The 72089-nt window shown below is 34.8% G+C and overlaps 2 protein-coding genes across 3 annotated transcripts; both read right to left on the bottom strand.

The window, feature by feature from the left end:
* Window positions 1-14135: 14135 nt before the first annotated feature.
* On the bottom strand, window positions 14136-29508 carry LOC147073367 (pfs47 receptor-like). The gene is made up of 4 exons (XM_085945278.1): window positions 29426-29508; window positions 24805-24891; window positions 20514-20707; window positions 14136-16708 (listed from the first exon to the last, which is right to left on the bottom strand). Exons 1-4 carry the CDS (start codon window positions 29454-29456, stop codon window positions 16460-16462), a joined length of 561 nt encoding a protein of 186 aa, XP_085801404.1. The 5' UTR covers window positions 29457-29508; the 3' UTR covers window positions 14136-16459.
* An 11758-nt stretch (window positions 29509-41266) lies between these two features.
* On the bottom strand, window positions 41267-66429 carry LOC147073366 (uncharacterized). 2 transcript variants are annotated; one of them, XM_085945456.1, is made up of 7 exons: window positions 66334-66429; window positions 61184-61261; window positions 59307-59441; window positions 57251-57306; window positions 54460-54568; window positions 53274-53461; window positions 41267-46804 (listed from the first exon to the last, which is right to left on the bottom strand). In XM_085945456.1, exons 1-7 carry the CDS (start codon window positions 66356-66358, stop codon window positions 46562-46564), a joined length of 834 nt encoding a protein of 277 aa, XP_085801582.1. In that variant the 5' UTR covers window positions 66359-66429; the 3' UTR covers window positions 41267-46561. The 2 variants fall into 2 exon arrangements, with proteins under 2 accessions (XP_085801582.1, XP_085801581.1); XM_085945455.1 differs by lacking the exon at window positions 66334-66429 and having other exon boundaries at window positions 61184-63457.
* Window positions 66430-72089: the final 5660 nt, after the last annotated feature.

The following is a 72089-nucleotide window of genomic DNA, read 5'->3' as shown; positions in this document are numbered from 1 at the left end:
AACCGTTCTCGGACCATCAGAAATGAGACGTCAAACCAATTCGGACGGTTCATAGACTAAGACGATCTGTCTAACGGGAAATCATTAAAAAGCATCATAACCTGAAAACGATATCGAACTAAGATTTTCTACAAATGTTTCGTTTGTTATTTTCTCGACATTTGACTTACAATATTATATTTTGTAGGATTAAGGAAAATCGACATGCCTAAAAACAGCATTCTCCGGCATGTGTAAGATCATCGTGATTTGTTAATCTTAATATTTTAGATTATGTTAGCAGGGTGACTTTTGGAACTAAGTAGGCTGTGGCGATCAGAGAAAAAGAACACACTTGTCAGGTATACTTACGAGAAATAAGAAGATACTACGATATTACTACTAACGAAGAGGTACACACTAATTCGATGAAATTTTATTAACTCACCGATGACATCTAGCTAGGTATTTACTTATAAACATACATGCCGTCGCAAAGTTTGATTTGTGTAATCTTATATTATTTATATGAGCATCATTCAATTTATAAAATACCTAGGTACCTACTTTGTATTTTTGGTTTTCAATACAATGGATTTACTTCAATGTATCCCATTATTTTTTGAATCGTCGTCGGAAGATTCGTCTGATGATGATTTTTTCATGCTGGAAGACTTTAAGCCCATTTTCAGGGCTTGAAATGGACCGGAACGCACCGGAGCGCCATTCCGGTTCATAAAATCTTCAAAATTATCGCTCCGTCTCTTGGAAATATTAATTTGACCGTCTGCGCTAGATATTTCATATAATAAAAAAATAACACACTTATTTTGATAAATCACATTTACAATTAATGTAGTATAATATAGTTGATATTTTCGTAAAATTATCGAGCGCTCCGATTCGTAAAATTTTCCATTTCGAGCGCTGCTCATTGTCAATAAGAAAAATGAAAATTATTGCGAAGATACTGTTGCAGAGTACACGGACAGGCAGTTCATGATGCATTTTCGCGTTTCTAGAAATGTGCATGCAGATCTCACGGAACGATTTCAAAATTCTTCTTATTTTCCAAGCCAGAACAGAGGCGGCAATGATAGAATCAGCGCCACTAACCATTTACTCATATTCCTCTGGTTTGCTGGACATCAAACTGCGTCATTTCGAGATGTGGCTGATAGATTTAATAACACTATCGGTTGTCTCTCCAGAGTCATCAACAGAGTGACTATGTTTAATAGTAATTTATCCCCAGAAATAATACAATGGCCAACGAATTCTGAGAAAGCACTTATAGAAATGGCATTTAGGGAGAATGGGTTTCCGGGAGTTGTCGGTAATCATATAAAAATTGATAAGCCAGAAGATGATCCATTATCATACGTGAATAGGAAATCATATTGTTCAATGCAGGTAAGACGAGATATTTTTCTATGATATTTCTTTGTTTTAGATATATTTGTGTAAAATAATAAAACAAAAACTTGATTGAAGAATAAATAATCTCACATAAATTTAATCATAGCACTGGTCCAAAATAATGTTATTTAATAAGTTTGCCAAGTACCTAGCTGAAAATCACAAATCTCATTCGTGCCATACTTGTTTGCAGGATTTTATCGCTTTCTGTATGGCTAACTATCCTTTATTTTAGTTGCAGCTTGTGTGTGCTGATAATCTCAAATTTCGAAATATCTATGTTGGATATCCAGGCTCAGTGCATGATAGTCGAGTATATCGAAATTCTTCACTGTATAGACAACTACCGAGTTCATGTACCGACAAATATATACTTGGTGACAGTGGATATCCCTGCCTCAGGAATTTGCTGACACCTTATAAAGCCAGGGGAGTACTAAATCAAACTCAAATTAATTATAATCAGCGCTCGAAATAGAAAATCTTCCGAGCCGGAGCGCTCAATAATTTTCCAAAAAATTACGACTGCCCAAATTTTCGTAACAACTATAAGTAGGTACCTACTGACATACTCCTGAAATTCCCGTCTTCAATGCGGAGCCGGAATAAAGTTTTGTAGGCCTAAGCGTGCAGCTTGGTCATATAGTCAATTAACAAAATATGAAAGGCTTATGACGTATCACTTGGCTATCTGGATAAAAAGGAATATGTTAGATTTAGAATGCTAATTATAATATGTATCTATATATAAATTTTCAAACAAATAGCTTTAAGTGTAATATTAAGATTTATACCATTAAAATTGTAATTAATTTAGTAATAGGAATAGTTTGTAAATCTATATAAGATCTTGTTTTAAGAGTGGAAAAGAGTGAGTATGAAAGTTCCTTTTGTAGCGACTGCACCACTTACTCGATTGTCAAGTGAGATTTTTTTCTTTTATTTAAAGCAGTCGAAAGAAACGGGAGTTGCGAGTGGACGCAAGTTAAAGTTCGCGAACTCGCGCGCAAAAAAATAAACTATTGTTTTAATTATTAGCATATAAGTGTGTAGCAAAGAAAAATCACTGAAAATATAAACCCACGTGCTTATAACCAAAAAAAAGACAAAGACTTTTCATTTAACCCAAATTTACTTAATTATTTTTTTTTGTGAATCCTGAGTTCGACACATACCCTGAGCTAGACCGGAACTCGGGATATCTCACTACCATGGAAGGAAAACATGCAACTAGCCATTAAACATGCAACAGGCAACTTTATCAGCGCCGCAGGCGAAAATACAACGGATTTCTACGAAATATACTCTACAAATATTTTTTTTGTCTTTATTTTCTGCACGTGTACCATGTATGTACCCCCACGGGACGTCACTGTCTTTTTACTTATCTTATTATGTATTTATTTTGATTGCTTTGATTTAATATGTTGATTTAATAATAACACAATCAGTGATGTCCCTAGAACATATTATGTTGCCCTTAAATAGACTACAAGTGCCGCTCTTCCGTATTTAAAAAAATATTATACTTCAAGTAGATATACTTAAAAAAAAAGATTTTTATTTAAATGGATAACAATTTTTTAAGAAATATAGCTCAATTTAATCAATATTCATTATTGTTTTAGAAGTGTGAATTCTGTTTACCACAGTACCTACTTATTGGAATAGATTGGTAGGACTATTGATTATAGTCGGCGTTAATTTTTTGTAGTGTTAAGTTTGGTTTTTTAATAACATAATTACATATAATATTACTAAGCATACCTGTGTGATTTTTTTTTAAATTTATTTCAATTAAATATGAACCTCAATGCAATAAATATTAAGTATCCTGGCGAGGCTCAGGGATTTTACGAGACGGCGTGCTGTCCTTCAGGTATTTTACGAACCGGTACGCCATCCTCGATCACTCCGAGCGCTGATTATAATACAAACTCAGTAAAAGTAGAATCAAAATTGAGCACGCATTTGGTGTACTGAAACAAAAATTTAGACAACTCTACCACTTAAAACTTAGAAACATTGTTTTAATTACTCACTTTATTCGAGCATGTTGTGTTTTACACAATATGTCTTTAAATGACCAGTGTGAGAGGGATATTGATTCACCTACTGGAAATAGTATTGAAGCAGGTTCATCCTATTTATCCCGCAATAACAGTACACCTGGCGCAGATAGACGAAATGAGATAGCTCAACTTCTTGCCAGACATGAAAGATCATAAAGGTCCCCCATTATGTAAGCTTTCCTGCTGGAATATACTGAATAAAAATCCAGGAACTTTCCATAAAATTTTTAATGCTTTTAATATACGTATAGGCAGAGTTCAATATTTCAGTTAAGTACCTACCTATCATGTTTTTATCTGTAACTTGTTGCTATGGTATCTATTTGTTGTTCGCCGGTAGTAGGTATATTTTGTGACTTTATCAAAATATAGATTTTGTGGGAGCAAAAAGTATCAACTGAATGGAGTCCTACCTGGTATTCCTAGAGTACCTCTTACCTATTGTAATTTGTCTTTCATATTTTATATTTTGTTTAATGGTTAGGTATAGGTTGGTAGTTTTAGTTAGTCTAGTTTTTTCAATTTTATTTAGGTACCTACCTAGTCTTTATTAGTTACTATACAATTTGTTTCCACACTTCACTGTAAATATATTATGTTTTCTATTTTGTTTAATGGCTAGATTGCCTAACTAACCTAGTTGGTAGTTATATTTACATACATTGTATATACTTATTTTTGTTAGTCTAGTTTTTTTTCAATTTTATTTAGGTAGTCTTTCCACTCTTCACTGTAAATATGTTTTCTATTTTGCTTAGGTTAGCAATAGTTTCAACATAATAAGTATAACAAAAGTATAACTTCTTCGGCCATATCCGTCCCTTAGCGGGCTTTCAGACGGGATACCGGTGTCCAGCCACCGGCGTGGCTCGATTCCGCATTTATACATAACTGTCTAATTTGAACATTTCAGAATGACTATTGTGAATTTAAAAAAAATCGAGAAAGGTCCTTTAGCTTTTAACAAACTCAATTAATGTTATCCCTTATTGAGGTTATTGATAAAATGTTGGATGTACCTACCTATGTAAAATGTGGAATGTCGATTTACCGGGTACCTACCTGTTAACCAATCAACGTGTAAAAAATTTGTTACCACAACCGTTATTTTCACACTACGAATCAAGACCGTCTATCTAAATAGTCAGGCCACAGCACTGAATCGTGAGTGCAAATTCGAATGCAAAATTGGTAACCAGTTTGCTGTAAATAAAGATTTTCCATTGCATATTTCGCTCAAAGTAATGAATTAATTAATTTATTTTAGTATGAAACAATCATCATTTTCTGCAAACAGTTTATCATACTGCATTCTAAGATTGATCAATAAGTAGTACTATGATCAAAATTCACAGTTGCGTTCCGCGGCCTGACTAAGTGGGCCTTGCTTCTAACGGCAAATATTTTGTATGCACTTGAATTAACTTTTGTGTTTGTGTTGACCCTATAATATAGTAACTACTTAACATCATTGAATTATTGATAAATTGGATTTTTTTAATGTAATGTATATACAGTTGACTCTCGATTTACCGGGAACGTGATAACCGGGCACCAGATTCTAATTTTCTGATTTTAATTAAATTTTGTGTCATTGTGGAACAACTGGGAACAACTTAACCTTCAACCTGAGCAGATTACGATTTCTTCTAGTGCGCACAAATTCATCATCATCATCATCAGGGGCGCGACAACCCGGTGTGGGTCCTGGCCTCCTCCAACAGCTCCCTCCACCTATCCCTATCCAGTGTGGCCGCTTTCCAATTTGGTACCCCCAGAATACGGCAGTCACTGGCAGCTCCATCTAACCAGCGAATCTTTGGCCTCCCTCTTCTTCTATGTCCTATTGGATTGCTGGACATCACTCTCTTTGCCGGTTCATTGTCATTCATACGGTGCACATGACCTAGCCATCGCAGTCTCCCAATCTTAATTGATTGAACTGCGCTGCAATCTTCGTACAGTCCATAGAGCTCAGCATTATATCTTCTCCTCCAATTGGTGCCATCCCTGATCGGTCCATATATACGGCGGAGAATTTTTCTTTCAAAGATGTTCAGGGCTCGTTCATTTCGCAGAGTTAATGTCCAGGTTTCCGATGCGTAGGTGAGCACTGGCTTTACAAGTGTTTTGTAAAGAGTGCTTTTAGTTCGACGAGATAGTAAGCGGGACTTAAAATGTCTTAACAGACCAAAGTAGCATTTATTCGCAGACATGATTCTCTTGTTGATTTCTTCTGTCATATCATTATGTCGAGTTACAAGAGATCCAAGGTATATGAAACTGTCGACCGTATCAAGCTTGTATGCACCAATATCTAACTTTGGTGCGACTTCTCGTGGTGTGACATAGACAGGCATGTATTTAGTTTTTGCCTCGTTTATTTGTAAACCCATTCTTTTGGCAGAGGCTTCTAGTGCTGTGAATGCCTTTTTCAGCGCCAATTCTGATACGGCAATGATGTCGATATCATCGGCATACGCCAGCAGCTGCACAGGCTTAGTAAATATCGTGCCGCTGCCACGGGCATCAATCTTTGCATCCCGTATCGCCTTTTCTAGCGCAATATTGAAAAGAAGGCATGCCAGACCGTCACCTTGCCTTAGGCCATTCAGTGATACAAATGGCTCGGATATTTCCGCTTGAAGCTTTACCCGGCATTGTACTGGTGTCATTGTCATCTCTACAAGTTTAATTATTTTCGTCGGAATTTCAAATTCTCGCATTGCTTCATATAGCCGGTATCGATTAATGCTATCATAAGCTGCCTTAAAATCGATGAACAGGTGATACGTGTTAATATTGAATTCAGTGGTCTTTTCTAGAATCAGTGCGCACAAATTACATAACCTAAATTAAATTATTTCTGACTGCTCTTACATGAAGCCTATTGCATCGTTTTCTCTTGTTCAACCTCGCTCTAACTATGTTATATAATATTGTTTGTCAAAACTATCAAACTTCGCGCTTATGTGGTATGTTTATAGATAGCTTTACTAAAAATGATAAGTAATCTATTTTTATTATTATATTATTACGGATAAGTAACTCATTTCTTATACATGAAATTGTAATCTTTAAATAGATTAAACACGTTGTCCATAATATGCAGTAAGGATATCATTATCCGAGTAATCGATTATCTGGGGAATAGATATTAACCCGATCTACCCAGGTAAATTGAGTCAACTGTAAAAGCAAATAAAATAATAAATGCGGTTATTATTAAGTGAGTTGGTATTTGCTATTTTAAAAATAATGTGTTATACTTATATGTATTATGAAATTCTACAGATTGATTTATTAATTGATTGTCACACCATTATCAAGACTCTCGATTGATTACAAAAATGACTTACGTTTCATGTATTATTTTTCTGTATACTATAGTAAAATAAAATTATATATTGGAAATTTCAAGCATAAATACTTATTGTACCTACCTATATACCATGCATCCTGCAGCGTGTAAATACATCACTCTCATAAGACTTAAAGGAGGGCAAGTCGTCCACAACAATGAAATCAGAAGTGTTGAATCCAGGTAAGGTCATAGATACAGTGCTCGAAATGGAAAATTTTACGAACAGGAACGCTCAATATTTTTTTAAAAATGTGCAATATTAGATATAATATCTGTAATATAAAAAAATCTTAGTTTTACATAATGTACTTTATAAAACATTTTCATCATCACCTTCGCCCGAATCAGTTGTTTGTAACGTAAAAAAATTATCATAATATAAGTTTACGAAATTGTTTACTAAAAAATACATCATTCACAATAATAATAATTATACAAATATGTATACTTACCTAAATGTAAGTATATGAATCTAATTGGAGTAGGAAACATAAAAATATATGAAATAATGGACAAACCAATACAATTGTCCATTTGTTTCGTCAGTAGTTTGAATAAAAACATGTAACTAAGTGTAAATGGAAACATGAGTGAAGATACCTTATCGTTATTGATTTTTGGGTTTTCACCACGTGTACTTCTTCCTTCTTTCCTCGATATCATATTGATACCTCCACGTTTCTACGTGTATGGAGGACCCCTTTAGGGTAAAGTACGAGCGAAGATATGGATGCCACATTCATGTTTCTTATAGTCCGCCAAGCCAAATATCCGTCTATCGCCGCTCGATGAATAAAGTGCTCTTTACTTTTATTAATTAACTATAAATATACTAATTACCATATAAGCGAGATAGAGGCTGATCACGCACGATTGATAGTCGTAATATGTCGTGATAGTATAGTCGTAATTCGAAACAAAATATAATGAGTACGTATTTAAAGGACACCTAAAGATATAATTTTTGTTTTTAAAAGTTATGTAGGTATAACATTTCGACTGCACAGGAATTTAAATTTAATTTTTTACAAAATTTTGAATCGTAGGTACTTAGTAAACCTCTCGTCGTTATTAAGGTAAGAGAAAGCAGGTTATTTTTGAAACAATTTACCTGGGGTAGCGATTAGGTCCAAAGTATGCAAAGTCGATAGCCGTAGGCGCATAGGCGGGTTGGGTTAACCTGCGAAAAGCACTTCTGGGAAATGCGTTGGTGACCGTGCGTCGGACGCATGTAATCTAATTATTGTAGATAAATAGTTCCGACTTTCGATCTATTAATTCTAAACGAATTATTAAAGCAACGTATCCAGCATACTAAATTATTTTTTTTTAATTCGAATGGCGTAAATCCCATTTCGGGGGCATACCTACAACTAGTCTAAAATTGATGAACAAGGTTTCTTCGCTTGATCTGATCGGCCTATCAGGGAGGTGCGAGACTCGCGCCTAATCCATCTAAGGATACGAGGGGTCGAAAAAGGGAGAAGGAAGTCAGTAAGCCGAGGCCTTTCGATCCGTGATGGACACGGTGTCCCCGCGCACCACTCCTAGTGTTATAATTTTCGCTGAATTGTAAAATAGTTTCAGAGTTCGCGTGCTGCGTACGTTGTAGGTAGAATTCGCTAGTGTTACGAACCAAGAGATTCATAGATCCTTAAATTTTAATTGCCGCAGCCCACGGCGCCCATCATTAACAAATTTAGGGCTGTTGCAAAATTATTCATGTGTATTGATATTGTGTATCTGTGTGTATAGCGAGTAACCTTTTTTGTGAACCTAAACTGTTAAAAATAAAACTTTCTGCTAAGATTTGTGTTACGAATAACGTGTGTTTCATTTTGAATGTCCACCATCATCAACTGTCAATCCTGCATCTTTACCCAACTGTCAAGACCTAACCTTACACAGAGCGTGCTCTACCATCGCCAAACCCAGCTTCTATTGACCGCCCTGAACAATTTACATCACTGAGATAGTCGAAGGGTGGAAGCTGGTCGTGTGACTCACACGTATCGACCGACGGGCGCTACCAAGGGCGTCATTAACGTCAAGTCGACCGGAGAGTTGGGCGCGGAGGTCGGATCGGGCTGTGCGGCCCTGACTCCCCTCCCTACCCGGACTCCCGGGGTGTCAATATAATATCTCTTGATAATGGCCTCTGCAACAAGCCCGAAACGTCGAGCAAAGAATGAAGAATTACACACGGTGAAAACCCAAAAATCAATTACGATGACAAACAACCGTGAAAGTCTCAAACAGAAGATAAGTACACTGGTTAAACCAAGTTACATGCTACTTTATTTAAAGCTACCTAAATTGGAAATATTTTGATTAAACTATTTTTTAATCACATTAAAATCCATCATGTACGAAAAAGCAGGAGCATGGTTCATAATAAATTAATTTAATGAAATTAGTACTTAATGAATACACAAGTTTTACGAATGTAGAATTCATTATTAAATATGCATAATTTTAAACAACCTCAAACTTGTAGATATTAGAAAAAAATATTAAAATATTTACACCATGTGGGCATATGGGATAATTCATTCTAATAGGTTTCTGATGTTGTTGAAACTATTAATTATTATGTAAGTAAATTCCCATTGGATTCCTCTATGATTTTATTTAAATGTATACTACCTCTTTTATTTCGTCAACATCTATCGCATGAGTTTTCGCAATGTATTATTTGCTCAATGCAATCTATATTATTATGTTATGTATTATATAATATATGGGTGCACATGAGGGTGAGAAGAAACACGTCACACAGTGATGTTCCTAAAAAAATTGAAATTGAACAAAAAAGACTTTTGCGATAATAGGTATATGAAATTAATAACTAATAGATAATATTTATTCGCTTTTTATGTTAATAGGTATAAGATAGAGTTTAGATACTTACCCAAATCACCGGAGTGTAAGGTCCTATTCGATACCCAACTTCTATAGGGAAACAACTCAAAATACATTGTTCTAAGATTTCGTCATTACCACTTGGCAATACCTACACAGTTTTGTTATTTTTACTCATTTGTACTCTGCTATTATTGTACAGTAGGTACTTATATAAAAATCCTTAGTACTATCATAGTACCCCTATGTTTGTGGTTTGCATAGTATGCGACAAGTTTCTCCAATCACAAGACAAACAATAATTCAAAACACCAACAAAAACTCACAATCAAGACACAATAATTATTATAGTACCTACTTGATTTAGGTGGGTATGTACTTTTTTTAAATTATTATGGTTTTATAAATAAATACTACGATGATGTAAACGACCACGACCTCTTGATAGTCGAGGATTGCTGTTTAAACTAATATTTTGTAAGAAAATGTATTCTTTCAAAGTCCTCAAATCAAAAATTACATGTGCTATTAGTTATTGTTTATAAAACCTTTTTTTGAGACAAAAAATCTCTTCCTTACGTAACATTTCTGTGGATTTGAGAGCAATAAATCTTCACCGACAATATTTTTTTCAATGCACAATAGGTAGGATTCATTGTATTATTATTGAATAGTAAACGGCTTTGCTACGTAGAAGTTTTGTGAAACAAAAAATATGAACTAAGTAGGTACCTACTGTGACACCCCCGTATGGTCCCCATTTGGGGATGTCTTTGTGTATCTGGAGACGCCCGAATCGGTATCAAAGCCAACAAATAATAAAGCGCTGATTACGAAAATAAATAATAATAAAAGAGCCCAGCCGGCAATGCCGTAAATTTTGTTAACCGTTGGAGATTTGCAACGTCGCTTTCTTTTCGACGACGGTTTCGTTGGAAAAAATCACAAGATGGCGCGGAGATCGCGACAAACAGACAAATCGCGAGCACGCCGATTTCGTACGGATAAAATAAATTATTCAAAATCTAACCATATAGTATAATAAACGTAAATAAACTCGCCGCTTCCATCACAATTCCGGTGCCTTAATTATCCACCTTCATCCCAAATACAGACGATAAAAAAAGAAAACAAAACACAAAGTGACAGTTGAGAAATTCTCTTATCAAAATGGAGGGAAGTGATACTACCTATCTTGATTTATTTCAAAGGACCGTATTACTATGGTTATTTTAATATCCTCAACAATATATTTTTTCCATTAGCTTTATTTTCTGTATAACATGAAGGATAGGTAAAGATTTTAGGTAGGTACCTACCTACGAGTATTTTTTCACTGCGAAGTATTTCTGCCAACCTAAAGCCGAAATAAAAAATAAGAGTACCTAGCTCAGCATGATATGGGTAATACTATGAACGTTTAAATATTTTGTTCGTTGCCCCTGATGAAGATGCCCATACACACAAAAATTGTACAGAGACCACTGACATTTTAATTTACTTGCACAATAGCGATATTAAACCTCCTCGGATGTATATCGCTCCATATTAATGCGTTAAGCCTACCTAGTACCTATGTGAAGTTAGCTATCCTATATCCTATATTTTACGCAATCGTCAATCGGACAGTTATGGTTTTGTTTCTCCCATTCATTTCTCTCCCGTTTCATTCCATAAAATATTGTGACTTCCACTCCCGTATTGATTACAAATTTAATGTACTCAAAATCATAACTGTTTTGGAACCCGCGATTTACACTCTTACCCAAGTCAGCTAAGCCCTGTGGTTCATACCAAAGTGTCGAAAATCCAAGCCTTGGTAGATACCTACACAGAGGTAGTTTATTTATTCATAAAACATTAATTAACAAATGAATTATTTTTCACAATACCTATGTAGATATTTCATGTGTTTTAATTGAAAATCAAGAAAAGGTACGTAATAATTTAACGTTATTATCGATATTAGTAGTAGGTACCTACCCTAAATAAATGATGTATTTTGTGATTTTGTCTGCAAGCAAAAAAAACTTGTTGAATAGCACTAAAGAATAGAATAATATACTATTATCTCATATTGTCTTAAAGAAAACGGAAGAGAGCAGTACAGTCATGTAAGGGTGCTTTCTTCAATAAAAACTGTATTTTTTATTATCAGGCATGGGTTGTCTAGAAATGCATTGTTAGGAAAAAATATACCTAGATGCATTTCTAAGAAGAAATTTGGCTTACTGTGGCACCCATTTGTATCGACATGTACGAATTATTAAAAATCAGGGGTAGTCAACAAGTAAAATCATTGTTTAAAAAAAAGATATTTTTTTAAAAATATATTTATATACCAATTCATATTCCTCAATTTCAACACAATCTGAACTGGAAGGCCATATTAAATATTCTGATGAGGCTCGAGAATTTTACGAGACATCTCGCTATCAGGATTCCACGAGACGGAACGGAATTGTCAAGGAATTCACGAACCGGAACCATTCCGAGCGCTGCATAGATAAGGAAACACACAGGGACGGAACTAGATGTTTCTGTGCCTCTTATCCTTCAAAATCTGCAGATCACGAGATTACCAGGAAAATTGTTGTCAATACAGAGTTATTTACTTTGTCAGTTATACTTAAAAATACAACTCGCATGTCGTTTTTTACAATTTAATTAAGCCCTGCCTAAACCAAACCATACAAGATATCTATAAATAGTATCTAAAATTATGTATGATTTAATGCCATAATTTTAAATATGTTATAGAGAAAAATATATTTTACCTAATAAATATCTCTTGTGGTTGGCTTTAGGCAGAAAAATTTTTGTATGTACAATAAATAATTAATGTCGGATTTATTATTGTTCCGTTGGAAATGGTGTCTGTGGTTTCTTTAGGTATTTGATTCTAATCCAATCAATGTGGACTTTAAGGAATGTAGATTATCGTCCTACAGAAGAAGAGTTCATTGGTGGTTTGCCTCCTTATAGCATATGGACATGCCTGGTTTTTTCACTCTTAACCCTTAAATGCACGGTGGCAGCCTTTTTATATTACTTTATACCCACAATGGCCGAGCAGGTTAAGCGTCGGCTTACAGTGTCGTGGGTCCCATGTTCGAATCCTGGGTCTGGCAAATACACGTAATATTGTTTTTCCATTTGTGTCCGAGTCAGAGTATGGACCTATTAGGTTGAGCAAGTGACTAACATCCATTTCTCGTAAAAACAAAATCCTGTTAATACAAACCTCCACTCTGTGGAGGCCCCATATGATCTTAATACGATCAGACATGGTCAAAAAAATATATAAATTATATTACTTTTCTAAACGAACATTTAATTTTTAATATTGTTATATTAATAGTGGCACCTGTGAATAAAAACTAAAACTATTTTCTCAAAACACTTGTTTCACTACAGAGAACTACAAAGTGTACCAATTTGACTTGGAACAAAGCCGACTCAAGATGGGCGCTGCTTGGAAGCATATTTAATTTGGGAAGCATGAGGAGGAATGAAGGAAGAAATAAAAACATTTGTTTTTTTCGAAAGGATTATAATTATACATTTACAATGAATGGGTAATGTTTAATAATATCCATAATTGAATACAACATATTCTCATGTAAGTACCTACTTATACAAATTTCGTATAGTTTTTTTTTTATGATTTCAATAAATCTGACACAAACAAAAATTATGTTACAAGAAAAAATATTTTTGGGTTCTGATTTCCGATAAGCAGGGTTTATTACTGTAGTGAAAAATGTTGTCTCCAAAAGCTATTTCTAAGGGATTATTTTCATAGGGTGCATGCACCCATTATAAATAAATAAATACATTCATGAGATTTATAATTCTGTGGAATTGATTCTTTGAAAATATTTAGGGTCGAATTCTGTCTTGAAACAAAAAGTCACGGAGGGCCGACTCCACCTCAATACTCATTTATATTGTGTAACCGTGCTCTGCTATGCATGGAAGCTAGATTTATTGACATGAACTCACATTTTACAATACTATACTTTTTTCTCAATCGATCGAATTTATAAAAATAAACCATTGTGTATTTGAGAATAAGGCCATATGGACAGTGATGTCCCTAGACAGACTTAAAATGCCCCCCCCCCCCCCCCTGATATTCATGAAATGAAATTAACGCATATATTAGATACCTTAATTTTTTTATTTTGGTTCTAAAAATTAAAACGTAAAAGTTAGAAAATTTAAAAAAAATAACTTATTAAGTAGTTAAGTAAGTAAGTAATATTAAGGGCGGACGTGCTCAGTGTGGGTCAAAATGGAGCTTTTTTCTATTTACAAAGCATGATCCTGGACATACCTTAAACATTGTAGATAATCTATTTATATAATTTTGAAGCCTTATTATCCTTTATATTTATTTTAAACATTTGATGACTGCATAAAGTATTTTTATTACATAAAATAGTATTCTTTTAAACCTCTCGTTCTAATGTTTTAGAATATAGTCATATTTCAGGTTTTATAAATGCGTTTAAAAATTAATAAATGTAAAAAATCTTAACACCACTGCACAGTTATGTACTGAAAAATGACTATATTCTAAAACATTAGAGCGAGAGGTTTAAAAGAATACTATTTTATGTAATAAAAATACTTTATGCAGTCATCAAATGTTTAAAATAAATATAAAGGATAATAAGGCTTCAAAATTATATAAATAGAATATCTACAACGTTTAAGGTATGTCCAGGATCATGCTTTGAAAATAGAACAAAAGCTCCATTTTGAGCTACGCTGTGCATGTCCCCTCTTAAGTAGTTATACATATTTAGCTAGGCAAAATGCCACCCTTAAACAGAATTAGAATTATGTCCCCTTGCATTTTTGGTTTCAAATCGTCTGAAAACTTGTTACGTACATATTATTATATAACTTTATTATTTATTTTCGGATATCTTAAACAGACAAATACACAAAAAATCTTTAAATTGACATACACACAATCTACTGAGATTTGGGAGTATTTCCTGAAATCTACTCTCAGACAGTGGTGGTTTTAGGTACGTAGAGGTCTGTGATGGCCGACGGGTTTCGAGGCAGCTTGTAAAAGTTTTGTTTATGCAATAAATCACCATTACGATATATAGTACAATGGATATTAGAATACAGCAATAGTTATACCCCATTTACACTTGCATGGATTTACTGTTGACAGTAAGTATTATAGTACAATGGATATTAGAATACAGCAATAGTTATACCCCATTTACACTTGCATGGATTTACTGTTGACAGTAAGTATTATAGCGGCCATAACAAGAAAATGTATGGGTAAGCATGTATTATCCTTCAGTTACAAGCTAGCATGCATGACTCAAAAAAGTTTGAAAGCTTCTGAATTTTCATGCGACAGTAGGGATTTTTTTGATCTGCGCCTGCATACTAAAACGTTAGTGGCGAACCTGCCGACAAAAAAACCAAATATAATTACCGATTTTTACGACCTGTCAAAGAGTACCATAAAATGACAACATCGCGTCTCGCTTACTCTTGAAGAATGAGATTGGAGAGACAGTCAGCACTTTTACGTGTAAAAATTTATTGTCACGATACTTTAAAATACGCACTATTGCTGCCAGTAAATCCATGCACGTGTACAGGTGCTATTATTACAAATGATTTTTAAAGTCTAAGTGTATTTTTATGTTTTAATATTATTAAGTAGTTTTTAACTAAAAATCGAATGTGGAAGTAGTTTCAAAATAAGTTTAAGGAAGTAGAGAGGTGTCATCATTAAATTCTTTATTAAAATTGAAAAGAATTATCTCTGGCTTCGCAAAAATCATGAAGAGCTGCCGGAAAATAAACACGATTCTCAGACCACCCGAATAACGGATGTCGATGAATGGCTTCTTCCAGCACGATGGTAATAGTAATTTTTGAAACACTTTCTTGTGGTTATGTAGATATATTTGATAAATCAAGCCTAAGAAAACTAAAGACTAATATTTATTTTAAAGTAAGTAAGAAAAAGATTTCATTGCAATTCTGTTGTCTTTCTAATGATACCTAGTGTGTTAATCATAGATAATAGAAATTTACCTAGAAGCAACCTAGTGCGAAGAGAAGTACTTCAGTTATTTCCTGTATAACACAGCAATGGCAAAAGGTGGAGGTAGACTGTTAAGATCAGATCTATTATGACTTGGTTAACGCAGGGATTAATTGAATTAAAAAAAAACTAACCAGCACCATCTGGAATTTGTAATTCTTAGTTCAATAAAAACAAATTAGTATGACTGACAAAGTTTAGTGTGCACTATTTATGTCATATTTTAACGGCCTACCTCCATTCTTAGCCACTGTAACACAGTCATCTCTCTCTTCACCAAAGTAACATTTTGATGGTAATGGACTTATTGTATACTCGTACACGAACTGGCCAAGTATCATAAATCCCAAAAAATTATTTCATATCAAAATAATTCAAAACTATTTTTGAAGCCATTCCAGCCAAATGCTGTAACCCTCTCTAAACGTAAGCCACAGGGTACAAACAGAGTAAGCAACTCAATTTGTAATAAAATAATAAATAAATATTATATAATAATAAGTAAATCCAATGCCCACAGTTTTTTTCACTTCCTGAACAATTTGATATTTGAGGGTTACGCTATTTGGCCTGTACGGTGACGATATCATCATATGAAACTAAAAACAAACAAATACCCATTTTTTAATAGTTGTCTACGAACTTGTGTAGATATCAAATAAATAAATTTCAGTATGTAACAGTAATACTAGTGTCTACCAAGATTTCGTATTGGCTGAATGCCATCTCAGAACCATCACATGGTATATAGCAGGCTTGATATCTCGGTTGGACTTTGCCAACGATCAGCGAACCATTATGGTAGACGCGACCAGCAAACAGCATCTCGCCATCTTCAGACTTTCCAACAATTAGCGCATTGAAGGGAATTCTCGCATCGCTCGTTCGGATCCAGTCGGCGGTGTTGCCACAAAGAACCTGAAAATTTGTTTATGTGTATTAGTAGCAATGATATTCCCAGGCAAAGTGCAGACATATACCATATTGAGGTAATTCATGCGTTTTTTAAGGGCCAGCACGTTATAGGGGGTGAAAAATTAAGGGAAGAATGCGAATAATACAAGATTTGAGAGTAGATTCTGTGACAAAATTTAACGCTAACAATATTTGTAAGTGTAAAATTCAGGTGTTCCCAACCTTACGTTTTGTTGTATATTCTTTTAGTTGAAAATGTCCCTCTGAAGTGGACGAAACCGGTCCAGTTATTTAATAAAAGTGGAATCAGTACGATAAAAATTTGCATTTATTAAATTAAAATTAATAAATGTACGTTTAATATGTTTATCTTTGAATTTAAAAAAAATAATCTTTTAATGTTTTAGATAACTTTGAGTTGGTATGTCATTAGTAAAATATATTAAATTTCATCTTTCATCTTTAGATGCTAGAATCTAAGATTCCCAATCTGTCTTTAATCAGGAGCACATTTATAGCCAAAAATGGAATGGCGAGCACATTTTTTTTCCAACGTAACTTACTTAACCTTAACAGAAAATACTACAAACATTATGACAAATAAATATTAGTATATAAAAGTTATAAGCGCAGTGGGTCCCAGGTTCGAATCCTGGGTCTGGCAAGTATACATATTGTTTTTCAATTCGTGTGTGAGTCAGGGTTTGGACTGTCACCTCCGAAAGGGGGGAGGGGGGCAGGATGAGTGCGCTGGACCCCCCCTGATGATGTTAGGTCATTTCGTTGGTATCATCTGCTTCTTCTTTCGGGGACATGCTTATCGCGAGTGGAGAACTACAAGGTTCTAAGTGTTTGTCCTTGGAGAAACAAAAGTAACAATGAGGCAGCTTAGAATACTACTTCATTGTTGGGTTTGTTTTTTCAAGGACGAACACTTAGAACCTTGTAGTATTAGGCTCGCGTTATGTTGATTGACAACGCGGAAGTACAGGCGAAAACAGGGCGTTTATTGTTCGGAATACAGTTACAGTAAAATACAGCATACAAAATATTTAACAAAAATATTTAAAAAAAAAAAAATTTAAAATGGTCTCATATTTCAGACCTTTTCTAGGTACATGCTTTGGGAAGGGGCTGTGAATTTCTTGGAATTATTATTACCTTCTGCATTTCTTTGCTTGTAGGTACATATTTTGAAATATTTGAACTAGGTACACAAAGACATATTTTTTCAAAATAATCTCAAATCAGATATTCTAGGTATTAGATACATTGTATGGCTGGGAACTTTGCTTTCAATATTTATATAGGTAAGTGTACGAATTTAATACCTATTGGTCAAAATTGGATGAAATGTAGGTAATAATATTAAAAAATGATAGGTATTATTAATTACTATTTTTGGCATCTAAAATATTGTGCTGACAATTGTTTTAAGTTATATAGGTAACTACAAAATCGTTTGCTATTGATTGGCTTTAAAATTACAGCTTGCTTCCAAGTATTTTTAAAATTTGACTAAGTATAGAATTTATAATGACGCTAGGTTTTACTTGGCTTGCTTATAGAATTAATGTAGGTATAAAAAAATGCAGGATTTTTATTTATAGTAAGGGCTAGACTGATTCTATTAAATTTTATAGACCTTGCAAAAGGGTGACTATAAATTTACATACATCTAAGCTTACGGGCTAGAAATTTGCCTCGCAGTCGATCTGTTCATGTTTGCATGAATCAGCCCAATGATGATTCAGGCCTCATGGCCTTGGATCCTCTGAGGATGCCATGGTTTAGGCGGTATCAGGACCTAATAGGTTGAGCAAGTGGCTGACATCCATTTCTCATAAAAACAAAATCTGTTAATACAAACCTCTACTCTGTGGAGGTCCATATTATGATCGGACATAATCAAAAAAAAAAATATTAGTTTTATTTTTTGACAATTCCTAGTCAAGCCCGCCCCGTATTAACGAAGTTTTTAGAATTATTTAAAAATATTATTAAATAATATAATGAAACCAATGACATTAATATGGACGAAGCATCTGGAAAATAAAATGACACTCACTATGTGTCGGGTCTGCCGGATGGCGAAATTCATATTTTAATATCGGTATCCTACGCTCAAATGAACATTCTGCTTGCAAGCGGTCTGGCGACACCGCTGGGTCTGCCCATACAAAATTTCTGACTGTCAGTTTTTGACTCCGCCGTTATTATTGTGTTCCAAAATGCCAATGTGCCTAGTTAAAAATTGTAAAAAAATCTACTAAACACTCCAAGAAAGATGGGATATCACTTTTCATGTGTTAGTATTATTTATTATTGATAAAATGCCATTTTAAGATATTGATGAATGTTTATTCAATGCAATTGAATGACAGAAACCATTGGAGAGATGCCTGTGATGCGCTGGGCTCACTTGCGTCTAATCTCCGAGAAGTCGTAAGTAAACGAGAAACAGTTTCTAACGCAATGCCACTAATACGCCATTACAATAAAGGTTATATTACTATACATTCTCGAAGCTTGTATCGCATAATGGAAATGGATACGTCATATGGTCACGTGACGTCTAACTATACATCTGTGAATGACTTTCATGCACAATTTCTCGTGCGCGCCAATATAAAGTGAGTTGTCCATTTAATATGTCATTGAATGAAACAGATAATTATTAGAAATATGTGTTATATTTTTAATCGTGTAAGTATAGTGCTCGAAATAGAAAAAAATATCAGAGACTAGCGAGTTTTTTGTTATATACCGTATATAACTAATCGGTAATTTACCTACATTAGACGGACAAATCAAAACAACAATCTTTAGACATTTGATACTACATGCTACTGAAGATTTGGGTAGGCAATGTTTTTACTAAATATGCTGTCAAAAATGATATCATTATATTATTGTTTTCTTCCTTTATCTGCCGTATATAAGCAGTGCATTGGGTGTCTACCCCTCTAGCCCCTCCCCTGTGTAATGTCACTATTTTGTACTCTATAATTAATAATATAATTTGTTCAATTAGTAACAGCATACATACAATATTATCCACACAAAAGATGACAACATTCCAAGGTGGTCATGACCCTCAGCCATGAGAAAACGACCAAGAAGAAGAAGTATAACTATTTATGTTTTTCATTAATAAAAATATATACGTATGTACAAATTATATGAGAAAAATCATGACAATTAAATAACCTAGTGGGATTTATGACATTGGATTTCTTCAATCATTTTTTTATAGATGAGAATGTATCGACCGTGCTTAGGAAAAAGGGCATAACTCTCACAGAACAAATTTTACAGGAGGGGCAAAAAACGTTTTTTGAATAATTTTGGTTCAATATTAAAAAAAAAAATAGGCACCGACATGGGGTGATCATTGATGATTTGGTGTATTATATTTTCAATCTAATAATAATTAAAGAAGTTATTAAACAAAAATCATTAAAATTGAGGGTAAATGCTTTTTTCCTTAAAATAAAACTTAATGACTAAAATTAACTTAACTACTAAAATTAACGACTAAAATTAACGTTAACTTAACAAAAAGGTGATCATGGGCACAGGGTTGGGAATCCCTTTGCTAGATGCTTAAAAGTAAATTCACAGGTAGGTAACACAGTCTTCTTCTTTCTCGGCACTACATCCCGGGGCGGGATTTGGCCTCCTCTACAATTGTCCTCCACACGCTCCTTTCCCTGGCTGCTCCTCTCCAGTAACAGGTAACACAGTACTTAGCCTTAATATGCAGAGTGAAGAATAATAAGTGAAGATTGCAAAACATAATACTAACCTTGAAGTCTGTCTTGCTGTGCTCATGATTGCCCCATGGTATATTGCATACTCCGGTGGACAGCTTTACTTTACCGGGTGTCAAAGAACCTTCGTGAAGTGCTTTGCCAACGTATAGCAGCTCTCTGCCCTCATTTCCACCAATTACGGCCCCCTGCGGAATCATCCCGTTGTTGGTGGACTTCCATGTTAAGCCTAGCAAGTGTGAAATTTTTTTTTTTTTAATAAATTTTCGATACATTAATTGCCTTATTTTTAAGGTAATCATCATTAAAAAACCTAGCAGATAAATCACCTTGCCGTTGGTTTACAAATTCAACATTTTCAACTATGATGCCAGTTAAGAAATAAACTATACAAAAATGGTGTCTGCAAAAGAAAGACACTTTCGCGACTGATATACGTACGGCTCCGAACGGAGTCGGCGGCACTGGCTATGAGTGGCCGCGTGTCTCCACCGGGAGCCGCCGGCAGCCTAATACTCTTTAGTCATCGTTTTACACTATATTTTGTGTACATAACATGTAATTAACACGTAATCGTATAAAATAATCAGGCAATGATGAATTAATTGGACGTCCGTACTCAGCAAAAGTAGCATGAACAGTTTTAATAAGCGTTCTGATCACCTAATTCAATTATGCCAAGAATAAAAATTTTGCACCATCAGCATATATTTTATGTTACTTCCAAAAAGACTCTATAAGTGGAAATCCCCAGTTGATTCAACGGCACGTGTTATCCCATAGGATGTAGAGCGAATTTAAAAAATTCTCCTTTTGATGTCTCTCATCCTCAGAGATGCCGGACCCAAAATAAACATATCTATGTCTTTCAGCAGCACACTTGGTTGCGGCATAGTTTCGTAGACATTAATTTTGTCTTACAACAGTGATATCAAAAGAATTATTTACTTTTAATGTGTGCAAAAGACAGGACAGTGCACAGTCCAAATAATTAGGACTGTTAGATCACAGCAACTCGTAGGTGAGCATCCCACCAGTGGTTATAGCGTTATAAATGCACGCAGGAAATATTCATTGGTAGAATCAAAGGGCAGAGTGTAATAAGGTGAAGTGAAATCACTGACACTGGCATATGTAGCTATACACTGGATACTAGTATGTTCCTTCAAAATCCATTGCAATCATGTCATAGTACAGTCATTTTAACGTTTACAAATCAACAAACATATATAATATAATAATTATATTGATGCTGCCAAAAGTTGATAAGTCGATAGTTTAGGTAGTTTGAGTTAATAACTGATTATGTGTCTATATATAAATATGTATTGATACCAGATGGAAATCTCCCACAGGAGACTACCTCAAAGGGCGGACCGAACCATCATATTTCCCAAAATACCACAGCCTACGTCCACTCTTCGCGGTGATCGCAACCCTCGGCCGAGCGGAACCCGTCTCCTTGAAATTCAAATTCGTCAAAATCCCGCCAAAACAGACGCGGTCTATCAAAAACGGCCGCTCGCGCCGCCACTAGTCAATCCGTCGGTAAAACAGGGAGCTTCCCGACCGACGGATAAAACAGGACGCCGCGAATCTGGCAGTTGGATCTGGATGGGCGCGAAAGCTCTCTCTTGCCTGATACGTCGACCAGCCAGCATCTCTCTTACATCAACCGCCGAACCAACAGCATCGACCGAAAAATCTCTTCTCGCTCGCCTCGCCTCGGACGCGAAGCCAAGCCAGCATTCCGGACAGCCCGCCAAAAAGACCACATCTGACATCGGCAGCACGCCAAGCCGCAAGCCCCAACCCTACCTCCCATCGGACAGCGAGCATCGCCTCGGATGCGAAGCCCCAGCAGCCAAGCCCGCGACACCACGTTGCCGCCCGCCAATACCAACCGACCGCCAACGACGACAATAACCTGTATCGTATCTGTAACGACTACCCTGCAATACGATGAAATAAACCAGTCTTGACCAAATACCCCGTGCGTTTCTGTCCCCCACCCCCGCTTTGACCTTGACGTTATCACGGCCTGCCATCTCCGCTTCAGAGCGCGCAGAAGGCCGGTGATAGTATGCTAGAAAAAAGATTTAAGGCCATCCGATATATAGAACATGCACAGATAGCACAAAGAAATTAGCATTATGCCTGATTTTAGAAGGTATGTAAAACTTTCAAATTGCAATTACTCCATAACATGATTTCGAGACTTCACAATATGTAATGAAGTTTATGTTTCAGTAAATTACTTATATAAAATGTTTATATTACATTTGCACATTCATGCAAAATTCGTGATGGCAGTCAATGTCATAATTTATTTTTTATATTACATGTTAAAATTACTATAATTGTTTCAGAATCTTTGTCCATCATTGGGTTTTTAGCGGATATTCCCAGACATAAAAAATTGCTGATGCATCACACGAAGCTCAGGGTCCCGTGATACACCCGATTAAGACCGGGTGTGGTGTGGTTTTGTGGGGCCATTAACTTCAGTGTGCGATATAACAGCAAGCAATGAATATTCATAATGAAATCTTCGGTATTTAATTAAGAAATTAATGAATTCATCATTCTGACGATTATTATAATAACCTATATCCTTATAAACTTATGTTGCGGTTGCAATAAAGTGAATCTGACTTGAAATATCGTCCTTAATTTATTTTTGCTATAATTCAAATTTTATTAGAATATTTTTTTGAATTCCAAAGGATCTTGTTATCAAAATTCTATATGACGACAACAGATGGAGCTTTTTTTACTAGGCATCCTCTTGTATGAAAGTTACGAATCTAATCTGTAATGTAGACACTTCATTGATGAGACAAAAGTCCGAGGACAATAATGGTCTGAAACATATTACTACGTTGAGAGAGATAGTAATTATTCAAAATATACTGCAGAATGACAAGAAACCTTAAATTTGTCAGCGTGATAGCACATGAGCGCACACAACGTGATGATAATGTGTCTCTAGTATTAGTTGTCCGATTCGTCTATACTCTGCTACTGACCAATGGACGATCAATGAATGAATAAAAAAATTGAGCTTTGACAGTTGTGATAGTTAAACAAATGGTAATCACTTCCGATAGTCCTGAAGTTTTATGTTATTGACATATTGTAGATTAAATATCCCAATATTAAGGGTCCCAGGTTCGAATCCTGGGTCTGGCAAATACACATATTGTTTTTCAATTTGTGTATGAGTCAGAGTATGGACCAAATAGGTTGAGCAAGTGGCTGACATCCATTTCTCGTAAAAACAAAATCCGTTAATACAAACCTCCACCCTGTGGAGGCCCAAATAATCTTATTAAGATCGGACATGGTAAAAAAAAACCTAATCAATAAAAAAAATTAACAATTACACGTATTTTTCGATTGTAAATGATTGTGTATTAATGTCAGTTCAAACTCACATAATGGTCAATGGACGAATTGTGGTCTACAGATAATTTCATCCGAAAAAGTTATTACTTATAACGCTTAAAGGTCACAAAATAAGGATAAGTAAGCAGACAACCGTATGGGATGTGATAGAGGTCGCTAAACAGATGAAATGGCAATGGGCTGGACATGTCGCTCGGCAAGTGGACAGCTGCTGGACAAATGTTGCCATACAATGGTACCCAAGGGACACTTGACGCCCACAGGGACGCCCTAAAACTTGCTGGATAGACGAACTCATAAAGTTCAGTTGGATGTACGTGGCAGCAAAGAACTAGAGACCGAGATGAGTTTAGGAAGCTAGGGGAGGCCTTCATCCAGCAACGGATCGATCCCGGCTGATGATGGTGTGATGATTATGAACCAATCAAATCAAGCGTCAACACGATTGAGTTGATACCTGAATTGTTCCGTGTAATTGATATTTAAAGTCAGTAATTGTTCACGGTGGTCAGCTGGGATCTTTGTAATTAGACCTTCAGTATACAGGCGGCCCTCGACTTTCGTACGTTCTACTTTCGTACATATTTTGAAATTTTGGTTTTTGTTAATAATACAAAAACTGTGCGCTTCCATCCAGTCGCTCCACGTCACCTTCTCAAATACGTAAAAGGGTGGTTTTCAACTATGTCTTGACAAGTTTATAAAGAAAACACCTGATTGCTAATACGCCTCGTTAACTTTATTATACCCATTGATAAATAAATATTCCAAAGTACACGTATTGATGTTTTTTTTTACATTGCTCTACTTTCGTACATTCAACATTCATACATATTTTCAGATACCAATTGGGTACGAAAGTCGAGAGCCGTCTGTATTTCACCAAAATTCTCTGAAAAAATATAAGATTTTTCTTACCTGCTCTTCGTGTATAGTTGGCATCAAGACTTTCGTCGAAAAACCTTTCCAATTCCCCATTGCTAACAACACATACGATGATGCGAACTAAAAAATCCAAGCAGAACAGACAATAATTATTATTCAAAGACTGTTAAGACTGATAAATACTTCTAATTCCTAGACAGTAACTTATATCGGATTATAATAAATTCTTAAAAATATAATGTAAAATATTGTAAATGGTTGATTAATCGTAGGGTTACTGCCAGAAGTTGGTAAGACGATAATTTAGGTATTCAGAGTTACCAACGGATTATGTGTCTATATATAAATATATATGCTAGAAAAAAAATGCAAGACCATCTGACATATAGATCATGCACATAAACCACAAATACATTAACATTATGCCTGATTTCATACGGCATGTCAAATTTTCAAATTCCAATTACTCCATAACATGATTTCGAGACTTTTGGCAGTATTATTAAAACTATTAATGAACTGTAATATGATAAAAAAAATTATAATTAAAATACAGATAGTTGGAAAGATTTTTCCTGCATTGGTAAGTAAATATAATAATTTTCCAATTAGGTCCTTATCTGCGATGACTTTGATGAGGATACTATACTGCGATTGATAATGGTAGAATTATTGCCATCCTTAAATTACTTTTGTATCTGTCTTGTTCTGGAATCATAATAACCGGAAAGTTTGGAAATCCCATCCTTCTTTTAGAAGGAATATTCCACCAATAATGGTTCCAAACAAGGGCGTATTAAGCAGGGGTGTTAGGGTTTGAATCACCCAGGCGGCACAAATTAGAGGGCATCAAAATACCCAACAAATCATGTTGAAATATATGAAGTACCTGTGGTGAAGGGTGGAGGTAAGCTGTTAAAATCCTACATAAATAGCGCACACTAAACTTCATCAGTCAAATGTATTTCAAATGCATTGAACTAAAACCACAATGTGTGGATAGTGTTTGTTAGTTTTTAAAATCGATTAAACCCTGTCTATCCAAGCCATAGTAGATAATAAGTAATATTCATTTATCAATTCTCAATAATTGAAAGGGACACATAACATAGTGAACAAATAAAATGTTTCTGAAATTTTGTATGGCAAAGGGCGCCAGGAAATACACTGATCTATGAATCTATGAAAGTTTGTAACCATCTTAAAGCTTACTTAGCAAATTACTCACATTAATTAAACATTTATACTCCAATTGTATTAGTCTAACAACATTGTTTTGTACTGCATTTCCCATGATGCCATTGGGCTAATTTTCAATTGTGGCCCTGAATAATTCTATGATTCTACCGAGTGACGTCCCTAGACAAAATGCCACCCTTAAGGGGGAGAGGCATGCCAGCAGAGAGCCTAGCGGAAAAATACGAAGCTTGCAATTTGAGATTTTTTTTTGATAATTTACAATTTCAACTGTATCTGAAAACATTAAAAAGATTTTAATTTTTTTTTTAATTTAAAGATAAACTTACAATTGTAAAAAATGTAATAAAATGTGAATTCGTTGCAGGGTCACATCTTATTATTACATTATATTTTATGGTCATATTTATTATTAAGTTTTCAATTTTTCGTCGTTTAAATTTTTGACTAATTCATCGTTTTAATATTTTTTATATTTATTTTAAAAAACGTCGATTTTTATAAAAATATAAATGTGTATAACTTGAAATCTTTTTTATTTATATCAAATCGAGCTTCAATATTGGGACCATACCTAAATTAAAATTATACTTTATTATTTATTTTCGGATATCTTAAACAGACGAATACACAAAAAATCTTTAAATTGACATACACACAATCTACTGAGATTTGGGAGTATTTTCACGAAATCTACTCTCAAACAGTGGTGGTTTTAGGTACGTAGAGGTCTGTGACGCCGACAGGTTTCGAAGCAGCTTGTAAAAGTTTTGCTTATGCAATAAATCACCATTACAATATGTAGTACAATGGATATTAGAATACAACAATAGTTATACCCCGTTTACACGTGCATGGATTTATTGTTGACAGTAAGTATTATCGCGGCCATAGCAAAAAATTGTATGGGTAGACATGTATTATCCTGCAGTTGCAAGCTTGAATGCATGAATCAAAAAAGTTTGGAAGCTTCTGAATTTTCATGCGACAGTTGGGATTTTTTTTGATATGTGCCTGTGCAGTAGAACGATAGTGGGGAACCTGCCGGCAAAAAAACAAACTTCGAATGAATTTTGAGGTTAACCGATTTTCATTACCTGTCATATAGTAGTAATAGTACCATAAAATGATAACATTGCGTCTAGCTCACTCTTAAAGAATGAAATTGGAGAGACAGTCTTTTACTTTTATGTGTGAACAGTTATTGTCACGATATTGTTGTTTTTATTTAATAAAACGCAATTTTTATGTAGTACTTATTCCAATATCTTATAAGTACTACATAAAAATTGCGTTTTATTAAATAAAAACAACAATACAATGCAGTTCCACCATGAATTGACAGTTAACAAAATAAAAGAAATTGTCACGATAGTTTAAAATACACACTATTGCTGTGAGTAAATCCATGCACGTGTACAGGTGCTATAAAACCAAAATTATATACTCGATTAGTGTTCCACACGCCTAAAATAATTATTTTTTATCAAGACTGTGTGATCTTCATTCATTGTTCGTTGTTGGGGCACTAAACACCCATCAAGTTCGGCATATGTACGTGACAGAATAGGACTAGGGAACTAGAAACAGGGACCGAGAAGAGTGGAAAGATCTAGGAGGAGGCCTTCATCCACCAGTGGATGGACCCTGGCTGATAGTGATACCAAGGTTTAACAACAAATAAAATTAATTATATATATAGATTAGCGGTACGGGTGGGATAACTTATCAATATTCAGCAATAGGTCAGAAAGATATAATATATATATATATAATACAGATAATATAGATAATATATAATACATAATCTTATAATAATATTGAAGTTCAATATTACAAAACTAAAACAGACGGTAGGTAGGTATGAGTATTTATTTCATATATTATGTTAGTCTTCCGAGAAAAAAATTTCAAGCTGTGATGTCATTGAACTCAAAAACATGTGGTTTTTGTTTATAATGCTTATAGAAATGTTTATAATTTATAAAATCGCTTAGTGTTTATTTACCACATCATCGTTGTAGGATTGGTTTGTCGAATAAACCAAATGTCAAATGTTCATGAGACGAAAAACAAATTTGATTATCCTATATTTAAATACATGAAGGTATTTAATTTGTTGTTTTTACAGCATATGATTGCTGTTTTCATTACAAAGCAATTTAAAGAAAAGGATGGTTCTGGTCCATTTAGATACAAAAAATATTCGACAAACCAATCCTATAGCGACGACATATAGATAGTGTTTCTACGACATGTGTTTCTCTCACTTGGTAAACTTTTACAAGTGTAGGTACATATTATTACTATTTTAAAAAAGTGCCTCACTCAAAACGCTCTCAAAGTAATAAAGTATTTTTATTGTATTTAATTGGCCTGTTTCTACTTATTAAATTAATTATCCTCTTTCCTTCCTTGACGTTTCTGGGTCATTGAAGAAGCCAAATTTCAAGAGATAATCTGGTTAAGTGTAAGAATGTGATCCTTACTCTAAATGTGTTCAGTTTTGCTGACATCAAACGTTCCACGGATTAAAAATGGTGACTTAATTTACTGTATTAATTGCAATCAGAGATGAAAGATCGGACATTGCATTTACTGAAAAAGATGGAATCCATGACACTCTCAAATATAACCTGTCGACCCTATTAAAATTGTCAGGAGTCCGGTGTATTTCGATGGCACCCTATGATAAGTACCCCATGTCCTATGCCTATATCTTAGTCTTGAAGTCAGATTTGTAGTCTATCTCCATGATGTGTTCGGCAATTGCTAACATTGTGTACTGTTTTAGCCGATATGCTCCCTCATGTTCACTTTTACAAGTCAATATACTTATTTGGATATTCCCATCAGTTTATCTTATAACAGCCCGCACTCATTATGATAGCTATGATAGTAGTGCTTGGATATAGACAGAGAGGAAACGGGGTAAAGCAAAGGGTACCACTACAAAAATAATAAGATGAGGTAAAAAACGTGTGGGGTCGCACGGGGCTAACAGAGGATCACTGTGCGTCGAAAATGTCTGGTAGTTAGCCCCACCACCAGTTGTTACAACGTGTTGTAGTGGTCGCAAGCATGTTCCTTAATTTCTTCATGATGGCATTGGTAGTATTCTTTATATGGTAGATAGTTAAGCCCGGCCATTGAGTTTAATATACTACTAAGTTTTTGAATAGTCTTGTTCAAGTAAGTATCCGTTTGCTTGAAGAGCTTCTGATATGTAAGACGTTTTGGTTTGTCCGCAACAAGATAGAACTGTCAAGGAGAGAAGTAAAAATAATATGCAGTGACGGATAACAAATCAGATGCAATAACAACCAATCTTGAATGTCACAACTTATTTATTTATTGGAACTACTGCTATTGATAATTTAGTGTTTTTGTATAGTCACGTTAATCCAGAAATCGATCTAATTTATTATCATGTTTATAATATTACATTATCACTTACTAATTCTAGTTAGCAACCATTTATAATCCATTGTCAGAAGCTTACACAAATAATGTGGTAAAAATAAATGAGCTTTATTATGATAGTTAATACCACGGGAAGTTGCTCCGTTGCTCAATAACCAGTGTTGCCACATTTTACTTAAAAATTGTAGATTTTACATGGAAAAAAAATTATAGTATGGTTACCCACAATCCAGTATTTCTCAAACTTTTTTGTACTTTTTCTACCTCGTTTCTAGAAACTCATCTCCAGTGTCCCTTCCTTGTTTTTACCTTCAATAGAATTATCAGTGATATTCATGGGCAAAGTAACACCTTTAACCCTTAACTACATGGTGTTGACTCTCAGCAACAAACTGTATCTATTATTTTTATATTTTTTGTGTGAATGAAATTTTATTTTAAAACTTGCAGTTCTCTGTAGTGAACGAAGTGTACCTACTGATAAAATAGTTATAGTTTTTATTCACAGGTGCAACTGTTAATTTATTACAATATAAAAAATTAAATGTGATCAATTAGAAAAGTAATATATATATTAAAGGGTTGCCATCATGCATTTAAGGGTTAAGTAGTTAAATGTGATTCATTGATATTTAAATGTTTTATTTTCAGCTATCCTATTCTGTTTTGCTATTTAAAATTTTAACAATGTTTAATGACCTTTAGACCTGGTATATTTTGTTCATCTGTCGATGGCATACCTCGGTCACCATTTTTGATTGCAACTTACTGTCAGAACATGTAGGTGACGCAGTTTATATGTATGAGCTAAATTATAATAGGGTGTGTATTGGGTATTCCAATGAGGTTTGATTTTTTCGCTCCACTCATGGACACACCCTTACAAATGAAAATCATTCATTGCCCACTTTTAGTTCGGGCAAACCTGCTTCATAGCGATATAAAATCTCATTGGTTGAAAACCATTCCATACTAATCAGTTGATCCCTTATTGGCTGCATACTGTTTGAATGAATGGCCCCGAATATTCCACGAACTGTCATAAATTGTGTATGCAACAAATCTAGGTGAATATAGTATCGAAAGGCCTGTCCTGGGATGATCATTATGTCGGATTACAAGTTTGCTATAGTCGATAGTTTCATCTAGTCTTGTGAATCGGCATAACACTGAGTATGAGAAAAACGGCTATCGAGGAAATTAACAAAAGAATCACATCAGCAAATAAAGGCTACTTTGGTCTATAACAAAATCTAATTAAAAGCACGCTTCACAAGACACGTCTTGCAAAGCTGGTGCTCACGTATACTTTGGACACCTGGACATTAACCCTGCAAAAAACACGAGTTCCAAACATTTTCGCAAGAAAAATTTTCTACCATATTTAATAGTTAACCAGCAATGTCAACAACTGAAAGAAAATATACAATGTTGAACTATATGGTCTGTACAATGATTCCAATAATTAAAGATTGGAAGACTGCGTTGAATAGGCCGTGTGCATCGTATGAATGACCATGTACTAGCCAAAAGAGAGTTGTCTAGCAATCCAGTAGGGTGCAGAACAGGCCAGTTAAAATCATAGGATAGATGGAGAAATTAATGACAGTCATATTCTTGGGGTACCAAATTTGAATAATAGCTAGGTTGTCGCAATCCTAATGCGTGTCCGGAAACTTGTTCGTATGCAGTTCGCTGTATCACACTTCACCGTGAAATGTTGTATCGGAAATATATGGCCGTATATTAAATACAGTCCAACCAGTTTGGGTCGAATAGTACTGACATAAAATTCATGTCTAAATAAAACACGGTTCTTGTCGGTTTACACTTTACAGGAAGAAAGCAGCAAACAAATTTTGAAAATAGCCGACATACTGGATTATTTGTTAGGTTAGGTTGGGTTTTCATTCTGAAAATCATGAATTTTGCCAACATCAGCTATGTAAATTGATTTAATGTTCATATTGAATCTAATAAAATTGGAGACCTTATAGTATACGGTCATCACTTTCCAATAAGAAAGGTCACGGTGAACTGTACCATGGTGAAATGTTTTACGTACAATTTACATGTAACCCTCCTAATGATGATTTTATAATGGAATCAATCTACAGTGACACCCTGGGTAATTCGTAGGTGTAGTAGTATTGTTTGCTACAATACTCATTTCAATGCAAGCAAATAGCACTAACACAATTGCAAATGGTTTTTACTGTAGGTACCCATAACGGTGCCACTGTAGAATGATTCCATATATAAATAAAATCCAATATAAATAAGGCCGGGAATATACGGGCAACTTTGTGTTGCTGCTGCCGGCAGTGGCAACTCGGAGATCCCCAATTTTTCATACAAAACTCATAACGGACGCACACACAGCAACTTACTGCTGCCGACCTCGGCAGCTGCAGTCAACGCGCTGCCCGGACACGCCGAGTTGCGGCAGTTAATTTGTCGCCGCGTCAAAAATACACTCGGCAGCTCTAGCTGCCCGGTATAGCAACTCAGCCCCTCCCACCTTTCTCACCGCCTGGCGCCTAGTCATGCGCACCCTCATTCCAGTCCGAGTTTTGCCAAATATGGACGACAATAATTTTGACACGGACGCTTTTATAAGTGACATAAGAAAACTATGAGCGGATTTGGAATCTAAAATGTGACATAGTTGCATAAATAAAGTATGAAATTTACCATGCCCAGCCCTTTGAGACATGATAGGATGTATCCAAAATCTGCAAGTTTTTCTACGTCTTCTTTTACGTACTAAAGCAACAACACTTTCATAAACATCACAGCTTCTCCTTCAACATTCATTTTGGATATGAGTCGAGATTCGTTTGTAAACTCCAGCTCCCGCTGACACATTTGCTGCCAAGCACGGCAACATTAGTTGCCTTGGTCGGCAGCTCGTTTGCTGCCAGCAGCAGCAACACGAAGTTGCTCGTAAATTCCTGGCCTAAGACATACCTACTGAAATTAAAAAAAAAAAGTGTTGTTTATGTATTTACTAGAGGCCGGCTATAAGAATGTGGTGATTAAATATAATTAATTGTCACAGTAAATACAATTAATAATGTTTAATCACCACGTTCAGGAATTTGATGTGTTTGTTTTTAATAGCAATTAAATTGGCTCTTTTCACAATTTTTATTTTGAAATAAAAGCAAAGTTAATTCTTTTAATATGTTATAAGATCTCGGCAATATATTTAATCTAAAAACAAATAATCAAACATTCAACTTTTTGTCACGTTTCTTGGTGCTCCTTACTTTGAGAATCCTGTTTCAATGTTGCCATTCGTTAAAAAATAATTATCCGAATACGATATATAAATATCACATTTGTTTATTGTAAGTTTATTTTTAATACTCACCAGAGATATTAATGGGATCTATGCCGTGACTAGACAGTGCATTGATTTAGATGAAGATATTTGTTGTAATGAACAGATCTGTTTTTCTTTCTTTCTATTCTTAGATTCTTTTTAGGTCGCTACGTATCTAGTTAAAGAAATAGATAGGAATTTGTTTGTAATAGTCGTTTCAGTCTGATAGTTCAGTTTGCTATAAACAACAACTAACTAGTGAGCTGACGTTGTGTGTTAAACAGATGACCTGTTTTATTCTCTTAAGCGACGCTCCGAGAAGAAAAGAAACCTTAAACAAATTCAAAATAAAGTATAGACCAACAAATGGACAAGAGTCAATGACATTACTAATAGACAACGCACTCAATACAGTAGCTAGCCAGTAAATTCCCTCGCACATGTATAGGTAGGCGTCACGCAATTTCCATTATGCGATATCACGCATCGGGAATTTATAGCAATATGACCTTTATTGTAATGGCGTTAGAACAGTGTTTCTAGTGTCAATGTTCATTTGAGTGAACCCGTTCGAACCGAACCATTCGGCAGACCCGACAAAAAGCATCGGGAATTTATAGCAATATCAACTTTATTGTAATGGCGTTAGAAGAGATTATGCCATTCGGCAGACCCGACAAAAAAGTGAGTGTCATTCTTTTTTCCAGATGCTTTGTCCATATTAATGTCATTGACAAGAGTGCATCAAAAACCGTTAAAAATAAATGCGTGTTGATAGTATGCCGGGAAAAGTTCAGTAGTAAACTAATTTTCATCCAGAAAATTGCGGTAGAAGGTCCAATCATCCGTCTAACTTCTGCCCCCACTGAGTCGCCATTGCCCAAGTCCATGTTCACAGAGACGTGCCAAGCGGAGGTGTAGGGGGTGCGAAGGCGGTAGAATAATTTAGTGGTTGGAAAAATAGACGAATATATTTTTTCCTATTATATTTTTATAAAATATAATAATTAAATTTTGTTTCAATGATTGTATGAAGTAGGTAGATTGCACAACTCCGGAGGACGGCAAATAATATAAATAAGCCCCACAATATAAAAATATTAATAAATATATTTTCATTTGAGTGTTGATAATCCCTAATATACAAGGTAGTTCAATAATAATTCTATTCGACGTTTGCATTCTGACGGTGCTACTTTACGGTAGGCTCAGGGTAACCGTAACTTCGAGAACAAACGCTTGCGACTGATACTGGGTGTGCGGTGGTATGACTTCAGGAGTAACGAGGAGATAAGAGAATGAACTATGTACCAGTAGCGAAGGGTGGAGGTAGGCTGTTAAGATCCGCCATAAAAAGTGCACATTCAACTTTGTTAGTCATAAGTATTTGTTTTTATTGAAATAAGACTACAATTTTATTTACAGATAGGATTGGTTGGTTTTTAAAAATTATCGCCAATAGCCTAAACAAACCATAATAGTTTTGGTACACTTTTTCATTCATACTTATTTGTTTTTATTGGATTAAGACTACATATTTATTATTACACAATATATTGTTGGCTAATTTTTTTTTAATTCATTAGCCCTGCCTAAGCCAAACTATAATAGATAAAAAATATTATTCTATCTATAAAATATGGCTTGGTCTTCACAGGGTTTAAACACATTGACTGCTGACTAGATAATAATTACTTTTTAATTACAACATTTAAATAGCATGCTAATTACATCAAATGGCCACCTGATCGTTACGCGCTAGGCGCGTCTTTAGCGTCCAATGTATTAATTGAGTTTGAAAAACTAACCAACACCATCTGTAAATTGTAGTCTTATTTCAATGAAAACAAATACGTATGACTGACAATGTTTAGTGTGCACCATTTATGGCGAATCTTAACAGCCTACCTCCACCCTTCGCTACTGCTATGCACCGATTTTTGTAAATAACATATGCGCATATTGGTTTGTTTGTTTTTCTTCTAACTATTTTTAATTATGATTAATAAGTAATGAAATTCTTCTTAAGGGTTTCAGTGGCTATTTATTGGAATTCCCATTCAGTCTACATTTTTTTGCGATTAAGAATAAATTTAAAAATAACTACCTACCTGTACATGTGCATGGATTTACTGGCACCTCTTCAAGCATAAGCGAAGCAAGTCAAAATGCTCTGCGCGGTGTAGTTCGTTTTATTTTTGGCAGGTTCGTCACTATCGCTGCACATACATAATGCAAGTTGCAACTTCTTCTTCTTGTGCCATCCACTAGCGGAGGTCGGCCACCGTCAAGGTGATCTTATCTTTGTCGTCTGCTACCCAGAACAGTTCAGTGGAGCTGCACTCGTACCAATCACGGAGGTTCTTAAGCCACGAAATGCGGTGCCGTCCTCTGCTACGCTTCCCATTGATCTTTCCTTGAATGACAAGTTGGGGAATGCTGTATTTTTGTCCTCTCATAATGTGGCCGAGGTACTGTAGTTTCCTGGTTTTGATACTACGTAGAACTTCTCGGTCCTTCCCCATTCGATTGAGAACTTCAACATTTGTCACCCGGTCAGTCCAAGGAATTTTGAGGATGCGCCTATACAGCCACATCTCGAAAGCTTCAAGTCTCCGTGACATCTCTTGGTTTAGCGTCCATACTTCCATACCATAGAAAAGAATTGAGAGAACATAACAACGTACCATACGCAGTCTCAGACCTAAGTTAAGATCTCGATTGCTAAGGAGGCGTCTCATTTTTAGAAAGGTCTCAATTCTAGTTTTTATGACTGGTCCCATTTCTCATTGACCCATGTACCTAAATATTTATAATGGGTCACACGTTGCAAGTTGCAACTATCGCGTGAAATTCAGAAGCTGCTGAACTTTTTTGATCCATGCATGCAGTCTTGCAGCTTGCGCAATAATACGTGTTTGCATCTTGCATTTGGATTATTTGTTTGGTTAAGTTAGGTTGTCATTCTTTAATAATTCATGAATTTTGCCAAAATCGATTATTGAACCAAATTGAATTAATGTTTATATTGAATCTAATAAAATTGGATCATTATTGTCTGCAATGCTCAACAAACAACGCGTAATTTTTTCATCTTGGTGCTATAGAGATGACCGTGTATAGTATACAGTCATTTCTTTCCGACACAAAAGCTCACGGCGAACTGTGCTACGGTCAAATGTAATACATTATCACCGGCCTACTTCGCGCTTAGGCGGAGATGGCAGACCGTGATAATATCAAGGCCAAGAAGCGGGTGTGGGAGACAGAAACGCACCGTGTAGGTTTAATAAAATGTGTTTAATTCCCATGTGTCACAACAATTTCCAAGCAGCAGGTATGGCGCTGTTGCGCTGGGGTATCCACGCGGGGGTCGACCCAGACTTTTAAGGCGAGAGAGATGTTAGCTGTTCGACATCCGAGGCTAAAAGAGTTTGCCGGCGGGCACAGGTGCTATTCGTCGTCGGGCTGCGGTAGACAGACCTCTCTGTTTATCCGCCAGATCTATTTTTCTCGTGGCGGCACTTCCGGTAGCAACCGTTTTTCGGGCTTGCTCCCGCAGAATTTTGAGCTCGCGGCCTCACGCGACAAATATCCGATAGTATGAAAACCGCGCAGCGAAAGACGTTTTTTTATTTAAGTTTGTTAAACTAATGCTACAAGAGAGAATGAAGTCATATTTAATTATTACTCGAATGAAATTAATATAAACGCTGCTAGTGATACTTATGCTTGATGCTTTTAATAGTAATGCTACTAGGTAATTATTATTAAGGCGATACTTCAGTGAAACGGCAAATAATTTTCAACTATAGGCGCGACGAAATTTTGGACTCGCTGGCAGTCTGAGAGCGAACGTTGAGGTGTGAATAAGTCAATTTGTTTCGTGATGGCGACGGGGGTATTAATTCTTAAATCGTGTAAAGATGACTAAAAACGTTACCCATTTACTTTAAAAAGAAAACATGTCAATGAATATATTATTATTGTTACTAATAGAACAATAAAAGAACATTAAATGGACGCATGTTGGATTTATATGACAAATTATATTTCGGTCGGCATGCGTCATTTGCACCCGTGACCCGCAATCCGCGCATCGCCTAGCCACGATCTTCTTAGACCATGCCTCAACTGAGATATAGCCTTAACAAGGCTTTGGTTAATGATTTGCTTGACAAGGCTGCTGATTTGGGGTGGAGGTAGGCTCCGATTCCTGAGGGTCGCGAGAGCTGTGAAGAGTGAATGTAGGCTGTGGTGTTTTCTTGATGTTGAAGTGGAAGTTAGCTGCGGCAGGCTGTGGGTTCTGGGAAAGTTGATGGTTCGGTCCGTCCTTTGAGGTGGTCTCCTGTGGGAGACCCTCATCTGGTATCAACGTACAATTTACATGTAACCGTTAATCATAGGTATAAACCTACATATTAACATCGAGTTTAGTTATAGTGAATAATAACAAGTAACTCACCGATACTTTCTATATATCTTGAAACGGTACTGTTCGGTATCAGGAATACAGCGGAAAACACATTTTGAAAATACCCGATATATTGGATTATTTGTTAGTTTGGGTTAGTTTAGGTTAGGTTAGGTTAGGTTAGGTTAGGTTTGGTTAGGTTAACCTGACAAATAATCCAGTTTATCTGCTATTTTCAAAATGTGTTTTCCACTGTATTCCTGATAACCGAACAGTGCCCTTGAAACTTCCTATATTACGTCATAATATACTGTCACCTCCGAAAGGGGGTGGGGTGTAGGATGATGAGCTGGACCCCCCCTGATGATGTAATGTCATGGTGATATCGTCTGCTGGCTTCTTTCGGGGACATGCTTATGTTGATTGACAACGCGGAATTATAGGCGAAAACAGGGCGTTTATTTGTCGGAATACATTTACAGTCAAGTAGTACAGCGTAAAAAATATTTAAAAAAAAAAATAATTAAATTTAAAATGGCGGTGACGTCGGCGAGCGCGACGCCACGGCCGATGTCACGCTCCTCGAGAGTTCGAAAACCGACTGCCCAATGACCCTATTAGGGGCTGGTAGGGCAGAGTAGGTAGTAATAATACACAACAAACAATTCACAATTATTCTATCTCTGAAAAATGACAAAAACAGCCTCTGGCATATGTACCTGGCTTGTAAGTAGGTACCTCAGGTCTCATATTTCAGACCTTTTCTAGGTACATGCTTTGGAAAGGGACTGTGAATTTCTTGGAATTATTATTACCTTCTGCATTTCTTTGCTTGTTAGCTACATATTTTGAAATATTTGAACTAGGTACACAAATACATTTTTTTTTCAAAATATTCTCAAATCAGATATTCTAGGTATTAGGTACATTGTATGGCTGGGAACTTTGCTTCCAATATTGGTCAAAATTGGATGAAATGTAGGTAATAATATTAAAAATGATAGGTTTTATTAATTACTATTTTTGGCATCTAAAATATTGTGCTGACAATAAATTGTTTTAAGTTATATAGGTAACTACAAAATCGTTTGCTATTGATTGGCTTTAAAATTACAGCTTGCTTCTAAGTATTTTTTTAAATTGACTAAGTATAGAATTTATAATGACACTAGGTTTTACTTGGCTTGCTTATAGAATTAATGTAGGTATAAAAAAATGCAGGATTTTATTTATATTAAGGGCTAGACTGATTCTATTAAATTTTGTAGAACTTGCAAAAGGGTGACTATAAATTTCCATACATCTAAGCTTACGGGCTAGAAATTTGCCTCGCAGTCGATCTGTTCATGTTTGCATGAATCAGCCCAATGATGATTCAGGCCTCATGGCCTTGGATCCTCTGAGGATGCCATGGTTTAGGCGGTATCAATACACTTAGTTAACGAATCTTCTTTGTAAACATTTAAATTCGTAAATGTTTCAATATGTTTGACGATTGAGTATTCTATTTATAATATACATAAACCAGATAAACAATATTATTTCGTTGATGATTGTTAATCATTTATGACTTTCTAAAGCTGCGTTTGACCGAAGCTACTGAAACTGTTCTGAACATTAAATTATCGCTGGTTCTTGGCAAAGATTGAAATTTTTGTATTTTTTAGACATTCAATGAACCTCAAGTTCTGCGCCGCAACCTGAACTGAACCCAGGGCGACTACTCCTTCGCATACCCCAATCAATGTGGACTTTAAGGAGTGCAGGTATTATGGTTAAGAAAGAAGGAAGGGGAGGGTAGGATGAGGATTACGGATAGATAGGGATCAAGAGCATGGACTATTAATATGGGCCGTGGAATTCTCGGCTTTAATAAAACATCCGTCATCATCATTGAGGTTATGCAGTAATAGCAATGTATAGTTAAAATATGACGTTAGCGTATGAAGTTACTGAAATGGTGTGAATTTAAACAAGAGATAAATCAATGAAAGAGTAAGTATTAATTCAAACAGGGCACCACCTAACCTAATCTAACGACAGAGAAATATAGACGTGTGTAATTAAAGAAATAAAAACACGATTATATAAGACGAACAAGTACATTATTTAGTATATTTATTCATTTATAGCGACACGGATGTTATTTCTCAAAATATGGCAACACTAGCGTGTAGCGTAGACTTCCCTCTCCAGAATGAGTGGTGAGCCGGTGAGATACCCGGGGTTCCAGCGGCTAGCTCAAGTGTCCATCGAACCCCGGATTCACAAAAAAAAGAAATTAATTAACGGTTAGAGTGAAAATAAAACCCGGTCTTTCGTGTTCGTGACGTGGTCTTATATTTTCTTATGATTTTTAGTTTCACAAATTTATATCTGGGTTTTTACGATTATAGTCGCAAGTCCTATCCTATTTCAAAAGGGACGCTTACTAACCTTTTTTTTTTTTTTTCAAACTTCGCGTACCCACGCCATTCTACAAAAAGGACTCTCGTGATTGGCCAAATTTTATCGCATGATTTTGATTTGACGAATCACGAGGACCACCTCGGCGCAGGCGCGCAGATATTTCGACGTAGCCGGCAAGTGCGGCAAAATTTATTATTTTTGAATCCTTATATTTAGTCTTAAAATTATCTCTTTCATCCATCATCATTTTTACTTTTTAAATTAAATTAAATTTATCTTAATTACACCTCCGCCCAATATGCGATTTTCACACACCGGACGAAGGCCTATGAATAAAAAATACTTACGTGGTTGAGCAAGGAATCAGATTAGATGTTTTATGAAGCCGTTTCTAGAGGTCAGGGTTACGTTTCGACTTATAGCTACTAAATGATTATTTTACACCGGGAGAAGCCCGCCTGTAACAGGGGTGTATCACTGGCTTGGTAGCTTTTTCAGTATGACCTTTGGGTCCGTTTGAGAAGGACGCTCTGCTGTCGAATCCCACCGCCTGTGAGGTGCGTTCAATCGTTCGGTTTCTCAACCAGGAAGGAGATCCACCCTGTTGAAATCTGTCGTCGTCTCACATCCATGTACGGTAATGTGAGGCGATATGGGCGCCCAAAATGCTGACGGAAGCTCACAAACAAAATCGTGTGAAAAGCGCTCAGAAAAGACTCATTCAAATGGGATGTCCTCCGTCATCCTGCTCATAACCCTGACATGGCGCTGAGTAATTTCCTTCTTTTTTTCACCCGAAGCAACATTTCGCCGGAAAACGAACGACGAGCACGTGAAGGAAGAGATGAGAACATTATTGAGGTCGGCGGGGCCGGAGTTCTACTAGGGAATTGAGAACCTAGTGCTACGGCTCACCAAGTGCATCGATCGTAACGGGGACTACGTCAAAAAATAGTGGGGATATGTACGTAAAATTTCATATGCTTTTTTTGTAAAAATAAAGTTTTCCTGATTTTTAAAATAATAAAGGTTCTTAATTTTTAGACAATCCTCGTACAATAGAAAGTAACACACAGTTTTTATGAGAGTTCGGTAGAATATTAAGAAAGTAAAGTGAATGATACAACTTGTGGAAAAGGTTTAAAGTCTCAACTCCGTCTCCCGGCGTCCAAGGGGTCCGGGGCTCCAGCAAGGCACATCTGTCATCTTCTGAGGGCCAAGACCAAGAGACCCCAAAAAGTGGCGATAATTCATAATTCAATTACCTCTTCCACTCCGCGATGTCCTTCTGCCGACCATGGTGCTAAATAGTAAAAACACTTACTGGCCGGCAGAATAAAATTGGTTATGGTCGTTGAACATAACAATAGTTACCATTCTGCAGCAGATTAATTCACTGGTAGTCTGCCACCTTGAATCATGTGAAATGTCTGGTTTTTGTACTCTAATGCTCCTTCTTCACAATGGCCCAAGCAAGGCGAATGTACGCGATCACCACTGTGAGTCACAATAGAGCAACATTCATGATGTGTGGTCTACGACCTGCATTTGGCAAATATTTTCCCTACTTCTACATAGTGTCGGTGTTTCTACAAGCATCAGAGGGGGCTTGCTTGGGCCATTGTGAAGAGGAAGCATCAGCCAGTGTACTTCTGTATTTGAAGGATATTTAATTTGGGAAGCATGGGAGGGAAGAAATAAAAACATTGATTTTTTTTGAAGACAATAAATATAATTGTTCACTTGCAATGGGATGTTTAAGACCCCTTGTATAATGTTCATTAATGTGCACATTTCAATGCAAAACCAGATACGCAAAATTTGAAAGTAATACTTAAACTAATTTCGTATACTTTTAGGTCTTTTATGGTTTCAACAAATTTAATGTAAGTATACAAAAATGATTTTACAAAAAAAAAATCGATGAAATTTTGTGAATAAAAATATTTTAGGTACTTAAGTACATGAGATTCATAATTATGTGCAATTAAAACATATCACTTATTGTAACGATTACAACTAACTTATTGTAAAAATTATGATACGAGTACAAATACAATACAAAAATATGAAAAACTATCTTCAATAGCAGTTGATAGCAGCCTTGTGTATAGAATAGATGCACTGATTACTAATTAAACTAACAACAAGTCAATTTTACAATATTCAGCCATAAAAACGATTACAATAACTTTATTATTCATCATTTAAATAGTCAACCTCCAATGATGCTTATCATAAATATATTTTTGTTTTGAATAGTTTTTATACTTAGTTATATTTTATAGTTATATAATTAAACAATCTCATTTTTTCTGTATTCTTTACTAGTATAGAAATATAGTTAAATCTTCTATCTTCAAACAAAAACCATAAAAATTCCATGTACATACACACTTATGGAGATGGAAATCATTAATAGGGCCTGAAAAGCTTTTTTACAATTGTTTATTAAATTGTTAGATTATTTACATTGTTTTTTTTTAACAGACAGGTCACGGCGGAATGTAGCATCTATCAAAATTGGAAAGAAAAGCTAAATAATTTTAAAAAGCTGTCGATGAAGGACAGATATTTTTTAGCGAGGATAACTGCACAAACAGAAAAAAATTTAAAGGAAGGCTATAAAAAAAGTTTTCACTTTCAATGCCAATTTCATTTTATACTTGTCCTAAAATTGCCTCAGAAAAAGTAGGCAGCTATAATATATAATATTATATTGTAGAGGTTTTGTATAATCCTCCAACCGACATGTCACTGACTATGGTCATTTATAGACCACAGACAATGACGCAACATAAATGGAACAGTTGTCCTTGAGCCTTCCTATAATGTAGTCGACACGCGCCACTGTTCCGCGTCTCTCACTATATCTCAATTCCAAAGAATACTGTAAACCTTTCATCACAAACCGAAATCAATGTGAGTCATTTATTAGTCCCATGTTATCCGAACTTTATTACTTTAAAATAAAACCAAGAAAATACCATCTAGTGTATTATTCATCACTGCCCGAACGTATTGTGTCACACACGCTCAAGCAACCTTCAGTTCTTAAACTTAACATTGGGGGTAAGAATAACATGACGTTCATCTCCCCGATAATATCACATAAATAAATATATAAATAAACAAGCTTATTTTAAAAATGCCTTTTTAATGTATAGATTTTTATATTATTACTGACAATATCAATATAATTACATAAAACAGATTACAATAAAATTAGCGGAATATGTCTCGAAAATATTCACATAAAAAATACTGTATTATTACAAACGCAAAACATGCAGTGATTGAGTCAAGTAGAAGACAAGTATTATGTTATGATAATAAGAACAGGGCTCGAAATGGACCGGCACGCACCGGAGCGCCGTTCGGGTTCATAAAATTCCCAAAATTATCGGTCCGTCTCGTGGAAATATTAATTTGACAGCCTGAGCTAGATATGTCATATAATAAAAATCTTACACGTATTTTTATAAATAAATTAGATAACAATGTTAATATATTGTAAAATTATCGAGCGTTCCGGTTCGTAAAATTTTCCATTTTGAGCACTGAATAAGAATAAAACTGTAAGCGAAAGAAAAAAGGTGATACGTCTTAAAAATCGATGAATGCATTATATGAGAAACGGGATGAGTTGAATCGACGCCTCTGAATTCCCAAATTCCATGCAGAAACATTGGAGTTTGAGTCATGATTCAAAAAGCAATTTTCTGTTGGCTCTCTTGAAAAGTAGTAATTTTAGACTTAACACATTCTTCTTTTCGCACACAGAAAAGTTTCTGATGAAAACGAGACAATATGCATTTCAATAATAAAGATTCAAACACAATAAATTGGATCGGATTAGACTTTCATATTTAAAACATAAATTGCCCATACACGATCATCAATGTCGTAAAAAATTGATCGTGTAATATCTGTAATGGGTGGAATGAACTGACAAATATTAAAATATTTTGTTCTTAGCCAAACAGTTTGATGTGTAAAGACGTATAAACATGGATGTCATTTTCATGATTACTGTCTACTGTGTAATATTGACCGTGTAAAATTTAATATAGAGATCCAACAAAACATATTTGCGCCTTGGAAGTGAATAGTGCTAGTCCACACAAAATTCAAAAACGTTTTTATTTGACCAAACGATTTTTAAAATATTCACTGATAGCTTATTATTGTATTATGTAGAAAGTTTTGTTGAAAAATGAAAAATTATTTAAGGAAGTTATTGTGTAAAAACATGAGTTTAATTTGACTTAAGATTTTCAAACACCCATATCTCTGATCTTGAAAATGTGGACTAGCTCTATTCACTTCCAAGGTGACAATATTAGATTTCAACTGTCATGGCGGATCAAGAACAGCTGACCGGTCAGACATCTTTCTTTCTTAAAGTCAGTTTAGTCAGTCAAAAATACAAAAGGGCACAAAATTTGCGGCCTGTTAAATTACTCACTTTCATTTTGCATGAACACTTTACATTCTGCAAATAAACTATAAATGCTGATATTATATAGGCATTAAAAAATCTATTCATTTCATAAAATAGAACTGATACCTATAATACGCCCCCCCCCCCCCCTAGAAGAGATATTATGTGGGTTCAATATTGGTTGTTTTTTTTTATATTCACAAAAAATGGAATGTGAATATGGAATAAAAGAGGAACACACTGAAAACTTATACTTAGGTATATGAAACTAAAAATATCTGTATAAAATAATATCATTTTATAGCGCGGGCGCCTTCGAATACTTTCTCTTTCACTCATCGGACGTCACATACCACACACTTCGGGCGTTCCGACTCTATCCGGCACCCCCACTATCGCGCGCAGACATGATCACATAGACGGCAGAGAAGGGGTCATATAAGGCGACTTGTGGCCTACAATAATCAGTCAGAATTGGGGCGGACTTGGCTTTATCAAGAGACCTCATTCACCTAGTTCACTAAAGTAGTCTTGCTTGTACTCTGAAAACGGAATACACGGTTAGCCGTAAGCCCTATCAGAGTCAAATGAGCTATTTGATTGAGCTAGGTACATGCTCTGACCACGCCGTAGTTCCACTCTCAGTTACCTCGAACCTATTATACTCGCGCACATCAAAATCATTGTACTGTTACCGTGTTATTTTCAAATATACCATAATATACTCTTCGAGATACCCACCCACGACTTATTATTTATAAATACAGTCGAACTTGGTTATTACGAGGAAGATGGGACCAACCATTGCCGACTCAAGAGAAAGCTGATACATTCACGACTGGTCCTACCTTTCCTCCCCTCCCGTTGTCTATGGATGACCTGTCATTGCCTGTCATTATCTATAGAGTGCTCATACTGACGCATCTGTCGTGTTCACTTGTCGGAGTATTCTTAGTTTCAGATTATTTTAACGTATCTTGGAGACCTTGGAGACCTTGAAGTTCATCTGATTCAGTGGTTCTGTGTTAATAATAATTAGAAGTGACGATCAAAGTAAGTAAACTTCTTCTGTGTATAATAATATTATAATACACTAGGACGCTTGTCAATGTGACAGTCGATTCTAAACGACAATAACTAATAACTTATTTATACTCTTCAGTCATTATAGAATACCAAACTCTGCTTGCAAGTACGTTATCAATAAATAGTATGACAAACTGAATGGATAATATTATTTTCAAGTTAATACTTTGTTACAAATCGGATCTGATTATGACAGCTGAAAAGTGGTCCACTCGTTGCTTGTGCAAAAAGTTATGCTCAGGCTTTATTAATCTAAAGATGGTGGTGGACCGACTGAATTTGCTCGTTATAAGCATTACTCGTATATTGTTATATAACATTTTTCGCGCCACGTTCTATTTAAGCATAGAACATAAAAAATCTGAAATTCATCGTAAAAATCCCCGGAACAAGCATGGCATTCATAAACTACAAAAGAAGTTGTTTATTGTAATGAATTGCTGAGCTACTGGCACTGGTAGGTACCTACCAACTTCACAAAGCATGGATTTTTTACACGCAATTTCAACCATATGCGTGGATACTTTTTCAATGTTGTCGGCGAAAACACCAATTAGGTACTTAACTAGTGTCATAAATGTAATCCGATCCCGGCGGCATCGGTCTAGTTAACTGCCCGGTCGGATTTTATTGCTTAGGGTGGAAAATGTTGTTTTTAAACGATCAATATATTAACAGTTTTGCTCGGTATACCCGAGAAGTAGCTCGTTATAAAAGCGAATAAATGTATGGAGAAAATCTTAAACTAAAATGTCAACGAATGTTTTCTCATTACATCCGAGATCTCGCTATTTCCGTGATCGTAATAACCAAGTTTGACTGTAGTACTATGCGGTAGTAGTGCCCTTATAATTTTCAATTTAATAAAATACATTTCAATAATACTTGTCGTGGTGAGGTTACCAATAATTAGGTACATGATACAACTTCAGAATCTACGCAAGTACACAATGCACCTAATGCTGCGAACACATTATCATCACATCACATGCTAACATGGCGACAAATTTAGTTTATGGTTTCATCATTCCGCAGAATATTTTGAATGATTATTATCTCCATAAATTCAATGATGGAAAGTGCCAACTCTAATTTATTAGAATTCATTATTCATGGTGGGTAATTTCAATTAATTTTAACAGTTTCTACGTATTTGTACATTAAAATTACTTGCGAACACTAGACATCGATACTAATTCAATAGAAAATCCATAGAGGAAACAAATAAAAACAAAGAAAACTCGTTTTATCGTGAGTCGAAAATGTGTAAGCATGCACCTCATTGCTGTTCATTTCGGCAGATTTTGCTAACTGACAATGTTCATTTTTGGTTCAAAATGTACTACGGGATGGGAGCATCAGTCTAATAACTTTTTAAATATACCAAGAAAGATGATATTACACACTTTTATCCCCACCATATGCGCGAGTTTTCCGTACCACCACGTGACGTGATAGTAAGATGTTTGCCGCATAATAGTAACTTCATTTAAATGGTCATCAAGGATGACATCAAGATTTCATAATCACTAAATCCAAGCTCGCAACCTCCATAGGGGATGTAGCAGCGAGCGTTTGACGGGTGGACTTTCCCAATAATCAGCAAGCCTTGATATTGTACGCGACCAATGTAGAGGGTTTCCTTGTCTTCTGACACTCCAGCAGGAATCGCACCAAGGGGAATGTGTGCTCTGCTCGTGGTCATCCAGCTGCAAGCGCTGCCGCAAAGGACCTGCCGATTGATTATTGATGTACATTAGAATCTCAATAATTATCGTGAATGAGTATTGTCATAAACTTAACCCTTTGGCTGCCGTAAAAAAGGCCTTGGCAGTACCTAACAGGCCAAATATAATTTGCGGAAAAAAAAATCAAAATATTACGACATCTCTAAAATCTCAGTTGTATCACTTTCAAAATTCAAGGTTAACCGATGGTAAAATCAATAAATAATATGGTAAAATGTTTTAGGAACATTCCAATAGATGTCAGTATGAGTCCTATTTTGAAATTATTTGTTTTGACCGAATTATTAGTACTACCGAGATATCTCGTATCTGGCCTAGCGAACTTGGACCATTTGACGAGACATCTCATATCTGGCAGTGATCGGGCAGTGACAGGTGGCACTATCTACTAGAGTTTTTTATTTTAAATAAAACTAAATACCATTCTGTATTAAAACACAATATATCCAATTTAATTTGGCCTGTACTTATATTAATTACAATCTGCCTGCGCAACGTCTACTTTCTTTGACACATATGACGCAATCAATACATCGGAAGATTTAAAAGGGGGCCTCGGAACTGTTCAAACCAGTCACATCATTATTAAATTGTAACAAAATTTTAAAATATGCGTATTTCTCACAAATTGAGTTTAAAATATTAAGTATAAATCACTTCATATTATTGTGTCATGAATGAATGATGAATGAATGAATGGCACACGGTTCAAAACCACATACGGTTTCAGTCTATGTATGGCCTCTAAGACTACATTATGTATAATATAGCGTTTGTTACTTTTTAAAATTTAATTAAACCCTGCCTAATCCAAAGTCAAGGTAGATAATAGTCAAAAAATATACATGTATCTATAAAATATTTAAAATTATGCCATTAAACCAATGATACTCAACTTTTTTTCTTCGGGCCAAATACATATATTTGTAAAGTAACACGGGCTGCATCGCTGGTGGTGTGACGAAAAAAAATCATGAAACTCCCAAGTACAAAACATTATTGAGATTTTAAAAATTATGCGTGTTTTTTAAATTAATCGTGTGCAATAGCAACACTCTTATACCAGATCTGATGTGGACCATAATGACAATCCTCTTCGGGTGTCACTAGACATGCGTCGTTCTCGAACGAACGTATCTTTTAAAACTAATCTATAGCCAGCGAACAAATCGGTCCCGTGTCACCTGGCGCTTATGTCGTTCGAGGAGAACGAGATTCGCGAGAATGCTCGCGCAGTATAGGAATAAACGTGGATACGAAGGACACGCTGCCAGGCAAACTGAATATGTCGTTCCGTTGAACTAGAGCGCGCGCGCAGTATAGGAAGAAACGTGGGTGCGAAGAACACGCTGCCAGACGAACTGAATATGTCGTTCCGTTGAACTAGAGTGCGCGCGCAGTATAGGAAGACACGTGGGTGCGAAGGACACGCTGCCAGGCGAACTGAATATATCGTTCCGTTGAACTAGAGTGCGCGCGTAGTATAGGAAGAAACGTGGGTGGGAAGAGCACTGCCATAGTTTAGTTCAACTATTTTTTTCATATGTAGTTTCATGAAAACGAGTCCAGCGAACTAGTTACCTACCTAGTTCGCGAACTACCGTATTTTCTAACATATAGTTTCATGGTTACGAGATGAGACAAGCGATCGAATCTTATTTCTTTGCCAACTGGATTGTGCACCTTTTTTATAGGTACGTTCAGGTTGAAGGTTTCATAAAATCTTTCCGTGAATACATTGCCAATGGTTTTTCGAATAAAAAATAAGTAGGTTTGTAGGATCTAATTTACTAGTATGACAGTTTGGATCTGTCATTTTTTGATAGATTTTTATTATAAATTGGGTGTAATTGAATAAAATTAGAATGTAGTATGTACCTACTCGTAGATTATCTATAACTTGGACAATTATTTTTTATTAAGTTTTATAAAAATTAAAATTAATTCATTTTAATTACGTATGTACAATATTAAATATGTATAACAACATGCACATTAATTATTTTATAACTAGCTACTACCAATAACGAATGTAACGATAATACAACGGTGTCGGTAACCCTTTTACAATAATGTAGTAGAAAAGTATGATTTGACCATTAATAAAATTAATAGAAGTCCAACACACTTATTATAGGTAGTTCACACAAAAATGTGTACTTGCTAAAATAAATATTATCCAGAATCTGTGTGGGTATAACGGATTTGTTTTTTATACAGGTTTCCACTCATGTCAATATGTAGTTATAATTTGTAAGTTAATTTGCAATCTACAGAAATATTATCTAAGTAGGTATTTAAGATCTACGCAAAATTATGAACTTTTAATCTGTAACATACGAAGGTAGGTAATCAAAATAAATAATATTTATCTGAGGCTTGTAATATATTTTCTATTGTTCATTTAATTCTACGGTAGTCTATTGTTATATAATTATTCAATTAATTAATAATTAGCAGTTAACCAATGCGTAAGCCATAAGGCATTGGTCTTTGGGTAGGAATGGATCTAATTTTAAAGTATGATAATTTGGATCTGCCATTTTCTAAATAGATTTTATTGGAAATTGGGTACCTACCTATATAAATGCAGCAAATATACTTACTTACACGTTTGTTAATAATGCTAACTAATACCTAATAGTGGCGAGGGGTGGAGGTATGCTATTAAGATTCGACATAAATAGTGTACACTAAACTTTGTCAGTTATACTTAATTTGTTTTCATTGAACTGAGAATACTACATGCAGATCGTGCTGGTTAATTTTTAAAATTTAATTAAACCCTGCCAAATCAAACCATAATAGTTTAATATGCTATTAGCGATCCGACAACAATAGTGCACACTTTTTTAGTCATATTCATTAGTTTTCGTCGAATTAAGAATACCTACGTCATAATATTATATTACACATGGTGTTAGATTTTTTATAAGACATAATAATATATGGGTGGGAATTAATCGCACATTGCAATAATCAAAATTCACAAGAAAAAATAACTTATATTAAATATAATAATAGATATTTAAATCTATGCAAAATTATAAAAGTTAAATAGGTACCTTGTACAGGTTTGTGATATAACGAATAATTGTCTATTGCTAATTTAATTCTACAGTGGTGGACATATTAATAAGTATATTCATACTATTGCATTGAAACTTATTTATCTGGAAAAAATAGAGACTGACAATTTTATTAATTTGTATTAATTACATAATAATATACTTATTGTTTTTTTATTTATCTAGTTTCAAAAATTATTTAGTTTTTAAAATCATTGCTAGATGTCGTGTGTCATTCAATATTCTGAATTCGCACGTGCAATGTCAACGCATGGCAATAAGTTATTCAAACAGCTCAAGATATGGGCGTTCGGGATGAGTGAGTGTACTTGTTCACCCGACGCAGGGGGTACCGTGGTTTTAATGCGGTTCCTTAGCCCTAGGGCGAAGCTCTTCCATTGCACTTTGGCTGGGCTGACCCCTTCGAGTTCCGGTGATTATCGGAATTCGGGCGCGTAATTTTTGATAGATTGGGAGGGGGGGGGTGGTGACGAGATTCCGTAATTCGTACGCGCTAGTACTATACATTTTATTACGGCAACAAAAGACACAATTGACCTAATCTGTCCGAACAAATCACTATCCGTAATTGACCTATTCGGTCGGTGTCCTCATTAAGTGACTCATTTCCCATATCTAGGTGTCACTATCTGTGCATCAAAGTCGAAACGAATCTCAAGATATACGAAATTCCTGATAATAAATGTGTTTCGGGCCGCACATAAAAGCTTAAAGGGCCACAGGTTGAGTATCGCTGCATTAAACCATACATAAATTTAGATATTTTATGGATAAAAGAATATTTTTTAAAGATTATGGTTTGTGAGATGTCCGGGGTTCCAGCAGCTAGCTCAGGTGTCCATCGAACCCCGGATTCACAAAGAAGAAGGGACGATATATTTAGTCTGTTAAATTAAATAAAACCACGTAGACTTGCTTGTGCGTAATTTGGTATTATATATTTTAATCTTTAGTTTGACAAAGTTATTTTGTAGTTTTTTACAGTTACAGTCGTCAGTCCGTAGCGTTTGAAAAAGGGACGCTTACTAACTTTTTTTTCTTTTTAAATTTCGCGTACCCACGCTGATCAGCAAAAAGGACTCTCGTGATTGGCCAAATTTGCTCGCATGATCCTTTGATTTGACGAATCACGAGGACCACCTCGGCGCAGGCGCGCGGGGATTTTAACGTTGCCGGCAAGCGCGGCAAAATTTATTATATTTAAATACTTATATTTAGTCTTAAAATTATCTCTTTCATCCATCATCATTTATACTTTTTGAATCAACTACACTTACAGTATGTGATTTTCATACACCGGACGAAAGCCTTTACTTATGAATAAATTTTAACGTAGTTGAGCAGGGAACCAGATCAGGCGTTTTATTCGTTTGTTTATAGGGATCAGGGTTGCGATTCGGCCCGTCTTTTATTTAATAATCAACAAAAGCCTGTTGATAACAGGTATATTGTGTCATTTGGTTAGGCAGGGCTAAATGAATTTAAAAAAACTAACCGACACTATCTGTAATATGTATTCTTAATTCAATGAAATCAAATAAGTGTGAATGAAAAAGTGTACACAATTTTATCGTATCGCCCAAAATATACCAAAACTGTTTAATTGAATTTTAAATACCAACCAGCACCATCTGCCAATTGTATTCTTTGTTGAAAACAAATAAATATGACTGACAAAGTTTAGTGTGCACAATGTATGTCAAATCGTAACAGCCTACCTCCACCCCTCGCCACTGGACTATAACTAAACTCAGGTTTAAGAACAACCATTTCAAATTTACTACATAATATATACATCGAGTAATAATGAAATATTTTTTTTTTCCGACCATGTCCGATCCTAATAGGATCATATGGGCCTCCACAGAGTAGAGGTTTGTATTAACAGATTTTTGTTTTCACGAGAAATGGATGTCAGCCACTTGCTCAACCTATTAGGTCCATACCCTGACTAACACACAAATTGGTTGTTTTGGTTGCTTCATAATATACATTGTGCTGTGTGTCTAAAGTGTTTAAAAATAAACCAAACAATATTTATTGGTCACCTTGATGGTAACACTAAACAGTCTACTCTCGTATTTTCTTACTCCGAATGCCACTGTAAACCATTGGAGATTGTATTTGAACGAGTTTCAAGGTGCTGACTATATTCACCTTTTGACCTGATCAATCGATAATTTTCCAAAAATATTAGTGTGCGAGTTTTTTTGCTATATGCCTTAGATACTTACCTAATTACCTTAAACGACAAATGTAACAACAGTCTTATACAGATATCTGATACGCACTACTGCTAATAATTTGGGTAGGGAATATTTTTCAGCGCTGGCGAAAAAGACTGCTTTTTTAAGAAATATGCTGTCAAAAATGGTATTATTATTTTCGTGTCCGGAAACTTTTACGTACCTATGCAGTTCGCCGTAACACACTTCACTGTGAAATGTTATATCGGAAATATATGGCCGTATATTAAAGAACATACAACCTCTTTGTGTCGTACTATTACTGACATAAAATTCATGTCTAAATAAAACACGGTTCTTGTCGGTTTTTGAAAATAGCCGATATACTGGATTATTTGTTAGGTTAGGTCTTCATTCTTGAATTCATGAATTTTGCCAAAATCAGCTACGAAAATTAAATTAATGTTAATATTGAATCTAATAAAATTGGAGACCGTATAGTATACGGTCATCTCTTTTCGATAGAAAGCTCACGGCGAACTGTGCCACGGTGAAATGTTTTGCGTACAATTCACATGTAACCTATTATTTTTTCTTACTTTATCTTTATCATATAAGCAGTGCATGGTTTGTCTGCTTTGTACTAATAAATAAAGTATTATTTCCGATCGTAATTTCAAATATCATACAATATCCACAGATATTGAAGATCTCGGAAGGCGAATCCTGGAATTCTAAACCTAAATCCTATGGAAGGTACACAATTCTCATTAATCAGAATATAAGTCAAATTAAGATCGCATTGTAACAAAACACAAAATTTTATTATCCTCATTAGAAATAGATGTGTATGATATGTAAAGCTTCTTATTAAAGTTAATTAAATAATATAAATTAATGTCCAAACCGGAGCTTCATTTTTAATTTTTCCACGAGACAGAGCAGTAGTTTCGACGATTTCACGAACCGGTGCATTTCAGTCCATTTGGAGCGCTGATTTTAGCCCAATAAAACTTGATGATTGGGGTAACAGAAAAGATTGGCTTGAAGGCTGAGGTTCCACGTGCGGTGTACCCTATCAATGGCTGACGTTGCATTTGTCACCTGACTTTATTTGTTATTTTAACAAACAATAATAAGACGAAATAAAAATATTAAATTTAGTAGGGTATAAATACCTGGTATTTTGACTTCTTGTACTCGACACCATTCCACGGAATGTAACAAGTTTTGTGAGAAGGATGAATTTTCCCAGGAGTCAAAGCGCCTTCATGATATGCTCTGCCGATGTACTGCAGCCCACCGTCGTATCCGCCAGCCACTGCTCCAGGAGGAATGTTCCCGTCGCAAGCGTTGACCCATTTCACTATTAATTTTTTTATATATTTTTAGACATACTATATTTTCAAAAAAACTTTTTTTTATAAGTAAAAATATATTTTCGAAAGTATTATATTTTTATCAAATAAAATTATCTAGGTACATAACGTCTAGGATCATCATCGTTTGTCGCATCTTGTCGAGGCAAGCATTGAATGTGACTCAAATGAATCATTATATTGTTTAAGGTAAGTACATAACACAATTGTTTCTAGACATAATTAATGTTAAATGTTGAGGTCCTTTTAGACGTTAGTTCTGTAGTCCGTTCAGCCAAGGTTTTAGTTGCCAGGTCAATTCGGAATCGGCGGTGTATATTTACGTATTTTTTATCCACCAAAAATTAATATTATTTTTATAATTATATTATTGTTAATTAAGTAGTTTATAATATAGTTTAGTAAATTATATTATATTAATATTATTGGTATAATGCAGTACCTATATTTTAACCTATATAATGCAGCATACTAATTTATACGTCAATTTAACTGGCAACTCTAAAAACAGATATGATAACTGATCCATCCTGTCCCGTCTCCGTTTTAGTTTCAGTCGGTCACTTTTTGCATTTACACGTTAGTTTAACTGACAGCTCGACTGAAACGGAGACTGATTGGATAGCAAAACTGATTGTTTAAAAGCACCTTTACAATGCATGAAATAACTGCAGTATTTACATTTTTTTTAAATGTGTTTTTGTGATACTATACTTAAGTGGATAATTTATTCTACTTAAATTGTTGTGATGAACATATTATTCTCAACCCGTTTAAAACCCAACACAGCTTTCAACTTAAACAAAGCAATTTCAACACAAGACAAAATTATTATGCAGCCTGTCGATTGTCTCTTCATGCCCTCATTGAGTTGTCCAATAGGACAGCACCATCGTCGTATTCCATGTCTGACAGCTTCAGTGGGGCTGTGGTGACAATGCTGAAATATATTGTTACACAGATCATAAATCTTGATTGAACTTACTGCAGGTAATGGATGCTGCAGCTTTAGCATCGTCCAGTAGGATTTCGCTTTCGACGTTAGGACTGATGCATTTGTATACATTCACGTTATCCGTAGTTTGGTGCATAATCTGTTGAAATAAAAAAAATTGTTTGACAGATGGTGGTGTTCATTGCTATAAATTAAATTTCATTGTATAAAAATGATCATTACGTATTTAATTATTTTAGTAAATATAGAATGTAACAATTTTGATATTTTTTCCAAATTACGAGTCAATTACAATCTCTTTTCCAGTTCTCCAATAGAAAGTTTAACCTAACATATTAAAAAGAACAGTGTTAAGTGGAACTTAAATTAAATATAGGCATTATGCACAAACAGTCCCACGATGGCCGAGTGGCTTACGTATCGGCTTATAATGTCGTGGGTCCCAGGCTCGAATCCTGGGTCTAGTAAATACACATATTATTGTTTTATATTATACAATCGAACTTGGTTATTACGATCACGGAAATAGCGAGATCTCGGATGTCATGAGGAAACATTCGTTGACATTTTAGTTTATGATTTTCTCCATACATTTATTCACTTTTATAACGAGCTACTTCTCGGGTATACCGAGCAAAACTGTTAATGTGTCGATTGTTTAAAAACAATATTCTTGACCTTAAGCAATAAAATCCCACCGGGCAGTTAACAAGACCTATGCCGCCTGGATCGGATTACGTTTATGATACTAGTTAAGTGTCTAAGTAGGTACCTAATTGGTGTTTTTGCCGACAACATTGAAAAAGTATAAACGCATATGGGTGAAATTGCATCTAAAAAAAATAAATTTCTTTTAGTTTATGAATGCCTTTAGTTTATGAGCAAATTCAGTCGGTCCCATCTTCCTCGTAATAACCAAGTTCGACTGTAGTTTTATATATATATAGAATATGAGAATACGAGAAAAAAATATTTTAAATGAAAATTATGTATATATTACCTATACATAATTTGAAAACATCTTATGCATATACACACTAGAAAAAATCATTTTGTAGAAAAAAAAAATTCGATAGTAAATATATAAATAATTAAGCTACGGATATCTTATTAAATTACGACGATTTTAAGTAGCAGTTGTTACATGAAATGCTTATCGAATTGCGCGAATCCAGCACATACAGGTTCAAGTCCCATCGGGTGTCGTATTTTTTTCTACAAAAATGATTTTTTCAAGTGTGTATATGCATGAGATGTTTTCAAATTATGTACATTCAATAGAATGTTGTATTCTCAAATCTTGTGTCTTATTCGTTGAATAAAAAAAATAGTTAGTTGTATTAGGTACCTATATGAAAGCTTCCCAACTGGTATGCCGCAACCGATTGTGAGCGATTGTTGCACTCTATGCAGTGGTGTGGTGAGGACAGAGCGCACCAGGTCGATGACCAGGGTATTTCTTAGGCCGGAGCGTACTCCGGCACTTTATGAAACAATTCTCATAAATATTATGTTTCACACAACACAATAATTTTGAATTGTGTGAACACAGAAATTTCATTGAAAAGTCATTGTTATTTTTAACTTGGTAAAAAAACTAGAAGTTAATTACGTATGTTTATACCCAGTAAACTGGGGGTAAATATGCAAGAGAAGGGATGAGTCAGTCCAATGCTGAAGTGGTTATGGTAAAATGTATTGTGTTTTTTACTTCGAGTGGTGATATTGAAATTTTCTGTACAAAATCGATACAAGGTTTCATATGTGCGTATGTTTATAAAGTTTCCAATACTTTACCTAAGTATTTCAATTACTTGGCCATTATGTAAATGTGGTAATTAAAAAGTAATTATCTGGTCAGCAGTCAATGTATTAATGTATTAATTTTGTATAAAAACGTTCAGGCATGCACACAATGGGGGAGTTCTCAAGTCTGGACCCCTCAGAAACAGAAAAAATACAAATTATTTAGGTACTTAAATGGAATATAACTTCTTTTTATTTTTCGTAAGGACCTAATGACTGAAGATCATGACCCGTATGATTTGACTGCCAAATGACACGGAAGCCCTGAGATCACTTGGAGACCTATGGCATTTATAAATTAGTGCATATATCTGGAGCATCAAATGTTCGCTTTATTATTCCAATGCTGCATGTCTAAAAACAAGACGATGCGGACGACACAAACGGTCACTAATAATAATAATAATAATAATGTAGAGTGTCTGGGTATCGGGCATCTACCTGGAAAAGTGCAGTATTCCAGGGGTGGGGTAAATGTTGAAGTCAGTGTCACTTACTAGATTTTGTTAACGCCACCTCCTCCCACTGTCTTAACACTTGATAAACAAAATATTATGGATTCAAAATGGACCTCACCCAAACAATTTTTCTGCGTGCATGTTTAAAAACGTTAATTAACTATAAAACTCATTGTCAGTCATGTATTTGCCGTTGATGAGTGTACATAGTGCCTGAAGATGCCAAAAGGTGAAGCCTGGTTCGCAAAAAAAAATATTCTTCAGTGTGATGTGAAAATGTGTGATAATAGTTACTATACCATTGTCTGAAATGCGTTGGGAAGCACTATATTACATGATGAGAAAAGAATAACCTGTGTTTTCCACCACTTTTTTGATTAATTTAGTTTTATAATTATAATTAATTAGTATACTTCTATAATTATAATTTATAATTATTTATTTTAATTTTATACTTTAACTTAAATTTGACTTATTAGTAGGTTAATAAATATGGTAGGTAGCTAAATGATAGAAATAGTTTCTATATGGAAGTTATAAATGGTTCAATAACTTACCGGTACTGATGATATTGTAGACGGTTCAATACTAGCAAAACTGCATTCCTGGACATCTGCAAAGAAAATATAATTTTTAAAAAAGTTAAATACCAATGTCAATAGCCATTCACTCAATCAAATATTATATTGATTGAAATAGCAATATTTAAATTTAACCCACCGATCAGGAGTGCATATGCCAGAAGGGCAATTCACGAATGAAGCAGTGAAAAACACCGCTTTAACTGAAGCATGTAAAATTTTTAGTTTTACAGGACATATTGTGTGTATAGAGCTTCGAACGAAATGGATACGTGCGAGTGAGAAAGCATTTAGCATGCTTATACCTCATGTCCATGCGTTAGAGTAAGATAGAAAGTAAACATGCCAAAACGGAACGTTTGTGAATGTCATGGAAATTAAATAACATTTTTATCCATTTTGGAAATGATTTCATATTTAATCAGTACTTACCGTTAACGTTGCATGATTAAATCATTCATTGTTGAAGTACGTAGCCAATTAATCTTTAAACAAGCTAGTTACGTCTCCAATATAACAATATTACAACACGGAATTTCCGTTGTATTTTGCAAACAAACATGTGTGTTTCTGTATTACAAAATCACAATAAATATTTAAGTGAGAATTTAAACACAAACTAATACTTTCAGCGGTAATAGTTATGTAAAAGATAGAAAAAATAGAATAACAGCCTGTTCACTACGTACGAATTTTTGATGTTTAATAATATGTCAAACGGAGAGTTGCTAGCGCCTCTACCGGCAAAGCGTGTATACTTCAATTGCATACTGTACTCGACACTACCGGTCGACTTTTAATATACTTCGTTGAAGTAGGCTTGCGCTTACGTTGTGCAACCGGTCATACTGCTTCATTCGTGAATCGCCCTCCAGGGATGGGCATACATGAGGTCAACGAGAGTCACATTCTGGATTTTCATATATATAAAGAGCCACACCATAGTCACATTCTCTCGTAGTATTAAATACACAAATTCAAATTTAATACGCGCATCTTGTCACTTACAACATTTAGAAAGGGAAAGTCATGGAAATAAAAGTATAATGAAGAAGGAAAATACCCATATTTTTATCAAGAGGTATTGAGAGCCGCATTTGCCCACGTCTGGCATATGCTAATCAAGCAACATAAAACATAAATCAATTAAAAACAAATATTTAATCCAATGGTAGAATTTTATTTATTCTATTTTTAAATATTATGTACCTTGTTTTCAATCTGGCAATATTTATTTTTTAAGTGATCATTTGTTATTTTAAAATCAGCAGAGGAGATAAAAGATATTTCTGTTATGACATTTGAAATTATTTAGCAAACTCAGTTGCCTTTCCGATTTTATAATTCACGCAGTATGGCAACCATTATTTAATTATTCATTCATCACTTACTCGAGTGCAGTTATAAACGGTTTACATAATAATGCCAGTAAATTATTACTGGCTGCTTATCTACTCATCGTGACAGATAGTCTTTTTATACACCATGCAAATTGGCAAATAAATGTCATAGCAGTAGTGTGAAGTTCTTTGCAAATGAACTTGCAATGAAAGTCATTAATCAGTGGACCAATGCTTCAATTTCATACACTTAGGCTCCATCTCTATAGAAGGAGGTTATCAACTTCTTTAGTTCTACTACTATTGTGATCCGGTTTCTATATATACAAGACAACAGGTCGTGACCTTAGCACTAGTGATGCAATGTGAGTATTGCCAGTATATCACAAGCTATGAGATCTTCAAACCGCCACACCTCAAGTTATAGTTGTCAGTCTTAACACAGTTCATTGTGATAATATTATTAATATGTCAATATTATTGAGAGGAAAATATATTTCCATTTTTTACGAGAATTGGATATTGGCCACTTGCCCAACCAATTAGGTCCATGCTCCGGGTCTAAACACACATGAACAATTATGGAAAGACAAATTATTTGCGCAGATATTAATAAAATTTCCACAGAATGCGTTTTATTATATCAATTATATTATACCAAAGTCATCCAATAAAATATAAGGTTTTCTTACCGCCTTCCAAAGAGACTTCACTCGTATTGTCTATGTCACTCTGGTTGCCCACGCCCACTGTGTATATCTCCTCGTTGTTCCAATTGTTGGTATAGCGGAAGTCAAGACTATCACGTATCTTCATCATCACGTCAACTAAATAAAATAATCCAATCAGAACAGATAATAACTTTTCAAAGAACTTCAAATCCAGTTAATACGTTAAGTGTTAACATTTCCTAAAGTAACCTGACTTCTGTTGACTTATTTGTTGCCAAGAGAAGTTCACAGCTAATGCCATTCGAGTTTATGCTACACCCTCTTCGCGTATACTTTGTGTGCATGCTCAGATCAAACTCACGTCTAAATAAAATTCTAACAAAATATGTAATAAAAACCACCGAAATACAAGGGAAAAACAAAAAAAAATAGGTAGTTAAGTAAATTTGGAATACACCCGATCCTCTTTTTGCACGGTTTCGAAATAACAAGGTTTAAAAAAGTACCGATTATTGTTTATATACACTGATTTTTTTGCTTTAACACGGTTTAAAAAAACTAAAAAGAATAAAAATACATATGTATGTACATATTTATCAAAAAATTGCATTGCAAAAAATTCCAGCGATGAGAGTGATTTTTCGCCAGCGAAAAACCGCAGTAAACGGGCATGTTTATTGTCAAGTAGCGGCACTGAATGAATATATTTCTCTATGCTAAATTTAATTTAAATCGAAAACTATGTATTTTTATGTATAAATATTTTATGTAAAAATATCTTTTTTTACGGGGTTTTGTTTTGCACGGTAGTCTTTGGTACGAATCCACCGTGCAAAAAGAGGATCGGGTGTACTTATATTGCATAATTATTTTGGTAGGTGCTCGTATGTGTCAAGTCTATCAAATATTCAGATGACAGCGTTATTATCAGATATGAGTCGCTTAGTCGCCAAACCCACTCTGGATGATTTTTCAATCAAATTAGTTTTGAATGTACGTATGTGCTATGTAGATAGATCTATCAGCCTATCGAGGTGCGAGTTTCAAATTTCACCCTGTTTCGTCAAAAAATCAAAATTTATATTGACGTGATCTTGAGTGGTTACTAAATCCGCTCTACATAGCCGACCAATCAGACGTAACAATTCAAACCATGATTTTTAATATAAGTTAGCTATACAAACGTCACCACTACTAGCATCAACAAACAGTACGTATGAGTATTTATCTCACAATAGTCATCTAAGAAACTCAATAAATAACATGTGAATATATTATGAACTAATCAAGTCAACATGATCGAGTTGGTAGCTGAATTGTTCCGTGTAATTGCTATTTAAGGTCAGTGATCGTTCACGACGGTCAGCGTGGATCGTTGGACCTGCTTAGATCCACAAGTCTGGTTGTGTAATTAGACCTTTAGTATATGGTTGAACTTTTTAAGTGGACTGTAATTATTTTTAGGTATGATGACAAGGTCGGATCGAGAGGTGGGGGCGATGGAACAGAATGCCAGACACTGACCTTTGTGATGATGTATGATGGCTCCGTGGTATGGTTTAAACTTTCACTCACGCACTTTGTGACACAGTTTTATGGATTATATGTGAGGGTGTATGAATGATGATGATAGATTATGAAGGAGTCTATATCTATTGAGTCTATCACATAAGCGACGGAAAGCTATTAGAAGCCCGCACACGTCTGCTGTCGAGATGCAACTGAATGTTCTTTGTAACACCGTCTCTCATCACCCGTAATTGCTTATTGATTCTCTGGTAACAATAACACTGGGGATTAGGAGGTGGGTGAGGAGATAAGGAGTGGAATGGGAACATAAATGGCCCAACCTGTATATTTTACCAAAATCCTCTAAAAATATATAAGATTTGTCTTACCTGCTGTTGTATTGTTTCTTTTTTCCAACTGCACGTGGATATACAAACTGCGAATAAATTCCCACGTCATCAGTTTAACTAAAAAAAAAATCATGCAAAAGATACAATAATAATTATTCATAGAGCCTTATAACCTGTTAAAACCGATAGGAACCTAATCCTTCCAATACGTGTTCTATAACCTGAACACCATATTATTCTAATATATGCCACTATTTCTTTAGTTGTTATTACCTAGGTCCAGGCAAATGCCTAAAGTATATGTAAATGTGTGATTGGGAATCCAAAAAGCGGAGGTTATATTAAGAGATTTGTTGTAAACCATTCGTCCAATCCATTAGTTTTTTTGCATTGGTCTACCTAATAGTTCCCTCCAAACCGATCCGCCCCGCACCACACTCGGTCTTAATCGAGCGTAACATGAGGCCCTACGTTTGCGTTTGCAAGTTGATGCCGGCCTTTCTCTGTCAAGGAGAATGGTGAAGGCTGTATCACTAGCAGCCCAGAAGCAGGGTGGAATTGAGAGAAATGCATGTTGTCGATTGGCAGGAGTTTATTATATCGTAGTTATGCAGGGTATTGTCGTTTAGGCGGGTTGTAGACGCGGTGTTGCTGGCTGGAGATGCTTGCGGCTTGGCTGGCTGCCGACGCGGTTTTTTCTGGCTGGAGATGCTTGTGGCTTGGCGGGCTGCCGACGCGGTTTTTCTGGCTAGAGATGCTTCCGGCTTGGCGGGCTACCGCCGCGGTTTTTTCTGGCTGGAGATGCTGGCTGTTCGACGTCCGAGGCAAGAGAGAGCATTCCGCGCGCATCAAAGTATGGGATACGCGGCGTCATGCCGCTGTTGGTTTGAGTTGATTTGAGATTTGTATTTTTGTTTTTACGAGAATTGGATGTCAGCCAACTCAACTTATTAGGTCCATACTCTGACTCAAACACACATTGAAAAACTATACGTGTATTTGCCAAATCCAGGATTTAAACCTGGGACCTACGATGTTTTGGGCCGACACTTAAGCTGCTCGGCCATCGTGGGCGTTGATTGAGTTTTCTGAGACTTAATTTAATAAAAAGCGCCTATGGGAGAGAGGAGCACGGAAAATTAACAAAAATAAATGATTCTAATTAATTTACAAATAATATGTAAAAACAAAGCTAAAACAATACAGACAAACCAAACTATGTGAAGAGATCTTCACGTCCACAATAAGACACCAATTTTTTTTTAAAAAGCATTATAGCTAGTCTTTGTGGCAAGCAGGTGAGACGGCCCGACGGCCGAACAGCTGGTTGGACCGACATGAGCATCTCTTCCTTTTCGGAGCACATTCTCGGACATTCTTAGAGGATGTGGTTTACATCCTGTAGTTATCCGCCATATGGATCCGTCAGGTGGCAAGTCCAAACTCAAAGAGTTTGACAGCGCATCTATTGTGCCTAGTCAAGAATTGACCGTTATGATGGTCAGCAGTCAAACTGTTTATCTCCAATTGCCATTAGACAATAGGAAAGAACAAATATGTGTGTCTGCCCTTTGTGGAGGTATCGCACTTTCAGTACCAGGTCTTCGACGCCTCATCCAGCGTCATTTGACATATTGCCCGCTTCCGCAGTATCAGCATCAAGGTTTGGAGGCGGGGCAAGGTGAAAGTCACCAACAATGGCCTTCTCACCTTTGAGGAGCATCATGGATGCAACGCGTACCTGTCTATGCACATCGAGAGGAAGGATCCTGGCCAGGACAGAGAGCGCGTCAAATGACATTCATTCTCATATTAATTTAACAGTGTCGTGTTTCCAGATTATATTTTCGCAGTAGTAATATTAGTGAGGAAATATCCTTTTTTTAGGGTTAAAACTTTTTGCACACCATTGTACCGATTTCAGATTTGAATAGTTTTCCAGAATAATAATTATTGTGATTTGCGATATACCAAGTAAGTATGAAACGACATTACAATTAATTTGTTACACATTGACAGGAAAAAATGAAAAATAATGATGACAATTAGAAAGTACTATTTTGAAAAAGATACTTACTATATTTCTGATAATGTAAATTTTTTTAACATTATACTCGATTCAAATTGAAGATATTTCAAAAATGCACAAATCGAAGTGAAAATGTTAAAAAATCAACAAAGCAGCGTTTAAATAAGAAATTAGTGTGTTACCTAAGAGATTTTAGAGTAATTATTATAGTGATGCAAATTGGGGGTTGAGTGCGATGGTTTAGCAGTACTCCTCGGAGTAACACTGCCAGAAATATGCATACATAATATTATTGAAGTCCAATGTTTACTAAAACAAACAATGTCAGCGTATCCACTATTTATCTCATATTAGTAATCTGAGAAAAAAAGAAAATACAAGCTATGAGATCATTAAACTCAATAAATAACATGTGAACATGTGGTTTTTGTTTACAACTCTTATTAATAGATTGGCCTATGCCAGGGTTTGCGAACCTTTTTACATATACGTGCCAAAATTTCCCAAATATTATTTTTCGACTGCAAGTTATTTAAATGTGGTAATTAAATGCTCCGCGGTGAAAAGGTGATATTAAAAAAGTTTAAATATTACAATTGAGTTTGAGGTTATGTTTTCACCGTTTTTCTAGCCGAAGGCATATCTTTTATGTTGAATATAGTCAAACTCGGTTATTACGATCGTGGATATAGCGAGATCTCGGATGTAATGAGGAAACATTCGTTGACATTTTAGTTTATGATTTTCTCCATACATTTATTCACTGTTATAACGAGCAACTTATCAGATATACCGAGCTAAAATATCGTCAAAATTTTTCTTAAAACTGTTAATGTGTCGATCGTTTAAAAACATTTCGATCCTACTCACGAAAATCCGACCGGACAGGATGCCGCCGGGATCGCATTACGTTTATGACACTAGTTAAAAGTCTAAGTACCTACCTAATTGGTGTTTTTGCCGACAATATTGAAAAAGTATCCACGCATACGGTTGAAATAAGTAAAAAATCCAAGGTTAGTGAAGTCAGTAGGTACCTACCAGCATTCATTACAATAAACAACTTCTTTTGTAGTTTATGAATGCCATGCTTGTTTTGGGGATTTTTACGATGGTTTTCAGATTTTTATTTTCGACTTTTTGTGTTATGTGACCGCTCATTTACAAATACCTATTCACTGATATAACGAGCAATGCTTATAACGAGAAAATTCAGTCGGTCCCATCTTGTTGGACTGTATTTTTATTTTGAATTGCCCAATTGATCTCAATCACTGTAATTCGATCAAAATCAGAGTGTCGCGGTGCGGCTTCCCGTCACTTGATAAGGTCAGTCAGATAATATTATTTGGCACATAAAGCCTAAAGACCGACCTACGCAATTAATTATATATTTACATTAAATACAATTAAAATAAATGAGTATTTGCCTTTTATTTTTTATACAATCCGATCTGTCATTTATGCATGAATTTCGTCGCTTCCGTTTGCGCATCGATTGGTAAATATTATTAGTAAAAATAATATTAAAAACCAAAGAAAAACCAAAGAAATATTTTTTAATATGAAGTAGGTAGGTATACATACATTTATAAGTAAAACTTTTATGTATTTTTTTTTAAATATATTTCTCTCTTCAAAATAAAACATTCACATGCCATGGGTTCGCCATCACTGGCCTAAGCTAAGAATCTCATTGAAAAGTTTAATACATTCTGGATTCTGGATATATTTAAAAATTAATTTCAAAACAGTCAATTTTACTACAATAAAACGATTTCAAATAAGTAGAAAGATTAATTCAGTAATTATGTATTATCGTCATCAAAAACGTTAAGTTGTAGTGATTTAAGAATGTAGGTATATTTTGTATAAAAATGTATAACAAGAGCCAAGTATTAATTTAACAAATGGGTTATCACTTGACATTCGCCACATATGGATATTGTTTCTACGACACGTGTTTCGCTCACTTGGTAAGCTTTTACAAATATACATATTACGTTTTCAAAGTAATATGGTATTTTATTGTATTCGGTTTTTGACCTGTCTCCATGGGTTCATCCTCTTTCTTTCGTTGACATTTCTGACACGTTGGAGAAGCCATTCTCAAGAGTTAATGTAGTAAAGTGTACTGTTAGGTGTGTGAATATGATCCCCGCTCTAAATATATTGAAAAGTATTCCATTCGGTTGATATCAAATGTTCCTCACAGTGAAAATGGTGATAGTAATTTAATGTGTTAATTATTGTAACCAGAGATACAGATCAGACATTGGATTTTGCTGAAAAAGACGGAATATTTTAAAGGCACCCTAAACATAATATATGCCTACATCTTAGTCTTGAAGTCAGATTTGTGGTCTCTCTCTATGATGTTTGGCAATTATTGCTGATACTGTGTAATATTTTTGCCGATATGCTGTCTCATGTTCACTCACAAGTCAATATATTAATTTGGACATCTCCATCAGTTTATCTTATAAGAGCCTGCGATCATTACGATAGCTTGCCACTGCAACACTTTGCAACGGTTGGTGGATATAACCATGCGATGAGGAGATGTAGAGTATGTACCACTTCGATATAGATGAGGTAAGATACGTGTGGGGTCGTACAGGGTTATGAGAGGATCACTGTATGTCAAAAACATCCAGTGGTTAGCCCGACCACCAGCTGGGGCAAGTCGAAATGTCTGCCAAATTCAATGGATGATTTATGGGCATTTAAAAACATTTCTGATCATTAACATTGAATAGTTTCGACTACGTGTTCGTTAATTTCCTCACAATAGCATTATTTTCTTTATATGGTAGATACTTAAGGCCGGTCATTGAATTTAGTGTTCTACAAAATTTTTGAATTGTCTTGTTTAAGTACGTATCCGTTTGCTTGAAGAGCTTCTGGTGAGTAAAACATTTCGGTTTGTCAGCAACAAGATAAAACTATCAACGATAGAAGTAGCAATAATATACGGTGACGAACAAATCAAATCAAATCGACCTTGAACGACGCATCCATTTTAGTTATTTATTTAAAGGAACTATCGCTTTCTATATAATAATATATGTATTGATAATTCAGTTGCAGAAATCGTTAGGTAATGCAAAAAGCAGTCTAATTATTATTATGTCTATAATAATATCACATTACAACTTACTTATTTCAGGTATAAGAGTAGTCATTGTTGGATGCACGTTAGACGGTTTTAAAAATAATAATCCCAATCTGCTTTCTGCTAAATCATGCTAGCCATAGAGAAAATAAGATTACAAATGATTTATCATAATAATTAGTGTTGCCACTTTTTTTCTTTTGACAATATTAGAAATATACAAAATATTACAAAGGTGATTTCTGAAAAAAAAATATATTACCTATACTATTTGCAGTACCTACTCATACTCCAAAACCTTAGTTTTTACATGGGACCAAAATTATAATTCGTTTACACACTGCAAAGTACGTCAAATGATTTGTACTTCCCAAACTTTGTCTTTCCTCCACCTTGTTTCTAGAAACTCATATCTAGTGTCCCTTCTCTGTTTTGTACTTTCAATGGAATTATCAGTGACATTCCTTGGCAAAGTGCCACCTTTAAGCGGTCATATCTCAAATGTGATGCAAATTCATTGATATTTAAATATTTTATTTTCAGCTATCCTATTCTATTCGGCTATAAAAAACTTTAACGTTTACTGACGTTTTACCTGGTTTACTTTCTCCATCTCTGTCACTGACATACCTCGGTCACCGTTTTTGATTGCAACTGTCTGAACATGTGGGTGACGTGGTTTATATGTACAAGCTAAATTATAATATTTTGTGTATATCAGACAATGACATTATTAATGGATAACGCACTCAATACAGTAGCTAGCAAGTAAATTCGCGCATAGCGACATTCGCACATGGATAGGTAGACGTTACGCAATTTCCATTATGCGATATCACGCATCGGTAATTTATAGCAATATGACCTTTATTGTAATGGCGTTTGAACAGTGTTTCTAGTGTCAATGTTCATTTGAGCGAACCCGTTTGAACCGAACCATTCGGCAGACCCGACAAAAAGCATCGGGAATTTATAGCAATATCACCTTTATTGTAATGGCGTTAGAACAGATTATGCCATTCGGCAGACCCGACAAAAAAGTGAGTGTCATTTTTTTTCCATATGCTTCGTCCATGTTAATGTCATTGATATCAGATGATCCAATGAGGTTTTATTTTACCTAAAATACCTTGGAAACATTGACATTAACCCTGCAAAATGAATGAGCCTAAACATTTTCGCAAGAAAAGTCTATATGATTCCAATAATTAAAGATTGGAAGACTGCGCTGATTAGGCCATGTGCATCGTTTGAATGACCATGTATGGTAGAAGAAGCCAGCTAAAACCATATAATAGATGGAGAAATTAATGATTGTCAGGTTCCAAATTCTAATAATGGCTAGGTTGTCGCACTCCTAATGATGACGATATTATAATGGAATTATTTTACAGTGTCATCATGGTTGAATCGTAGGTGTAATGGTATTGTTTGCTACAATACCAATTTCAATGCAAGCAAACTGCACTAATACAACTGGGAATGGTTTTCGCTGTATCCGTTATGATGCCTCTGTAGAATGATTTCAGTGTACATGGAAATATGATATTAAAAAAAATGTGTTTATGTAATTATTACTACAGACAGGCTACCAGAATGTGGTGATTCAATATAATTAATTGTCACATTAAAAACAATTAATTATATAAATAGCTATTAAGTTGGCTCTTCACAATTGTTTAAGGTAATCGTTTTAATGGGTAATAAGATTTCAGCAATATATTATATAATCAAAAAACGAATAATCAATACTGTGGTTAACTTTCTACCATTTGTCATGTTTAATGGTGATCCCTACTTTGAGAATCATGTTTCAATGTTGTTCTCCGTTAAAAAATAATTATCCGATGACCGAATATATTTTACTTATCACATTTATTTATGGTAAGTACAGTTTTGTTACTCACCATAGATACTAATAGGATCTCTAGATGTCAAATTTTGTTATAACGGACAGATCTGTTTTTAAGACCTTTTAAGTAGGTAGGTATCTAGTTAAAAAAAAAATTGATAAGGAATTGGTTTGAAATGGTCGTTTCAGTATGTTAGTAAAGTTTGCTATAAATAACAACTAACTAGTGAGCTGACGTTGTATGTTAAACAGATGGCCCGGCCCGTATTATTGTTTTAACCCTTTGGATGCTATGATATTTTTCAAAATCCAGGCGGGGATTGCTATTAATTATCGTCGATAAATGAAAATATTGTATTAGGTATTTTTAAATATCTTATTAACACTCTAATTGATTTTGCGAAATCGGAATATTATGAAAACACGTTTCGTAATTAATTTATCGTTTGAATAGATAATGAAATAATTAGATATCCCGCGCCACATGTACTGTTAAAAGTAATTGACATATCTCTTTCTTGGTCTATTATACGGGTGGTCGCGCGAGCGAGCGAAATGCACAATCCGCGCACAGAGTTTTGATTTTTACCAGCTATTGGAAACAATCGGTTACATCAAAATATTATTTTAATTGGATTTAATTGCGTTAGCAACACGTGCTCCCCATAACATATGATTGTGAAAATAGTTCCTCATTTGAATTATAATTGATTTTTATTTATTTTAATTCCTGAAATCGAAGATGCATTTTCTGAAGTGTTTTTGGATGAAGATTTTGCTGATAAAACTCATATACCACCACAAAAAATACAATAGTTATCATTTATAAACCTACCCAGTCACAAAACATAAAATATTAATCAGGTTAAGTATATTACACAACAATAAAACGAAATAGATAAAAAATGTTTCATACCACTAGTACAGTAGTATGTTCCCAAATTAACTTAACATTTCAGGCATCAAAAGCAAAACGACGATCGTTGTTAGCATTTCTGGCCATTATGAAAAACAACGATATATCATTGCATAGCATCCAAACGGTGAACCTATGCTCCGAGAAAAGAAAAGACACACTAAACAAATTCAAAATAAAATTACAATCAGTATGTTGTAGACCAACAAATGGACAATTGTGCATCATAAACTGTTAAAAATAAACGCGTGTTGATAGTATGATGGGAAAAGTTCAGTAGTAAACTAATTTTAATCCAGAAAATTGCGGTAGAAGGTCCAATAGATACTAATAGGATCTATGCCGTGCAGTGGCGAAGGGTGGAGGTAGGCTGTTAAGATCTGCCATAAATACTCCACACTAAACTTTGTCAGTCATACGTATTTTATTAAATAATAGTCAAAAAATACTCGTCTATCTATAAAATATTACATTCATGCAAATTCATACAAATCATGAATATTTTATAGATAGAATAATATATTTTATCTATTACAGTTTGGTTTAGGGGCAGGGCTTAACCCATTCACTGCGGACCTTTTGATTAATATTTAATTACCACATTTAAATAACATGCTAATTATATCTAATGGCCACCTGATGGGCATCTGGGCAACGCACCAGTTGCGTTGGATGCAGTGAATGGGTTGATGAATTTAAACAATATGTGTAATAATATGTACTCTTAATCCAACGAAAACAAATAAGTATTAATGAAAAAATGTGCACAATTTTGTCATATCGCCTAAAATATATCAAAACTATTGTAGTTTGGTTTAGGCAGGGTTTAATTGATTTTTAAAAACTAATCAATCAACATCCGTAAATTGTAGTCTTAGTTCAACAAAAACAGATACGTATGACTAGCAAAGTTTACTTGTGTAGTGCACTTTTTATGATGGATCTTGACAGCCTACCTCCACCCTTTGCTACTGATGCCGTTATTAGATACTGTATTGATTTTGATGAAGGATTTTGTTACAATGAAGTTATATTATGTATGTTTCTATGTGAAATTTACTAATTCAGCGACGACGATTCAACTCTTCGAATTCACTCACTTCACATTATTTTATATCACCCTTCTATTTTCGTACAAATTTATTCTTCTTGATTCATTTGTCCCTCAATCATAATTTTCACTGAAGTCCTGATGAAAAAAATAGTCCAGCTGACAATATACATTAAAATCCCGGAAGAAAGTCTTTAAAATACATTTAAACCTAGACAATTGTGTGTAACGCAAATCAAACTGGAAACATTCAAAATAAAACTGTCTCTTATCAGGTTTGACTGGACACAAGATAACCTTATCAAAATATAGCACTGGCATCACAAAATTATGTTAAAAAACATCTGCATCTGACCAAATGTACAAAAAAGTTGATACAGCAAAATGTAAGATAACAATAAAACTTCAATCTTTTTAAAAGAAATGATTAAAGGTTTGTGTTGGGATGCTTATTTTGATATAAAATACTTAAAAATATCTTATAAACTAACTTGTCAGACTGATTTCGAAACTTTGTTTTTGTTCTCTTGTAAAATTGCGTAACCAGCAGTTATAACAGTTTGCCATCGCAGTACCGAATTGTGATGTGTGGCATGTCAAGGGATTTTTTAAAAATCAGGAACAGCATATTTTAACCATCACACCAAAACCTTTTTATGGTTATTTTTTACCTTTTCTGGTCATTTTTTTTTATTATTCAGGAATTTATAAAAATCCATTCACAATCAGGATGGAGAATTTTTTTTACTTAATCCAGTCCACAATATAAATCGTTTTGAGCTTTTTCTTTTGACGCTCTTCTCTCTAAATATTTTAGTGTGAAATTGTAGAAATATCACTCCCAAACAGTTGAGTGTATTTTTTTTATATCGTCTGCCAAATATTTACTATTTTTTTGGCTTTTTCCTGTAATTTTTGTTTGAAGCTATTTTCGGTGTCGAAAAAACCCTGGATTTAACGCCATAAGCTAACCTATTAAAAAAACTAGATCTGGCAAGAAAAATGTCACTGTATAGTGTATGCTATATGTATCGACTTGAATGTTCTGCGTGCCAATGGTTGAGGTTTTACATGATTTGACAATTCATTCGCATGCCACCAGAATTCCCCCGCATGCCAGACGGGCCACAGGTTAGCCAACGATGTCAAATGTTAGATTAAGTACTTAAAATGCAAATGAAAAACATTATTGGCATATTAAAAATATATATTTTATTCTTTCAAAATATGGTCAGTACAAAAAATTTTGTATAAAAATACACCCCGATTTAAAATTTTTACGATTATCACAATATATGGATCACGATATATGGATATGGATATAATAGATTACAATGGCACTAATATTATAGGAACATCTTTATTACAAGAAAAATACAATATACAATAGCATTGTATAAAAATAAGCAATACGTATTATTAAAGTATAAATATTTTTTTGAATGTCAAAAATCTATATAAAATACAATATTATTTTATAAGTACAATCAAAACTGAGCACCAAAAAACCTAAAAGTGATAACACCGACAATCAGAATGACACGGTACTCGAAAAATCCATTACCTACAGTAAGTTCAGTCAAGATTTATCTTTGTGTGAAGAGAAAAAGCAAGTCTAATCACTGCTATCCAGGTGAGACAAAAGATGATTGAGTAAGTACCTATTGGACAACTTACTTTGTAAGCGTACTTTCATGTTTCAAGTTTCTGGAGAGATGATTTTTAACGAAAATGTTTTATTTTTATCAAAAAATATCAGTAAAATGTATTAATTTGCAGTTTTTAAATTCACTCGCTAGATGTATTACGGTCACCATTAAAATGCATTGATTTGACCAATGCCTTTTTTGATCTATGCATATTTTGCACTTTGCATAGTTAATTTGGCTATTGTTTTTCTAACTTCAGTTTATTTGCACAGCAAAGATGCTTTTATTATTTAAAATAAAACTATAATAATATTATCAACTTTATTAATATTA

This window comes from Rhyacophila brunnea, unplaced genomic scaffold, assembly GCF_057557595.1.
Source record: "Rhyacophila brunnea isolate RB1 unplaced genomic scaffold, BYU_Rbru_1.0 scaffold_18, whole genome shotgun sequence".
Classification (NCBI taxonomy): Eukaryota; Metazoa; Arthropoda; class Insecta; order Trichoptera; family Rhyacophilidae; genus Rhyacophila; species Rhyacophila brunnea.
The sequence above is the reverse complement of the archived record's forward strand: the minus strand, read 5'-3'. Positions and strand labels throughout refer to the sequence as shown.

What these genes read in the sequence shown, in the direction of transcription:
- LOC147073367 (XM_085945278.1), bottom strand. Translation starts at nt 29,456, where the DNA reads ATGGATTATAAATGGTTGCTAACTAGAATTA. An exon ending in ATGGTTGCTAACTAGAATTA is followed by an intron (nt 24,892 to 29,425) that starts GTAAGTGATAAT and finishes TGGATTTTTTAG; the next exon opens with TTCGCATCATCGTATGTGTT. An exon ending in CAACTATACACGAAGAGCAG is followed by an intron (nt 20,708 to 24,804) that starts GTAAGAAAAATC and finishes CACACTTGCTAG; the next exon opens with GCTTAACATGGAAGTCCACC.
- LOC147073366 (XM_085945455.1), bottom strand. Translation starts at nt 61,304, where the DNA reads ATGAATAATTATTATTGTATCTTTTGCATGATTTTTTTTTTAGTTAAA. An exon ending in TGAAGTCTCTTTGGAAGGCG is followed by an intron (nt 57,307 to 59,306) that starts GTAAGAAAACCT and finishes TTTTCTTTGCAG; the next exon opens with ATGTCCAGGAATGCAGTTTT. An exon ending in CTACAATATCATCAGTACCG is followed by an intron (nt 54,569 to 57,250) that starts GTAAGTTATTGA and finishes TTATTTCAACAG; the next exon opens with ATTATGCACCAAACTACGGA.